General features: G+C 38.8%; 1 protein-coding gene across 1 annotated transcript; it reads left to right on the top strand.

Moving 5' to 3' along the window:
- The first annotated feature begins 14,108 nt into the window (after window positions 1-14,108).
- LOC129684812 (fibrous sheath-interacting protein 2-like) lies at window positions 14,109-35,071 on the top strand. The gene is made up of 9 exons (XM_055618059.1): window positions 14,109-14,207; window positions 14,561-14,686; window positions 15,335-15,496; window positions 15,951-16,040; window positions 16,364-16,503; window positions 17,403-17,544; window positions 18,138-18,248; window positions 18,701-18,818; window positions 34,854-35,071. Exons 1-9 carry the CDS (start codon window positions 14,109-14,111, stop codon window positions 35,069-35,071), a joined length of 1,206 nt encoding a protein of 401 aa, XP_055474034.1.
- The last annotated feature ends 25,994 nt before the right edge of the window (window positions 35,072-61,065 follow it).

The following is a 61,065-nucleotide window of genomic DNA, read 5'->3' as shown; positions in this document are numbered from 1 at the left end:
CTTCTTCTTCTTCTTCTTCTTCTTCTTCTTCTTCTTCTTCTTCTTCTCCTCCTCCTCCTCCTCCTCCTCCTCTTCCTCCTCCTCCTCCTCCTCCTTCTTCCATTCTTCTTCTTCCTACCTCACATGTGCATTGATGTGGGGTCATTCATTGGAGCATGGGAGGCCTACTACTAGCCATATCTTCAAGGAAGAATGATCCTCCCTCCCCCAGCAGATCCCAACAGCCAATAGTTCCTCAGTAAGGAATAGGCCTTAGGGAGTACCTCATTTGTCTAGGCCATAATTTTGATTGATCTTATGCAATCTGCAGCTGCTATGAGATCATTAGGTCAAGCCTCTTAATCCTTTAGCTCTTCTTACACTCTCTTTGTATGCTCATAAACAATGATCCCTGAGACTTTGGGAGTTTGATAAAGATGTTCTATTTAGGGATAAGCATTCGCAGCCTCTTATTCTCTATGTTGTAAGTTTCTGAACTGCAGAGAAAAGCTTCTCTGTACAAGGTTGAGAAAAGTCCATGTCTATGGATACTAACATAAAGGTTTAGATCGCAATTTTACCATTTGGCAAAATAACAATAATTTTTTTATGGTATATAACCATCCAAGCCATGGACTTTTGAGCAGTGTTATAGAATCATACATGACATTGCACCCTGTGGGAAAAAAAAATCACAAATATAATCAGAAAAGTGGTTACTTACCCCATTAACATCCCTAACTTTATTGCATGAGTGGCACATCTTGTGTGGAAAGTCAATAAGAGTGGTATGCAGTGCTGAGTAAGACCACTGGTGTATTTTCTCTCCCACCAGCATGTATAGAAACTTCCTTCACTATAAAAGCTTTCCTTCAAGTAAGAAATTTCTCAGTCAGTTTAATACTGATTTTCCTGTATGCTTTTTAGCTAAAGCATGTGGTGTATTCAGCACTAGGGTCTTAACATGTAGTTATATGACTTAACATTTTTGTGAGCAAACTGTAGATACAAGACATATAGCATGCTTACTTGAAATAAGTCTATAAGTACACAAGAGTAAATAAAAATTTAGTTCAAATTACTTTTAATTTATAAGCCTTTTAAACAAATCCAATGAATTATTTTTTTTTAAATTTGAAGTGAGATACTAACTTGGCTTTGTACAAACAATGTCACAAAACAAATTTTTTTAAACAAAAAGAGAAAAACCTGAAACAAAACCAACAATCAAAGCAGATAGAATATACATTTTTATTTATTTTTTCCTAACATTTAAAGATTTTATTTATTTTTCAATCTTTATGTAATGGTTCAAATAATTTTATTACAATTTATTCACTTTGTATCCCAGCTGTTGCCCCCTCCTTCATGCCCTCTCAATACCACTCTCCCTCCCTCTTCTTCTCCCATGACCCTCCCCTAGTCCACTGATAGGGGAGGTCCTCCTCCTCTTCCATCTGAACCTAGACAATCAGGTCTCATCAGGACTGGCTGGATTGTCTTCCTCTGTGGCCTGGTAAGGCTGTTCCCCATCAGGGATTGGTGATCAAAGAGCCAGCCACTGAGTTCATGTCAGAGACAGCCCCAGTTCCCCTTACTAAGGAACCCACTTGGATATTGAGCTGCCATGGATTAATTCTGTGCAGGGTTTCTAGGTTATCTCAATGCAGGGTCGTTGGTTGGAGTATCAGTCTCAGAAGAGACCCTTGTTCTCAAAATTTTTTGTTCTGTTGTTCTTCTTGTGGAGCTCTTTTCCCCTCCAGGTCTTTCATCTCCCCCTCTTTCACAAGATTCTATGCACTCTATCCAATGTTTGGCTATGAGACTCAAAATCTACTTCATTACCCTGCTGAGTAGAGTCTGTCAGAGGAACTCTGTGGTAGGCTCCTATCCTGTTCCCTGTTTTCTCCTTTTTTCGATGTCAATCTTGTTTGCCTTTTAAAATGAGGATTGAGCATCTTACCCAGTTCCTCCTTCTTGTTTAGCTTCTTTAGGTGTACAGAATTTAGTATGTTTATCCTATATTATATGTCTAATATCCACTTATAAGTGAGTATATACCCTGTGTGTCTTTTTGCTTCTAGGATACCTCACTGAGGATGATCTTTTCTTGTTCTCACCATTTACCTGCAAATTTCATGATTTCCTTGTTTTTAATTGCTGAGTAGTATTCCATTGTGTAAATGTACCACAATTTCTGTATCCATTCCTCAACTGAGGGATAACTACATTGTTTCCAGATTCTGACTATTATGAATAAAGCTGCTATGAATGTGATTGAGCAAATGTCCTTGTTGTATACTTGCACATTTTTGAATATATGCCTAGGAGTGGTAAAGCAGGATCTTGAGGTAGCACTATTCCTAATTTTCTGAGAAAGCATCAGATTGATTTTCAAAGTGGTTGTACAAGTTTACATTCCCACCAGCAATAGAGGAGGGTTTCCCTTTCTTCACATCTTCTCCAGCATGTGTTGTCACTTGAGTTTTTAATCTTAGCTATTCTGATTGGTGTAAGGTGAAATCTCAGGGTTGTTTTGATTTGCATTTCCCTGATAACATAGGATGTTGAACCTTTCTTTAAGTGTTTCCCTGCCATTTGTTATGCCTCTATTGAAAATTCTGTTTAGCTCTGTACCTTATTTTTAATTGGATTACTTGGTTTGTTGCTGTTTAACTTCTTGAGTCCTTTATATATTCTGGATATTAGCAGTCTTTCAGATATAGGGTTGGTGAAGATCCTTTCCCAATCTGTAGGCTGTAGTTTTGTTCTGATGACAGTGTCCTTTGTTTTACAGAATATTTTCAGTTTCATGAGGTCCTATTTAATGATTGTTGATCTTAGGCCCTGTGTTGTTGATGTTCTGTTCAAGAAGTTGTCTTCTGTGCCAATGAGGTCAAGGCTCTTCCCCACGTTTTCTTCTATCAGGTTTAGTGTGTTTGGTTTTCTGTTGAACTTTTTGATACACGTGGACTTTAGTGTTGTGCAGGGTGATAAGTATGGATCTATTTGTATTTTTCTACATGTAGACATCCAGTTAGACCAGCACCATTTGTTGAAGATGCTATCTTTTCTCCATTGTATGGTTTTGGCATCTTTGTAAAAAATCAGGTGTCCATAAGTATGTGGGTTTATTTCTGTTCTGGGTCTTCTATCCTATTCCATTGATCCACCATTCTGCTTCTATGCCAGTACCATGCAGTTTTTATTACTGTTGCACTATAGTACAGCTTGGGATCAGGAATGGAGGTACCTCCAGGAGATCTTTTATTGTAGAGGATTGTTTTAGCAATTCTGGGTTTCTTGTGTGGTATAAGGTTTTGAAGTAAGACTTAATGATTGTTTGAATTTCTTAGGTGTCTGTACTTATGTCCCCCTTTTCATTTCTGATTTTGTTGATATGGATGGTGTCTCTCTGCCTTTTAGTTAGCTTGGCTAAGGGTTTGTCCATCTTGTTGATTTTCTCAAAGAACCAGTTCTTGGTTTCATTGATTCTTTGATTTATTTGTTTCTAATTTATTGATTTCAGCCCTGAGTTTGATTATTTCCATTTGTCTCTTCCTCTTGGGTGTGTCTGTTTCTTTTCTTTTGATTCTAGAGTGTTCAGGTTAGCCATTAAGTTGCTTGTATGAGATGTTTTGACTTTCTTTTGAACACACTTAGTGCTATGAACTTTCCTTTCAGTACTCCTTTCATTTTGTTCCATAAGTTTGTGTATGTTGTGCCTTCATTTTCATTGAATTCCAGGAGATCTTTATATTTTTTCTTTATTTATTCACTTACCCAGCTGTCATTGACTTCCAAGTTTTTCAGTTTCCATATGTGTGTAGGCTTTTACTATTTCTGTTGTTATTGAGCTCCAACTTTACTCCATGGTGGTCAGATAGGATACAAGGGGTTTTTTCAATCTTCTTGAATCTGTTGAGGCTTGCTTTGTGACCAACTGTATGGTCTATTTTTGAGAAGGTTCCATGAGGTGTTGAAAAGAAGTTATACCCTTTTGAATTTGGGTGAAAATTTCTGTAGACATCTATTAGGTCCATTTGATTTAGGGCCTCTCTAAGTGTCCTTATTTCCCTGTTTAGCTTCTTTCTGGATGATCTGTCCTTTGGTGAGAGTAGAGTTTTGAATTCTCCTACTATTAATGTATGAGGATCTATTTGTGGTTTAAGTTTATTAACGTTTCTTTTACAAATGTGAGAGCCCTTGTATTTGGGACATAGATGTTCAGAATCGTGATGTCTTTTTGGTGGAATTTTCCTTTGATGAGTATGAAATGAACTTCCCCATCTCTTTTGATTAATTTTGGTTGAATGTCTATTTTATTAGATATTGGAATGACTACTCCTGCTTGATTCTTGGTACCATTTGCTTGGAAAATGATCTTCTAGCCCTTTACTCTAGGTAATATCTATATTTGTGATATATCTATCACAATTTGTGATATAGCTATATATTTGTGATCTATCTATCTATCTATCTATCTATCCATCTATCTATCTACCATCTATGTATAGATATGTAGGTAGGTAGGTAGATAGATAGATAGATAGATAGATAGATAGATAGATAGATAGATTCAGGTGTGTTTCTTGCATGTAACAAATTGTTGGATCTTGTTCATACATCCATTCTGCTAGTCTGTGTCTTTTTATTGGAGAGTTGAGCCCATTGATGTTGAGAGAGATTAATGATCAATGGCTGTTAGATCCTTTTATTTTGATGTTGGTTGTGGTAGTGTGTTTCTGTGCTTGGCTACTTTTAGTTTTGCTTTTTTTTGAGGTTATTTATTTCCTGTGTTTTCCTTAATGTAGTTAGCTTTCTTGGGTTATATTTTTCCTTTCTAGTATCTTCTGTAAAGCTGGATTTGTGTGTAGGTATTGCTGAAATTTGATTTTGTTGATGAATATCTTGTTTTCTCCATCTATGATGACTGAGAGTTTTGCTTGGTATAGTAGCCTGGGCCCATATTTGTGTTCTGTTAGGGTCTGCTTGACATCTGCCCAAGCACTATTGTCTTTCATATTCTCTGTTGAGAAGTCAGGTGTAATTCTCATGGGTCTGCCATTATATGTTACTTGGCCTTTTTCCCTTGCAGCTTTTAATATTTTTTTCTTTGTTCTGTATACTTTGTTTTGAGTATTATGTGGTGGGAAAATTTTATTTTTTGACCTAATTTTATTAAGTGTTCTGTAGGCCTTTTGTATGGTTATAGGCCTTTAAATTGGGAAAATTTTCTTCTGTGATGTTGTTGAAAATATTTTCTGGGCCTTGGAGACAGGAATCTTCTTTTTCCTATATTCCTATTATTCTTAGGTTTTGTCTTTTCATGTTGCCTTGGATTTCTGGGATGGTTTGTGTCAGGGAATTTTTAGATTTAACATTTTCATTAATGGGCATATCCATTTCTTCCACTATATCTTCCACATCTGAGATTCTTCCATCTCTTGTTGTCTGTTGGTTATGCTTACCTCTATAGTTCCTATTTTCTTCCCTAAGTTCTTCTTTTCCATAATTTCCTCTGTGTTTTCATTAATTTTTCCAATTCTATCTTCAGACTTTGAACTGTTTCTGTTGATTCCTTTCACCTGTCTGACTATATTTTTCTGTTGTTCCTTAAATTCCTTCATCTGTTTGTTTGAACATCCATTCTTCTATTTTTTTTCTTTCGGTGATTTAATTATTTTCTTTCTGAAGGCTACATCTTCCTCTATTTACTTATGGACATAATTTGTTTGACTTTATCTTCCTTTATTTCTTTACATATTTTATTTGTTTCCTCCATTATCCTCTTCATAAGCATAGACGTAAGGTCATCTTCTTGAATTTCACTTCTGATACAGTATCCAGGGCTACCTGCCCCTGGATAACTTGTTTCTGGAGGTTACATATTGCTTTGCCTTTTGTTGGTTGTTCTTTTACACCAGCCTCTACCCATCTGGCTGTGTCAGGTGCTGGCTGGTAGTTTCTGGTGCCTGCTAGAATCCTGGGTGGGGAGAATCCCCTTGACATGAAGATAGTTGTTCCTGAAGGAGGCCTCCTGAGATTTTTGTGTATGGTCTCTGAATGACAGGTGCTTCTTAGGTATTACTACAGCTCAGGTGCATGGCCCTGTGTGCTAACTGTGGTCATTGGCAGTCACAGAGGCTCTCCTCTCACCAGGAGAGGTACTGGAGACAGCTGCCCTGCCACATGGTTTCTGGCTCTGAATTTAGTGTGTTGTTGCTGCTGCTCTTACACTGTGTTTTCTGGATGCAGCACTCTTGAAGAGCCAGGGATCCCCTTGGTTTGGTCAGTTTATCTAGGGAGACATCTTGTTCCATGGAACAGTTTCTGGGGGCTGATCCTCTGGGTCCCAGGCTTTTGTAGGTCTGATGTTCTAGCCCTGTGTCCCAGTACCCAAGCAGTAATTAGCGGAAGGTGATTGCAGTACTCATGCTTGTGGAGGAGGCTAGAGCCTTGTGTCTGTGGGAACCCAGGAAATTTTTCTGGGATTAGCTGGGTGTCCTGATGTCAGAACTGATGTTTCCCCCACCATGGGGTTTCCTCCAGACATAGAGATCCTGCCTATGGCATCTTGAGGTCCACAGTTCAGTCTGGGATATTCAGTACAAGATGCAGGCACTGGCAAGTGGCTACATGCCTGTCACTGGGCATATGCAGGAACCTGGGAACTTTTGCCCTAAACTTTTCAGGGGAAAGGTTTGGCTGGGTGCCCTAAAGTGAGACCTGTTGTTTCCTTCACTCTGGGGTTTCCTCCCAACAGGGAAACCTAGTCTCTGATGTTTTGAAGTCCACAGTTCTGTCTGGAATGGTGAGTTGGGTACACAGGAGGGTCTGTGGGCTGGTGGCAGAGTGCCTGCAGGAGCCTGGACGTTTTCTGGTGAGTGTCTGGGTGACCTGAAGTTAGTCCTGATTGTTTTCTTTTCAATGGGGTTTTCTTTTGACTAGAAAACCCAGTCTCTGTTATTGTGGGGCCGACAGTTCAGTCTGGGATAACAATCTAAGCAGGCATGCTTGTGGCTCTGGGCTGGCTACTGAGCTCCTGCAGGAACATGGGAACTCTTCTTGGGTTTAGCTGTGTGACCTGAGAATGGCCCTGATTGCTTCCCACACCATTAGGTTTCCTCTCACCTGGGAAACAATCACTGGTTTGGTCTGTTGGTTGGTCTGCAGTCACTGCTATCCTACTCTTCCAACACAGTGTCCTTTCAAAGCCTCCATTTTGGATTCTGTCACAAAACAATTTATTAGGTATTAACGAGATATTACTAAGAATTGACAGTTTAAGCTTTAATATTAACCCAAGTAGATCTCTTTTGTAAAAGATTAAAAATTGTTGATGTCCAGCTTTCAGTTGCCATTTGAGATTGGTGCTTCTATTAGACTTCATCAGAGAGGCTTCTTACCACAGCAGTTGGTAGTTAATGTAGAAACCCATAATTGCCAAAATGAGAATAAGTGATGGTAGAGTGCTCTGTTCTAAATGGAATATCTACATTATTCCTTCCATGGCTCAGAGAGCATCATGAAAGAGGGCAGGAAAAAGGAGAAGTAAAGAAGTGAAATAGCTCTTGTACTTATGAACACTCTGTAGCTATGTTTAACTGCACAAGACAGTGCAGGTCAACATTTAATGACTGATGGAAGAGGGTCCCACGAGGTCTCAGCCCTCCCTAATAGTCTACTTACCATTGATGGTTACTTGGGTAGGTTGTCACTTTCCATAGTCACTGATCAGTTGGTTGTTCACAGTCCAGTAACTAGCTTCTTACCCACGCTTGAGCAAGCAACTTTATTTTTTTAAGTCTGTGGATCCCACAGTAAGAAGGCATGGAAATGGAAGTAGGACATAACAGCAGACACTGAGGAAATCCAAACAATCATTAGGTCTTACTTCAAAAGCCTATGTGCCACAAAATTTGAAAATCTAAATGAAATGGACAATTTTCTTGATCAATTCCACTTTACAAAGCTGAATCAAGAACAGGTAAATCAATTAAATTGTCTTATATTCCCTAAGGAAATAAAAATAGTCATCAAAATCTCCCATCCAAAAAAAAAAAAAAAAAAAAAAAGCCCAGGGCCAGATGGTTTCATCGTGGAATTCTACCAGAGTTTCAAAGAAGAGCTAACACCAATACTCTTCAAACTAATCCACAAAATAGAAACAGAAGGAACATTGCCAAACTCATTCTATGAATCCACAGTCACCTCAATTCCTAACCCTCACAAAGACCCAACAAAGAAAGAGAATTTCAGGCCAATCTCTCTTATGAAAATTGATGGGAAAATACTCAATAAAATACTCGCAAACTGAATCTAAGAACACATCAAAGATATCATGCACTATGAACAAAAAGGCTTCATCCCAGGCATGAAGCGGTGGATCAATATACGGAAATCCATCGATATGATCCACCATATTAACAAACTGAAAGAAAAAGACCACATGATAATCTCCTTAGATGCTGAAAATACATTTGATAAAATGCAACTTTCACTTATGTTTAAACTCTTTGAGAGATCAGGGATACATATAAAGGCAATATACAGCAATCCTATAGCCAATATAAAAAAAAAAAGTAGAGAAACTTAAATTAAACCCACTGAAATCAGAGACAAGGCAAGTCTGCACACTCCCTCCATTCCTCTTTAATATAGTACTTGAATTCCTTGCTAGAGCTGTTCCTTACAAAGCAGCAGTTATAACAACTGCATGGAACTGACATAGAAACAGAATGGTGGATAAATGGAATTGAATAGAAGACCTAGAAATAAACCCACACACTCATGGACACCTGATTTTTGACAAAGATGCCAAAAACAAACAATGGAAAAAAGATAGCATCTTCAACAAATGGTGCTGGGCTAACTATATGTCTACATGTAGAACAATGCAAATAGATCCATACTTATCACCCTGCACAAAACTAAAAGCCAAGTGGATCAAAGACCTCAATATAAACCAGACACCTGAATCCTGTTAGAACAAAAATTGGGGAAGAGCCTGGAACTCATTGGCACAGGAGACAACTTCCTGAACAGAACACCAACAGCACACCCTCTAAGAGCAACAATAAATGGGACCTCAGGAAACTGAAAAGATTCTGAAAACAAAGGACACTGTCATCAGAACAAAATGACAACCTACAGATTGGGAAAGAATCCTTACCAACCCTATATCTGACAGAGGGCTAGTATCCAGAATATATAAAGAACTTAATCTAAACAGAAACAAATCAAATAACACAATTAAAAAATGGGGTACAGAGCTAAACAGAGAATTCTCAATAGAGAAACATCGAATGGTAGAGAAACACTTAAAGAAAATCTCAACATCCTGAGTTATCAGGGAAATGCAAACTAAAGCACCCTTAGATTTCACATTACACCCATCAGAATGGCTAAGATGAATAATTCAAGTAACACATACTGGAGAGGATGTGGAGAAAAAGGAACCCTACTCCATTGCTGGTGTGAATGTAAAATTGCACAACACTTTGGAAATCAATCTGGTGCTTTTTCAAATAGAAATAGTGCGCCCTCAAGACCCAGCTATACCACTCCTTGGCATATATCCAAAAGATGCTCAAGCATACAATAAGGATATTTGCTCAACCATGTTCATACCAACTTTATTCGTAATAGCCAGAACCTGAAACAACCCAGATGTCCCTCAGTTGAGGAATGGATAAAGAAATTGTGGTACATCTACACAATGGAATACTACTCAGCAATTAAAAACAAGGAAATCATGAAATTTGCAAACAAATGGTGGGATCTAGAAAAGGTCATCCTGAGTGAGCTGTCCCAGAAGCAGAAAGACACACATAGTATATACTCACTTATAAGTGGATATTAGTCATATAATATAGGATAATCATGCTAAAATCTGTACACGTAAGGAAGCTAAGCAAGAAGGATAAACCTGGGTAAGATGCTCAACCTTCAATCAGAAAGGCAAATGAGACTGACACCGGAAGAGGGAGAAAACAGGGAACAGGACAGGGGCCTATCACAGAAGACCTCTGAGAGACTTCACCCAGCAGGGTATCAAAACATATGTTGAGATGCGTTGCCAAACTTTGGGCAGAGTACAGGAAATCTTATGAAAGAAGGAGAAGATAGAAAAAGACTTGTAGGAATCAAAGGGAGCAATAGAACCAAAAAATCTGGACACAGGGATCTTTTCTGAGACAGATACTCCAAGCAATGTTAATGCATGGAGATAACTTAGAAAGCCTGCTCAGAAGTAGTCCAAGGCAGCTCAGTATCCAAGAGTGTTCCCCAATAATAAGACCAGTGACAATCTCTGAGATGAATTCATGGGCTCGCTCTTGGATCACCTCCACCTCGGGGGGGGGGGCAGCCTTGCCAGGCCATGAGGAAGACAAAGAAGCCAGTCCTGATGAGACCTAATAGACTATGGTTAGATGGAAGGTGAGGAAAACCTCCCCTATCATTGGAGTAGGGGAGGAGCATAGGAGAAGAAGAGGAAGGGAAGGTGGGATTGTGAGAAGAAAGGGAAAGGCCTACAGCTGGGATGCAAGGTGAGTAAACTGTAATTAATAAAATAAAATAAAATAATAAAATGTAGGGGCTGGAGGGCCAGCTCAGTAGCCAAGATACTCCATGATCTTCCAAAGAACCCAAGTTTGGTCCCCAGTACCCACACTGTGTGGCTTACAACTGTTTATCACTTCAGCTTCAGGAAATCCAACACACTCTCCTGGCCTACTTGGGCACCCATACGTGTGTGGTGTACACATGCACATATGAGTGCATGTTTGCATGCACATAAGCACATACACAGAAAGATACACATATGCATATCTCTTTTAAAGTTTTAAGATAAAATAAATGAAGTCAAATTTTCCATAGCCTCTTAAGGATCTCATTCATTTCACTTTATTCCTAAGGTGTACTACTGTTTTATATTATTACTGTTTGTTTTAGTTATCTTTGTGTTAGTTAGTTATAATTGTGACAATATATATGAAATTCATCAACTTAAAAAAGACTTCAGTTCGTACTCATTTGGCAGTGTGTCATTTGGGGCTGTAGTGAAGTAGTATGTTATGTCAGGGCATGTAGAAGAGAAAAGCTGTTCTCCTCTGGCATTGTGGCCAGGAAGCAAAGTATGCAGGTATGGCCTCAGTGACCTACTTCCTCTTACTAAACCCTGACATTTCCACCATCCCCAGTCACACACAATGCTGGAAGCCAAGCCATTGGTACATGTCCTTTGGAGCACAATCATATCTAATTATTTCATAATGACTATCCATAAGCATGATTTAAATGTCAAGTGTATCATTTTGTACTTTTTGTTTTCACTCAGTGCTATTGTTTTCCTGAGGAAAACATTATATTATGCAGGTACAAATATTTTAAATGGTTGAAAAGGCATCAGTATAACTTAAATTTTATTTATATGATCCTCTGATGGTAGGTGTTTAATGTATCTCTATAACTGTAAATTTATCAATTTCTCCTTTTATTTCTATTGCTTTCTGCTTCGCATTTTGGGAAGTTCAATCATCTAGCATATTAGATGCTTAGAATTATAATATTTTCCTGGTAGATCTTTTTGTAGTTACATAATGTTTTTCTCTGTCTTTAACAATTAACATATACTTTAATATATTACCAAACCCAATTTTTATTGCAATTTGTTTTGAATATACTTTCCTGTCCTATATTCAATTTACTTATGTCACTGCACTTATGAACATCTTTAATAGAAAATATACAGTGTTATCATGTTTTTTCATATATTTTGCCTATCTCTGTCCCTTAATCGTTAGGTTCAGACAATTTAAATGTAGTTATTGACATGTGAGAGATTAAATCTTCTATTCATTATTCATTCCTCTCTGCCTTCTTAATTTCTTTTTGGTCTCTTTCTCTCATATTGCTGTAAGTTTCTTAAACACTCTTCGGGTAACATCTTAATTTTTGACGATATTTTGAATTACCCTATCATATAGATTTTATTAATTGCTATAGTACTTACAACACCCATAAAGGCTATTGGGTTGATATCTGACAGCTTTGAGGGTTTTGTTTCATTTTATTTTGTTATTAGGGTCAAGGTTTCACTCTGTAGCCAGGCTACCCTGTAAATTCTTATGTAGTTTAGGCTGGCCTTAAACTCATGGTAGGTCTCCTGTGCTTTCAGCCCAAGTGCTTCTGTTACAGGCATGAAACACTAATGTGAGAAATATATTAAGTGCAAGGCTGAGTTTTTGTCAACTTGACACAAACTCAGATAATATGGGAAGGAACAAACTTAACTGAGAAATAGACTCCATCAGATTGACCTGGAATTCTGTGAGACACGTTTGCTTGTTTAATGGTTGATGTTGGAGGGCCATGCCCACTGTAAACATTCCCACCAGGCCTGTGGTTTTGGTTAGTAAGCACCATTCCTCTGTGGTCTTTGCTTCAGTTCCTGCCTCCAAATTCCTGCCCTGGTTTCACTTGATTGACACACGGAAAGCTGTAAGCTGAAATAAGTCTCTTCCTCGGTAAAGTTTTTGTTTGTTTGTTTTTTGTTTTATTACAGCAACAGAAAGCAAACTAGGACATGTGGTTATTTGAACTCACATCTTCAAGCTAACCAACAAGTCAATGTGGGGAAAATTGTTCCATGATTATTTACTTTAGGCTGAAAATTTCTCTTCCTATTTGCCCATTGCTTTTCATTTGTTTTTGAGGTAGGGTCTTACTCTGGAAGGCCCAGACTGAACTCAAATTTTTAATAATCTTCTGCTCCCACCTCTCAAGTACTAGGATTATGTATGTGTGCCATCAGCAGTTTTGTTTTTTGCCTTTGTCACCAACCAGGAAGTAGAAAAGTGTCTCTTGCTAAGAATGTAGCTCAGTGTTACAGAATTTGCCTAGTGTGACCAAAGTCTCTTAAAAACACAACAAACAACCTGGACATTGTGTTGTGTTTCTGCAATCCAATCTTTCAGGTGGCTACGACAGCCGGATCTGTGACATTGAGGCCAATCTAGGCTATGGAGTGAATCCCTATCTCCACAAAAGTTCTTTTTATGGACTAACTTATCCCAAGACTTGTCCTTTCTGTTGTCTTGATGTAAGTTCAATGTCAATAATTTATTTATCTTAACCTGTTATATGTTAAATACCCCAGTCCAATAGTTTCATTTTTCCAACTGCTATCTGGCCATGCTGCTGGTAGGTTTTTGAATTTGTCCCACAACTGTTTTTTTCATCTTGGTTGGCATGTAAAACAGTTTAATAAATTGATCCATATACCTCTTGGTCTGAAATGTCTGTTTTAACAAAACTTGTGTCCCAAATAGGACTGGATATTCACATACCTAGGGTTATAGGGACAGACAGAGAAAGCTAGGAATATGACCCTCATAAAAAGCACACAATTGTTCAAGAACCTGGATGCTGGTTGAAAATAAGTGATAGCTTTGGTGCCTTTGGTGAGGGGCATTCACTTCAGAGACCTGTGGAATTCCATTCCTCAACTACCCACCCACCCACCCACCACTGTGGAACTCTTTAAGGGCCTTTGAGACTTCTTTCCCTACTCAAATCATTCAAGCTGCTAGGCTTGGGTGATGCACACGTGCTCCCAGAGAGGAACTGCGCCCTTGTCTAACTACCACCACCACCACCACCACCAGAGATGACGTCTATTAATGCGACATCCATTTAGTTGACGTCCACTAGGACGACATCCATTGGAACAATGTCTATTGGGACAGTGTATGAATGTCTGTTGGGGTAGTGTCTGTTGAGTGTCTTTCTTTGCAATGTCTTTAGAAACTAACAATGGTTGAAGCAATATCCATTAGTGCTATTTCTATTGGAGCCACATCTATTGTGGAAACTTCTATTGAGGTCACCTCTGCTGGTGTGACATGCTTGGGAGCGACACCCATTGGGCGTGGCCTTGAGGCGCTTACTGAGGACGCAAGCAAAGCAGCATTGTGATGTGAGCGTCCTTGCGGCCCTGTTACCAAGGGTCTAGAGCCGTGGCTCAGTCTTGTTCAGGACACTGGAGGAGACGGTCGCAGGAACGGAGGCTAGGAAACAGTCCACTACCCCAGCCCCCAGCTCTTGGGGGCTGACGGGTAGACATGGACTTGTACCTAAACAACTGTTTAAAGGTTGCTGAAGCTGCTGTAGCCAAGGGGGTTTCCGGCAACCAAAAAACAGAGCAAAACACATGTAGTACCGTGAGTGGTGGACCCTTCTTTCTTGCCCAGGGCAGGTTTCAGGCCATCAGGTAGAATCATGGGGATAGAGTCTGAGGTGCGGGAACAGGGCAGAATTTCTTTTTTTCTTACTATGGTCATCTTCTGAGGAGTGCAACGTGTGATACAACGTGTCACTGACGGATACTCTTGGGCAGGAACCAGAAGTAGGGTGGTGGCTTAGGAAGTGTGGAGGTAAGGTCGTCTTTGTTCACGTCCAGGCACTTCCTTCCACCCACCTGCCTGACAACTTGAGCTGTACTATCAGGTTGAAGTGTGAGGCAACTGATGTAAACTATCTGAAAAGAGAACAATTTCCATTTTCTTTCCCACAGGTGAAAGAGAGACCTACCATTCCAAAGATTGGGCCATTTCGTCTATTGGATTTACCCCTTGGGGCCAAACTGCCCATTATCCCAGGAAGTACTAATATATTCTACACAACAAATTTATGTGAAATGGTAAACTATGTTTGAACGGTGTTTAAATGGTTTGCTTTACACTTTGTAGCTGTTAAATTTGAAACATTTTGCTATGACTGCACTTTGTGTATCACCTTCAGTTTCACACAAATGGAATTAAATGAGCTGCTATTTTTTTATGTCCTTAAACTCACTTTAATGACAGAAAGCCCCCAAAAGAGCTGCAGTCACTCTGTCTAGACATTCTCCAACCACAGTGTCAACTTGAAAAATTGGTATGTTTCTTGCCTACTCATATATGGCATGTTGATTTCTGCTTCTGTGCCTTGGTCTGCCTGGCTCTGAAACCTACCATGTACTCTCCTCTTTCTTCTGACAGTCTCTCCTAACTTGTGACTACATGAGCTAGACTGAGGTTGAGGTTGTAAGTAGATTAGGTACCGAGTTCATAAATAGTATTCCATGTGCCACCTTCAATGTAAAAATTAGACTGGGAAAGAGAGTGAATTTGAAAGAGAATGTATTTACCCAGATCAGCCCAATACATATTCTCACTTCAGTTTCTGCTTATATATTTTGTTTTAAATGAACTTTCTAATTATTTCAATAAACTAATGTTTTAAAGTGTGATTTCATGAATTTTGCATTTGCAATCATTTCAAATCTGTGTTTGTTTGTTTGTTGCAGCTTTTCCAGCCTTCTTTCGATTTTAATCTTAATGACCAGTACTGTAAACTAATGGAAACCACCTACATAAGTCTTCATGATCCACACTTAAAAGTAAACTTTAAACGAAAAGACATTATCAAGATACTAAGAAAAGGAGGATACATCACAGGCAATATTAAAGTGCGTTGAGGGTTACTTGTGACCAGCAAAATGTAAATATGTGTTAGGTGCTTTGATTCCCATGCTAACTTCTAGTTGACAACTAACATATCACAGAGGAAAGTCTATATAATGTTCAGTATCAGGTGGCTTTTCTATGTTAAAACTACTTTCTATTTCATAATTATTGGATGATAAAAAATAATTAACAAAACGTTTTTGGTGTGTAAACACATTGACACATTTATTTTCCTTGTATCCCTAGAAGCAATTTTTTCTTTGAATTCTTAGTGAAATATTTAGAAATATTCTGGTGGTTCAACTGTCTAGAGATTCTGACTACAAAATTACTACAAAATGCGTTACTACACTTGACCATAAATCTGTTAATAGAATGAATGTTCTTATTCTTTCCTCTAAACGTGTTGTAATGTTTTAAATTTTATACTAATGTTTTTCATTTGTGAATTCATAGGATATATGTTCCTTAAAAGAGCTGAATAAATACAGACACTATCTCACAGCTTTAAAAACTGACTTTGAACGAAAGTATATAAGAGAACAAGTAAGTTAAACACATAAGCCCATTTTGTTTGGGACTCATAAGAAAATTCTCTGAAAAGTTATGCTCTTTGCACAATATTTCTTTAAAATATTTCAGGAATGAAGTCTATATAAAGAATTTGTAAAACACAGAGTTCTTATTTTACCAATATAAAGTTTACTTTATGGGAATGGGCCTCACAAGACCTAAAATTATGTTAGCAGAATTAGCAGTTTCTAAAACTCAGGACATTTACTGCTGCTTAAACTTTAAGAAAATATATCAGAGGATAGATAGGTTTATTTCTGGTAAGAATATAACGTCCAATAATTTTTTTCTTGCAGAAAATTATAGAATATCTGGTAAGAAAACTGAATGAAGAGAGACAAGCCCGTGACGACAATGCTACCACAGCTGAATTTCAGCAGTGGCTGTTACAGCAGAAAAAACTTAACGCACATAAAGTCCGATTATTGAAACTCAGGTAGAGTCAGAGTTCATGTATATTTCATGGACACGTTATAGACATCCACAACAGCAAAAACATGGGCATGAACGAAAGTGCTAGATATATTTAAGGCCCTCAGAGTTTTCAACATGGAGAACTAAGAGTATATCAAGGCAGGCTTAAAGAGATGGCTCAGTAGCTAAGAGTACTGTCTACTCTTCCAGTGGACTAGGGTCTGATTCTCAGTATCCACATGGTGGTTCATAACCATCTGTAATTCTAGTTTTCTTCTGGCCTCCAGAGACACTGCATGCATGCAGTGCACAGACTTACATGCAGGCAAAACACCTATCACATGATTTTACATATATGTATGTATTTGTGTATGTATGTATGTATACATCAAGAGGTACAGAGATTGGGAGCCTTGATAGCAATGCTGGGAAGAGGAAGGTAAGTTACTACCTGAGAAATTGGAGCCACCAGGAATCCAAGAGGTAAGTCAAAGTGTTATAGAAGTCCAAAATATTAATCAGTGATCTTGTGAAAGCCAGGTCTCTGATACTAGAGGAAGAGAGAGTGTTTTAACACATTTTTAACTTAAGTTTATTTTAAAGCCATAGTGAAAAATAACTACTTTAATGGATGCTAATATAAGCATTATTTGCCTCTGCCTTCCACTCTCTTCCTTCAGCTACTAAGCACACATTGCCATTTAGAGATCAAGCCTTGGCCTTAGAAGGTAAAGGGCAAAACTATAGAGGGGGAAAAAACTTTATCCTAATTGAAAGCCTGTTGTTCATTATCTGGCTCACAAAGTCCATACATTCATTTCATGCTATACCAGAATGCATGTGGATAAACCAGAGTTGCAGAGTGGCAGGTATCCTGAAGGAAATATCCAAGTGACATGCCTTTAATTCACTTTTACTTAGACATTTACACATGATTAAAAAAGAACTAGACAAAATTGAAAACACCTCGGGAAGACGGAATACACTACAGTTGAAGGAAGAAGACAGAGAACATTGGGATAATGTTACGAAAGTTCTTAATGTACGCACACAAGTTGAAGAGGTGAGCATCAATAAATTTTGCATGGAAAATTTGTACGGTGGTTTTATTTGTAAACAGGTTTAACAGGTTCACCATCTCATGTGTAGTCATTTCAATTTAGAGAAGAAGCCCAAGTCAGTCAGATGGGTTTGTGGGTAAAGGCACTTCCTATACAAGCCTGATGACCTGAGTTCAAGACTCAGAACATATGTGAAATTAGAAGAGAGCTCATGCTATACTTGCTCTTTCATCTCTGCATGAGTTCTGACATGGCTGTATCTTTAGTTTCCCTGTCTGAATACCTTTATGAATATCAGGTTACATTTCCTATATCCTCCCTGAATTCAAAAAAACAACAGCCTTTGCCAATATCTTTTGAGATTCATCTTTAGAGTCATGTTCATGACATTTTTTCATTTCACTGTATCTACTAGGACATTCCCAATGAATGTCAGATAAGCACATTCAAACCCCTATGCAAGATTTCCTTTATCTTTAACCTAAATGTTGTGAGGTCATTGATTTGATCTAATTTGTTTGTTTCTTGAAGAAAGAAAAAATACATTTAAAATTAAACAGACATATGCTGACAACTGTAATGGCATGTCCCTTAGGAATTTCAGTTAAAGGAGATGACACTTCTGACAAAGATCGGGGAAGAAGCTCAGAAAGAGAGAAGAGTTGAAGAACATCGTCGGAAAATCCGAGATGAAGTTAACAGAAAGGTAGTCAGCTTTTGCTCGACTTGGGCTGTTTCAAGAAAGTCTTTTGCCATATTTTTATATTTTAAAATATGAATTTTCAGAAGAGAGTTATTGATGAAGGGGCTCATTTGGCCCAAATCTGTAATTCAACAATGAGTACCCAGAAAATTAAATTAGATTGAGTTCTGAAAATATGCTTGACCTAAGGAGTAAAAGGATGGCCTAGCATGTACAAGACCCTAGCTTTAACTTCCAGTTGTCAAAGAGCTTGTGCACATACACATGTACACACGATTTTATGCTGAATCACAAAGAAAACCTGTTTCATACTTTTCTTTAAATTCATTATAAATTTAGATAACTCCAGATAGGAACAAAGGTCTACATCATCACATTTGAAATAATCTGTATTGTATTTTTCTTAACACATGTTTATATTTAAAACATATTTAACATTATTTAATATTTTATAGAAACAAGTAATGCTACAGAAAAGGATCGCCTACCATTTAGAAAAACTGCAAAAGAAAGATAGTAAAGAAGAAAAGCTTGAAGCAAGATTCCCTGAAAGAAAAAGACATTCTGAATCAGGTGAGACAGAGAGGAGAGAAAATAAAAGGCAAGATTAGTGGAAGCTAAACAGCGATATGTTAAATATGTCTTTATAAACACATCTTATGCTCACATTTTTTTTTGTTGTTGTTGTTTTTGTGGTTTTTTTTAAAGGCCCTCAGAAAAGAAAGTACTAAGATACCACAATGCTTGTGCCAAGCACTATGTGAGGCAGTTTTCAGCTCCAGCTCCAGTTAAAGAAAACATATGCACACACACAAATGGCTAACAAATAGGTAAACATGAAGTTTAACAAAAGCCAATAAGAGGAGATAGCATGTACACACAGGGAAGAAATGCAGGAAAGCAAATGAGAGAACTAAGTTGAAGCAGGCATTAAGAAAACATTAACAAGTGAAAAGTTTTTAAAAACAAGCCAGTAAGACAAACATATTCACAGAAATTAGACAAAGGGATAAATATAAATATTGAGAGAGAATTAAAATGTACAAAGCAAGGAATAGGAAAAGGACAAAAAATATGAAAAAGAGAAAGCATCTGGCAGACAAAGGTGATACAAAAAATAATGAAGACAAGAAGAGAGAAGAAAATCAGAGGAATCCAGCATTAATAGATTTGATTGTTGGAGTGGGGAGAGATGAAGACAAAAAAGAGGTAGGAGGGGTAGAGAATGAAGAAAAGGAGGCAGGCAAGGAAGGAAGAGATAGTAAGAAAAGAGTAAAAGGATTGTGCTTGTGAGAGATGGGGTATGAAATAATTAGTAAATTCCAACACACTCAGGGAAGGTGTACAGGATTTATCCAAGAGACTTCAACCCTACAAATTTTAGGAAGTGAAGCAGTGTTTTTTGTTATTGTTGTTTTTCTTTGTTGTTTAAGTAAGAAGGAAAAAGGTAAGGTGAAGAAAATGGGGACTGTAAGTTACAAAAGGGAAAAGAGCCTGGGGGAAAGGGAGACAATAATCCTTAAAAAGGGCTAAGGAGAAGAGACAGCATGCTTGTTATCCTACCTGTGGAGAAGCTTGAAATAAATTACAAAAGATGTTGTCTGAAATAGGAAGAAAAAGAAAATGAGGTAGGAAAAGAGGAGGGAGAGAGGCAGGAAGGAGGATAAAAGGAAGGCAAAAAGAAAAAAAGAGGAGAATGAAAAGAGAAAGGAGATTTAGAGAAGATAAAAAGTGGGAGGAGGAAGGGAAAAGAAGTATAGAAGATAAAACAGAGAAAGAAGAAAATACGGTAGATACAGGGACAAGGGTGAAAAAGGAAGAGAGGAAAAAAGAGGAGGGAGGATTACAAAGAAGGAAAGGGAGGGATGAAGGGACTGGGAAGAGGGTAACAAGAGGGAAAAGAGAAAGGAGGGAGGGGTAAAGATATGCACAGGAAAGGGTAAAGGTAGAGCAAGTGGAAAGGAGGAAGGGGAAAGATAGGAGGAATGAAAAGTAAAGATGGGAAGAGGGTAAAAATGGGAGGAGGAAGATGAAAAGGTAGGAGGAGAAAAGAGTAAGATGGGGAGAGGAAGTAGTAAAAATGGAAGGAAGGAGGGCAAAGATGGGAGAAGGGAGAGGTGGAAGGAGGACAAAGAGGTAGAAAGAAAGGGAAGTAAAGACTTGGGAGAAACAAAGAGGAAGAAAGGAAAACTGAGAAAAAGAGGAAAGGGAGGGAGAAAGTTCAGAAGCAAGGGAAATTAGCAAGGAAAAGAAAGAAAGAAGAAAAAGCAAAGAAAGCTGAAAGAAATTAAAGAAAAAGAATAAATAACAAGGTGAAGAAAGAAGGAAAATGAGTTTTAAAAAAGTAGGAACAACAACAACAAAAGTGTGAGAGATGTGAAAAGGAGGAGCCGGTAAGAAATTCAAGCCTTATTGGGGAATTGGGTATCAGCTTTTAAAAGACTAAAACATGATATGTAGACAGATTAATAGGTCTGAATTTTACGAAACTAAACAGCATAGCAGGAAAAGAGAAAACAATCAGAAACAAAAAAAGAAGAGAGAAAAGTTTAAGAGGAGGAACTAATAAAATATTGGCTCATAAAAGGAAAAGGAAGGAGAAATGGAGATGAAGAAAAGTCAGGATCTTACTGGGGCTAAGTGCCTAAGTGTCTCCTGCTTCAATCTCCCATCAGAACAGGTGGTCCTAACTGCCTTTGGTGTGTTTGGGTGGAATTGGGGACAAGACAGTTAGAGCTACTTAAGTCTGAGAAAGGGTACTGAAAATTGACAGCTGTCAGGGTTCCTATTTAGAGGTCTTTCTGATGAATGATCTATGGTAAAAGTTAGAAGGCCCATTTCAACTTATATGGACAAAACTCTGGGGTCTGATGGATCTCAATCACAACACAAAGTATACTCAGAAGTGACGAAATCTAAGGCCCTCCAAGTTTAAACGACCACATAAGTCACTGAGTTAAGGCTTTACTGTGGAGCTTTAATGGCCTGGGTGGTAGAGGCCAAATAGATTGTAAACCTTGAGGAATATAATGAACATGTATTTGGAGTTCAAATGTAGTAAAACTAGGAGGATAAAGAAACTCTAAGGACTTTGTGTATCAACACTTTGTGGATGGTTCCAAGGAAGTGCTTGGAGAATTGGAGGGTTGGTCATACTTAGAAAGTTGTTTTATGGAAAAAGAATTTGCTTTAGAAAGGAATGAACATTAGAAGAAGCTTCAGACAAGCGACAATCAAAGCTCCTGTGAATATGCGAAGGTGTGTACCATGGTGAAGCCCATTCCCCCAGTGTTAAGCCCAGTTTTACTGCAGAAAATGTAGAACATCTTGTTATACTGTCCTTCTCAGATATGTTTTAGGAATGAGAACCCATTAAATACTGATGAGATCATCACTGTATCTCTGAAAGTTGAAGAGGGCCCATCTTCTTTACAGTAAGGGCAGTTTTTGAGCTTCTGTGAAGAGATTCTTGAAAGTGAACTAAAGAATTTGAATGATTACTTACTTGGTCTTTAGTTGCTAACAACTCATTAAAGAGAAAAGGTCTCTCACATAATATCTAATAGGGACTGACAGCAGAGTCATGGGCTAGTTTCTTATTGGAGCAGAGGCAAGGGGTAGAGAGGTCAGGAGTGGATAACTTCTTCAGTCAGTTTCATTACATTTTATTGAAGAGTTCATTACTTTGTTTTACTTTTTTCAAAGACTGAGGTCTCTAGACACAATGGTATGAAATCCTTTTATAAGACTGTATTGGCATGGAGGACCAAAAGGGAATAACTTAGAATCAGTGTAGATGGTGACTTTTGTTTTTGATTTACTTTTAGGCTCTGGTTAAGGCTATTAATTGTACCAGTTGAACCCTGGTCTCTGGAGGGAGAGCTTTCTTTTCAAGGGTGTCAATAGGATTACTATAGCAAATCTTGTTCTGTAGGCCCATGTTTAAGAAAGGAACTCCCATCTGTAAAGAGAGCCAAATCAGCATTTGCCAAGGAAATCATCTTTCCTTGGAGGACCTTGGTTTGAGGACTTAAGAAGTCATGCAAGTCTCTAGATAAGAGTTTAAGAGGGAATGCAAAGGAGGAAGGCAGGAAGCAGAAAGAGGAGGTGAAGGAAGACAAGAATATTTTTAAGGGATCAGATTATAGGGGATCAAAAACTAGGAAAGAGGGAGAATATGAGAATGAAAGAGCCCAAGAAGACTTTAAAAGTACAAGATGGGGGTAAAACTAAGAGCCCATGCCTACATAAATAGAATACATTTAGGTAGAAGAGAATAGCTAGGATGGATGAGTAGATGACAGACAGGTGGAATAAAAAATAAAAAAAATAAGATTTAGAAGGATGCTTGAGTACAGAATAGTTTGATAGAGAATATAAGTATAGGAGAAAAGAGGCGATATAATTGTGTCAATTCAGAAGTGATTTGAAGTGTCAAGAAAGGAAAACTATATATGACAAGATGGACAGGTAAGTGGGGAAACAATGAACATAAAACAGAATTTAAAAGATATGTCTCCTTAAAGTCTAAAATAACATGCAGAAGGCTTTCAACAAAGGATACAGATAAATGAAAGAATATATTTTAAAGGAACTTCAAAAAATTGAATAAAATAAGTCAGAGGAATATGAAGGATGGAGTGCAAGAAGAAAGAAAGGAAACAGACAAGAATAAAAGAATGAAATGGTGTGAGAAAAGACAAGAAAAAAGTAATAAAGGATGGAAGAAGGAAGGGAGGATGAGAAAAGTTTGAAGTGATAAGTGTAGAAAACAGCCATGTTATCCCTGCTTAATATCATACATCTAAATCTATTCAGTTTTCTGCAAATTTTATAACTTCATTTTATAGACAGCTGAATAATATTCCTATATAGAAATGTATGTCTTTTTTTTTTAATTTTACTACTGGTTACATTTTATTAACTCTGTATCCTAGCTGTATCCTGTTCCCTCATTCCCTCCCAATCCCATTCGCCCTCCTTTATCTCCTCCCTGCTCCTTTCCCAGTACACTGAGAGGGGAGGACCTCCTCCCCTTTCATCTAAACCTGTTTTATCAGGTATCTTCAGGACTGGCTGCAGTGTCCTCCTCTGTGGCCTAGCAAGGCTGTTCCTCCCTCCGGGTGGGGGGTGTCAAAGAGCCAGCCACTGAGTTCATGTCAGAAATAGTCCATGTTCCCCTTACTAAGGCCCCAACTTGGATAGTGAGCTGTCATAGGCTACAATCTGAGCAGGGGTTTTTATCCATACATGGTCCTTGGTTGGAGATACAGTCTCATCAAAGACCCTTGTGCTCAGATATATTTCGTCCTTGTGGAGCTCCTGTCCTCTCCAGGTAATATTAACTCCCCCTTCTTTAATATGATTTCTTGCCCTCTGCCTGACCTCCCCTATCAGTGGACTTGGAAAGGTGCAAGGAGGAGATTAGGGATGAAGGGTGGGATTGGATGAGAATGAGGGAGCATGCTACAACTGGGATACAAAGTTAATAAACTGTAACTAATATTAAAAAAGAAAAAATTAATTAAAAATAAAAAATAATAAAGTATTCAAACCAGATAATGAGGAAAAAAAGCAGAAAAGAGAAAGATCAAAACCAGAAAAGTTTACAATCGTATATCTGTATCAATATCGACACTTTTGGAGAAAAACAAAAACAAAAACAAAATATTGTGAAGGAAGGGCCAGTAAAATCTATTTAAGAGCAATGGCTGAAGAAAGATGGAGGGAAAATGACTGATTATAAAAGACTGAGAGATGATAGCATTTGAGAAGAAAGAATAGCACTCTAGACAGAGGCAAGACGATCACATCAAGTCTCAGGATAGCCTAGTTTACATATAAAGGTCAAATACAACCTGGAGCTACAGAAAGGGAGAAACACAGGAAGGAAGGGAGGAAATGCTAGAGAACCAGAAAAAAATCTCTTTGTAGGTCGATAGAAAATGTAACTATCAAAAAAGCAGGAGAGGAAAAGATTTTTTTTAATTCATTTCTTTATTTTTTTGTGATTACAGTTAATTCACTTTGTATCCCCACTGTAACTTTTTTTCTCATGCCCTCCCAGTGCTACCCTCCCTCCCTCATCTCCTCCCCGGCCCCTCCCCAGGTCCACTGATAAGGGAGGTCCTCCTGCTTTGACCTCTGACCCTATCCTATCAGGTTTCATCAAGAGTGGCTGCATTGTCTTCCTATCTGGCCTGGTAAGGCTGCTCACCCATCAGCAGGAGGTGATCACTGAGCCAGCCACTGAATTCCTGTCAGAGACAGTCCCTGTTCCACTTACAAGGAAACCCTCTTAGAGACTGAGCTGCCTTGGGCTACATCTGTGCAGGGGGTCTAGGTTATCTCCATGCAGAGTCCTTGTTTGAAGTATCTGTCTCAGAAAAGACCTCTGTGCCCTTTTCAGATTTGTTGCTCCCCTTTCAGAGTTCCTGGCCACTCCAGGTCTTCCTATCTTCTCCTTCTTTCATAAGATTCCCTGCACTCTCCCCAAAGTTTGGTAATGAGTCTCAGCATCTCCTTTGATATCTTGCTAGGTAGAGTCTGTCAGCTGCCCTCTGTGGTAGACTCCTGTCCTATTGCCTGTTTTATCCCTCTTGTAATGATTAAGGATTGATCATCTTACTGAGGGTATTCTTTCTTGCTTAGTTCTTTAGGTGTACAGATTTCAGTATGCTTATCCTATATTATATGTCTAATATCCACTTATAAGTGAGTATATACCATGTGTGTCTTTCTGCTTCTGGGATACCTCACTCAGGATGATCTTTTCTAGTTCCCACTATTTGCTTACAAACTTCATGATTTCCTTGTTTTTAATTGCTGAGTAGTATTCCACTGTGTAAATGTACCACAATTTCTGTATCCACTCCTCAGTTGAGGGACACCTGGGATTTTTCCAGATTTTGGATATAACAAATAAACCTGCTATGAATGTGCTTGAGCAAATGCCCTTGTTGAATACTTGAGCATGTTTTGGATATATGCCTAGGAATGGTATAGCTGGATCTTGAGGAAGCACTATTTCTAATTCTATGAGAAAGCACCAGACTGATTTCCTAAGTGGTTGTACAAGTTGACATTTCCACCAGCAATGGAGGAAGGTTCTCTTTTCTCCACATCCTCTCTAGCATGTGTTCTCATTGAGGTTTTGATCTTAGCCATTCTGAGGGGTGTATGGTGAAATATCAGGGATGACTAGGGATGTTGAACATTTCTTTAAGTGTTACTCTGTAATTCATTATTCCTCTATTGAGAACTCTCTGATAGCTATGTACCCCCCTTTTTTTTAAGTAGTGGAATTCTTTTTTCTTTTTTTTTTAATTTTAATTTTCTTTTTAGTTACATTTTGTTAACTCTGTGTCCCAGCTGTATCCCGCTCCCTCATTCCCTCCCCAACTCCACACTCCCTCCCTGGTCTCCTCCCTGCCCCTTTCCAAGTCAACTGATAGGGGAGGACCTCCTCCCCTTTCATCTGACCCTGTTTTATCAGGTATCTTCAGGGCTGGCTGCAAAGTCCTCCTCTGTGGCCTAACAGGACTGCTCCTCCCCTGGGGGGGGCGGCATCAAGGAGCCTGCCCTTGAGATCCTGTTAGAAATAGTCCTTGTTCCCCTTACTTTGGAAAACTACTTGGTTACTGAGCTACCACAGGCCACATCTGAGCAGAAGTTCTAGGTTATATCCATTGATGGTCCTTGGTTGAGTGTCAATCTCAGAAAAGACCCTGTGCCCGGATATATTTGGTCCTTGTAGAGCTCCTATCCTTTCTATATCATACCAACTCCCCTTCTTTCATATGATTCCCTGCACTCTGCTGAGGGTTTGGTTATGAGTCTTAGTGTCTGCTTTGAAACACTGCTAGGTAGAGTCTTTCAGATGCCTTTTGCAGCAGACTCCTGTCATACGTTCAATGCACATCCCATTTGTCTTCCTAAATGAGGATTGATCATCTTCGCCTGTGTCCACTTTCTTGAATATCTTCTTTAGGTGTGTAGATTTCATTATGTTTATCATATCTTGTAGGTCTATATAAGCGAGTATATACCATGTTTGTCTTTCTCCTACTGGGATACTTCACTCAGAATGATCTTTTCTAGATCCCCCCACTTGCCTGCAAATTTCATGATTTCCTCCTTTTTGATTGCTGAGTAGTATTCCATTGTGTAAAAATACCACAATTTCTGTATCCATTCCTCCGTTGATGGACATCTGGGTTGTTTCCAAGTTCTGGCTATTACAAATAAAGCTGCTATGAACATGGTTGAACAAATGTCCTTGTTGTGTACTTGAGCAAATTTTGGGTATATACCTAGGAGTGGTATAGCTGGGTCTTGAGGAAGCACTTTTCCTAATTGTCTGAGAAAGCACCAGATTGACTTCCAAAGTGGTTGTACCAGTTTACATTCCCACCAGCAATGGAGGAGGGTTCCCTTTTCTCCACAACCTCTCCAGCATGTGCTATCACTTGAGCATTTCATCTTGGCCATTCTGATGGGTGTAAGGTGAAATCTCAGGGTCGTTTTGATTTGCATTTCCCTAATGGCTAATGAGGTTGAGCATTTCTTTAAGTGTTTCTCTGCCATTCGATGTTCCTCTTTCGAGAATTCTCTGTTTAGCTCTAGTTCCCCATTTTTTAATTGGATTACTTGGTTTGTTGCTTTTCTGCTTCTTTAGTTCTTTATATATACTGGATATTAGCCCTCTGTTAGATAAAGGGTTGGTGAAGATTCTTTGCCAATCTGTAGGCTGTGTATTTGTTTTGATGACAGTGTCTTTTGCCCTACAGAAGCTTTTCAGTTTCATGAGGTCCTATTTATTGATTGTTGCTCTTAGAGCCTGTGCTGTTGGTGTTCTATTCAGGAAGTTGTCTCTTGTGCCAATGAGTTCTAGGCTGTTCCCCACTTTTTTTTCCAACTGATTTAGAGTATCTGGTTTTATGTTGAGGTCCTTGATCCACTTGGACTTTAGTTTTGTGCAGGGTGATAAATATGGATCTGTTTTCATTTTTCTGCATGTAGACATCCAGTTGGTCCAGCACCATTTGTTGAAGATGCTATCTTTTTTCCATTGAATGGATTTGGCTTCTTTGTCAAATATTGAGTATTCATAGGTGTGTGGGTTTATTTCTGGGTCTTCTATGCAGTTCCATTGATCCTCCTTTCTGTTTCTATGCCAATACCATGCAGTTTTTATTGCTGTTGCCCTGTAGTACAGCTTGAGATCGGGGATGGAGATACCTCCAGATGATCTGTTGTTGTACAGGATTGTTTTGGAGATTCTGGGTTTTTTGTTTCTCCATATGAAGCTGAGAATCTTTTTTTCAAGGTCTATAAAGAATTGAGTTGGTATTTTGATGGGAATTGCATTGAATCTGTAGATTGCTTTTGGCAGGATGGCCATTTTCACAATGTTAATCCTACCAATCCATTGGCATGGGAGATCTTTCCATCTTCTGATATCCTCTTCGATTTCTTTCTTCAGAAACTTGAAGTTTTTCTCAAACAGGTCTTTCACTTGCTTGGTTAGAGTCACACCAAGGTACTTTATGTAATTAGTGGCTATTGTGAAGAGTGTTGTTTCCCTAATTTCTTTCTCAGCCTTTTTGTCTTTGGTATACAAGAGGGCTTCTGATTTTTTTGAGTTGATTTTGTATCCTGCCACTTTGCTGAAGGTGTTTATCAGCTGAAGGAGTTCTCTGGTTGAATCTTTGGTGTTGCTCATGTATAATATCATATCATCTGCAAATAGTGACACTTTGACCTCTTCCTTTCCGATTTGTATCCCCTTGATCTCCTTTAGTTGTCTTATTGCTCTGGCTAGGACTTCAAGTACTATGTTGAAGAGATATGGAGACAATGAGTACCCCATTTTTATTTAGAATATTTCATTTTTGCTGTTTAAATCCTTGAGTTCTTTATATATTCTGGATAGTAGCAGTCTGTCAGATATAGGGTTGGTGAAGATACCCTCCCAATCTATAGGTTGTCGTTTTGTTCTGATGACAGTGTCCTTTGCTTTACAGAAACTATCTAGTTTCATGAGGTCCCATTTATCTCAAGAAGTTTTAAGTGTACAAAATGTGACAAAACACAACAAATTGAAAGAGTAAGGGAGGGTAAAAGAAGATAAGGGAAAATGATTCAAGGGATGCCTGTAAAGAGTATAGAAAATTAGCTAAAGTGATAGATTTGACCTTAAGTGTCATGAAATATGAAGGCATACAACACAAGAAATACAATATAAAGACATGTGATCCAGATCCAGAGATTTTCAAATAAAAATGTACATGTTAAATGATAAAGTATTTTTTAAAAGTATGCCAAATAAAAGCCATGCATGATAGCTCACACCTTTAATCCCAACACTCTAGAGATAGAGATAGGACATCTGTGAGTTTGAAGCTAGCCTGCTCTATAGAGATCCCATCTTTAGGAAAAACAAAAAGGAAAATTATGCCAAAAGAAGAGAAAGAGAATACTGAAAGAGATAAAAGAAGGAAATAGAAGGAAGGATGAGGTACAGGGAGAAAAGTAGATATGCAAGCACAATGTGAAGTAGGATGAGGTGAAGTAAGATTATAGGGGAAAATGAAGAAAAGGAAGAGACAAATGTTTAAATATGCAAGTCTGTGGAAAGAGTAATACTTAAAAAAGAATTTTTGTATAAGACAAAGAAGGTTAGAAAGACAGGATTAGTAAGAAAAGTATAATTGTAGAGAACAAGATAATACAGCAGTGCACATGTAAGACATAAGGAAAGTATTAGGGAAATATAGATAGAAGAACTGGGGACAGGAAGAGAGTAAGAATGACAAAAGTTTTAAAGGAGGGAGAAACTTAAAATGAGACAGTAAGGCACAGAGACTAAGACAGGGGATGTAAGAGGGGAAAGCCAATAAAAAAATCAAGGAAAATTATTCAGTGCAGAACAAAATTTTGAATTAGGTGTTGAGGTAGGAGGGAGGCACATGATTAATAACTGAAGAGACAGCCTGCAACCAGGAAAGCAAATCAACTAATGATATATATGGGAACAGACCAATAGAAAAGTGGAAAAAACAAGAGAGAAAGAAGGTAGAGGAAGAGATAAAGAGGAACTTGGGCTATGGATGTGGCTCAGTTGGTAGAGTACTTGCCTAGCTTGCACAAAGCCTTGGGTTCAATCATCATCACAGCTAGCCATGGTGGTACATATCTGTAATGCCAGCACTCAGGAGGTGAGGAAAGGAAAATCAGGACTTCAAGGTCTTTCTTACCTATGCAATGAGTTTGAGGTTAGCCTTGGCTCCATGAGGCCCTTTCTCAAATGAGGAGAAATGGGAGAGGGGAGATGGAAATAAAAGTATGAAAAGTTAAGTTGGGAAGGAAGGAAGACTGGATAGAGGGGAAAAAAGTTGAGAAGTGACAAGTTGAGGAAAAAAAAAAGCAGTAGGAAGTAATAAGAGATTAAAGGGACCAGAAAAGAAATAGAAGGAGAAAGTGAGACACGAGTTTGGAAATGAGGATAAAAAGAGATATTGAGGGAGAGACATAAGAAACAAACAGCTAAAAACACCCAGGTTATGGATTAGGAATAAAGGAAGGAGGAAAGAAGGAGACATGAAAGAAGTTATCATTGGAATAGATTGGTGGGAACACTAGAAAACTGAGAATTGGTAGAGATAATGCAGGAAAATAAACAATTTACCAACATGATGCGTGATGATGCACACCTGTGGTACCATAACACAGGGGTCTGAAGCAGAAGGATCCCCCACTTTCATACCACATGTGAGAAACAAAGTTTGACAAAGAAATGTCACACTGAGACAGAGTAATGAATAAGAAACACAAGAACAGTTATGTTCATGGTGAAATTTTTTTAGAAGTCACTATTAAAACAACAAACTGTATGGGCTCAGAATGTAGCTCTATTTCTTACCCACCTCTTCTCCTGTCATTTATCTCTCAACTGTCATTTATCATATATTTTTTGTGGCATGGTCTGATTATGTATCCTTGGGTGGCCTAAAACTCATTATGTCGACCAGGCCAGCCTCCACCTCTGCATCTAGAGTGCTGGGATTAGAGTCATGAACCACCACACACTTGGCCATTTATCACTTCCCTTCCAACAAGCTTTTACTACTGACCCTTCATCATTTCTGTTTTTTTTTTTTTGAAAATCAGTTTGATTTTCTTTTTTTCTGTTAGTTTCCACTTTCCAATCTAGCCACATGTATTCATTCATCTTTTTGTAATATTTGCCTACATTCTTCATAATCTGAATTTCCCACTATCTGAGTTAATACTTTCCTCCTACCCCTGCTCTTCTAACCGCCCTCTCTCTTACTCTCACATTATTTTTAAAGTTTACTCTTTCCCCCAGGCTTATCATTTTAACATTTTATTTCTTCCTTCACTCCTTTCCTTACTATCTTCCTGTTTATTATCTGTTACACTGTGTTCCTTTTCCCTGCAAGTCTTTCCTGACATTTGTACCCTTACTCCTCTCATATCCTTTATCTTCTTCCCTTTGTTTTCTCCTTAATTGCCTCTTAAATTTTCCATTCTTTTTATTAGGATCTGATTTTTGTTTGGGTTGTTGTTTCATCAGCTGTTTGATATTTTTCAAGTAAAAGGAAATCATGTTGAATAGCCTGATGAAACAATAACTAAAGGAACTGAACCAATAGAAGATAGATAGATAGATAGATAGATAGATAGATAGATAGATAGATAGACAGATCAATAGATAGATATAGATAGGGTGAGAGAGACAGACAGATATATGATAGAGATAGATGGATGGATGGATGGATGGATGGATGGATGGATGGATGGATGGATTCACTCTATTGGCTCACACAATAGGGACCGGGAAATCCAACAGTGAACGTCCATGTATTAGAGAGAGCGCAAACCCAGTAGCTGCTCAACTCAAAAACCTGAATGCCATAGTTATGCCAATCTGAGATGGATAGTGAGGGTAGGGCCATTTCAAAATAAGGAGTTTGTTTAAAGTTTTAAGGAAGAGAGAGAAGAAGGAAAAATAGAAGAAAAGGAGAAATTAAGGAAAATTAAGAAAGAGTTCCATGGGCTGGAGGATTAAAAAGATAATCAGGTGGAAAAAAAGGTATGTTGAAAGACAGAAGGTATGATATGGAGCAGAAAAGAAGGGGAACTAGATAGAATGATATTCGTGCTAAGGAAAGGTTAAGAAATGCAAGATATCATAAAAGCCAGAATTGATCAAAATAAGTTATTTCTAAAAAGAAGGAAACAATAAAATAAATATAGGGCTGAAAAGATGAGAAAGTGAGAGTAAAAAAGAAAGAAGGTGCAAGAGAAAAATAAGGGGGAGTTGAACCATTGTTATAAGGACAGTGGAAAAGAAGAGATCTTTGAAATAGTAATAGCACACAAAAAGTAGTTTGAAGAGACAGAGCAAACAAGAAAAGATGAAATGAGAAAACGGATGCAATTTTCTCCCCAAATATATTTTCATTATTTGGGAATTTTGCTCAATGCACCACAATCACACTTACTTCCTATTCAGTTTTCTGTTTTTTTTTTTATTTATTTATTACAATATAATCACTTTGTATCCCAATTGTAAGCCCCTCCTTCATTTCTTCCCAGTACTACCCTCCCTCCTTTTTCTCCCCTTATGCCCCTCCCCTAGTCCACTGAGAGGGGAGCTCCTCCTCCCCTACTATCTGACCCTAGGCTATCAGGTCTCATTATGATTGGTTGCAAAGTCTTTCTTTGTGGCCCAGCAAGGCTGACCACCCAGGGAGAGGTGATCAAAGAGCCAGACACTTATATTCTCTTATTAGTGGATATTAGCCATATAGTATAGGATGAACATACTAAAATCTATAGTCCTAAAGAATCTAATAAATAAGGAGGACCCTAAGGAAGATGATGAATTCTCTTCAGAATGGCAAACAGGATAGACATGTGAAGCAGGAGAACACAGGGAACAGGGAAAGAAGACAGGAACCTACCACAGAGTGCCTCTGAAAGACCCTACCCAGCTGGGTATTAAAGCAGATGCTGAGACTCATAGCCAAACTTTGGGCAGAAGGCAATCTTATGGAAGAAGGGGGCAAAAGAAAGACCTGGAGAGTACAGGAGCTCCAGAAGGAGACCAATGGAGAGAAAAACTCTGGGCCCAGGAGTCCCTGCAGAGACCAATGTTTCACCAAGAACCATGCTTGTAGAAGACCTAGAACCCCTGCTCTGATGTAGCCCACAGGCAGCTCAGTCTCCATGTGGGTTTGCTAGTAATGGGGCAGCAGGGACTATCTCTGACATGGACTCAGTGGCCATTCAGCTTTCCTTAAGGGACTGGCCACTGGGAATTTGACCAAGTTCCACTGAGTAAAAGAGCAACACAAATTGGACTTAGGAAAGCATTTTTTTTTTACAAGCTCGTCATTAAGAAGCTCCTAATACAGTTCAGTGACAAAGTGTGGCTTTCTACCTCAGATGCTAGACATTAGTGACATTGCTCCCTCTGTTCAGAACTGCTGGTGGCTGCTTGTAGCAGAAAGATTTGGTGTACACATCACATGTGAAAATCACCTCAAATCCTGTCAAAAGAAGACAAATAGTGCACCTGTAATCATTTCTCTAGGGGCTGAGGCAGGAGGATCATTAGTTCAAAGCTTGCCTGGGCAACACAAGACAAGACGAGAATAAGCAGCTGTTCTACTTCTTAAGCTTCTGTTACAAACCCAAAGACAGCTGCAGAGCTATAGGCATTCCAAGAAAGCCTTGAGCCAAATTTTTATTTTAAGTACGATGACTAGAAAATAGAAATTTGTAGGCATATTCAATTTGTTAATGATATCTGTTGCTTATAATGCAAATCAGTCTTCTGTCTTAGCCATCACATGGTGTATTACACATAATGCTGATACAAACCATGTTATGTAATCTGTTGATCATTGGATTCAACTCCATAATTACTCAGTTGTATTACTCTCTTCACATTGGTGAGTGAGCTAGCTCGCTTTGGGTAGCATACAACTCCCAAGTGCAGTTCACTATGCTGACTTTCCTATGGGTCCTGCTAGTGAAGCTGTTTCTATACTTTCCTTACTAGTGAGGTACTGAGAAGATCTTAGTCTGTGCCTCTGCTTACAGCACCCCTCACTCAGCTCAGCATCCTTGCCTTCTAGTTTTTCTGCTTTGTGACATACCCATTCATTTTTCTGGACCAGAGGTTCAGATTGCTCTGAAACCTGTTACCCCTAAGAACCTCCTGAGGATCAAGGCCAGTGCCAGTGTTATTCATCTCCTTCCTTTGCTCCTGCGCCTTTGAGACCCACAGTAATATATCATGCCACTGAAAACAGATATAATTTATTGGTCACATAAATTTTTACAGCACCAGAGTATTCTATGTTGTTGTTATCCTGGGCCTTTTTAAAAAAGCGCGACTAGGTAGTAGTCATTTTAATAGTTGACATTTTATCATTTTGTAAACTCTACTGTTAAAATAAACGTCTTTCTTATTTTTTTTAAAGCTTCTTCAAGAACCTCTAATCAACCAAGTCTCGTCAAGGAAAAAACTTCTCAAGAATCTCTGGAACATAAATGTAACTGAATTGTTATGATTAGAAATTATTAATTAGTAGGAATACTAGATTTGGTAATGATCACTTCTGCTCATAATGCAGAATAGTCCTGTATCCTTTCCTATCAAATGGTGTCTTATGAGTAATACACATGGACAGTTGTTACCATCTTCTGTACTCTAGGCCAGACTCCCTAACTACACAGGCTTGTTCTCTCCACTCTCCCAGAGCAGGCTACACCAATTGTTGCAACTGAGAAATCTCCAAACACAATTCAGAACCCCAATTTCCTCACAAATCCCATGACTGTACCCATCTCTGTACTGTTCTATTTCCAAAGAAAACCTGAAACAACTCTTTAGCATATGCACCTGTTGATGAATTCTCTGCATCTCATCCATGTTTCACCTGAAGAGCTGTCCTTCCTGATTACTAAGCACAGGTTCTCCTCATGCATATGAGGCCTGTGTCCCTGTGAACTTAAGGACCAGAACCACTGCCAGTGTTCTTTCTCAGTCCTCACCAACCCTTGTCTTTGAGCCTCTGATGCACACAGTAACATGTCACAGCAGCAAGTATATATTTGTCATTTGCCTTTCCGGGTTGTTTTGGGAAAGTCCAACTTAGTTGTTAGTGTCATTTTAACATTCATTATGTTATCATTTATCCCTCTCCACTGTTAATTTTAAAATTTTCCCCCTCTAAGTTTCTCCAACAGATTCAAGGAGATCGAGTTTCCCTGAGAAGCAGACATGTCAAGAAAATTTGGAATATAAATGTAATTGCAATTTTATCATTAGAAGTTAGTTATTTGTGGGAACTCTGGATTTGATAATGCAGTGATCTTTTCTGAATATAATGCATGAAGTCCTCTATCCTCTTGCAAAATGAGGTATTTGGGGTGATAGTGTCACCATCTCTGTTGCTTTCTGAGTTAGACTACCCTAATCAATTGGTGTTAACCCAACTGTGCTACAGAGTGAAATAGGTCTCATCTTGTGGATGACTACTCTCCAAGCCCTATTTATAACCCTAACAGTCCTTGCTACTGAACTGTCTCTTTACTTCTCTACTGCCAGTGTGATTCAGAGGCAGATCTTCAGCCTGTTCCTCTCCAGCAGCCATGCCTTGCCTAACAGCTCTGCCTCCCAAGGAGGCTTTACCTCCAACTCCATTCTTCTACTCAGAAGCATCCAGCTGTTCATCCAGCTGCTCATCCAAGGAGAGCTCCAAACACTGCTCAATCCAAACCTATAAGCTTCTGTAAAACATTAAAAATAATTTTTGTGTTATTATTTGTAACAAATTCCACATTTCTTAAGTATGAATTTTGCAGATGACAGCAATATGACATGATATTAGAAGGTTTGGCACACCTGCCTGGAAAACTGTCCTTTCTCATTCCTGATACTTGTGGAAACTGTCCCCTTACCAACTTGTCACATGACATCAAATGCAATAGAAATGGTTTCATTGAAACATGTGTTTGTGCAGCAGTAAAGTGTTCCCTACTTTTACTTACCTTGTCTTTTCAGAAAATCTTAACTGAGTAGTAAAGTTGATTCTGTCATGCCCACTATGAAAAATAAATATCTGTTCTTTCTTTTAAAGATTGTCATCATTCCAGTGGGAAGAAAATAAGTTTTGCTGAGCAGTCATCCCCTGAATCTACTAATCAAAAATGTAAATGAAATGTTATGATTGGAAGTTAGTCATCAGTGGGAATAGAGAGTTTGGAAATCATTTCTGTTAAGTGAAAAGATAAAAAATTCTCTTTCCTCCTCCTCTGTCAGATGATGTAGTTTTGGCAAAGCTTATGAGTGAAGTTAATAGGTCCTTGACCCTATGTGGTAGACACACTAAATCCTCAATAAGTGTTATTCTTTTCACACTCTCAAAGCAGGGAAGCCCCCCTTTTTTGTCGTTCTAAGTTCAGTTCAAAACCCTAACTTTCTTGCATTTCCTACTACTTAAACCATCTTTGCTCTTTTCTATTACCAATGACATTCTTAATATATACCTACAGCCCAATTCTGATGCTACCATTTCTTGATCACCAGTTCTGCACCCATCCCAGTTTTGCCTCTAAATACTTTATTTTACCTTGAGTATTCCTCTTCCAGATTCTCAGGTGGAGGCTGTGTTAACCCATGGGTTTCTGAAACCTGTGCTCTAGGAACCTTAGAGGACTAAGCCTGCTAATGGACTTTGTCAAATCCTTTGGCTCTGAGGGCTTGAGACCTACTGTATCTATCAGTTGATTCCAAGACTATAAAAAATGTTATTCATCACATATACTTTCTGTAGCAGGAAAGTATTCCTCCATTCCCATTCTCCAGGAAAACCCCAGATGAGAAGTAGTCAGTTGTCATGTTAATAAATCATTGAATTAGTTTGGCAATTCCATTGTTAAAAAGAGATTTTTTTTTTCTCTCAAGATCGTCCAACAACTACAAAAAGAACAAGTTTTTCTAATGAGAAATTCATTCAAGACCTTCTGGAAGCAAAAGGTAATTGCAATTTTCTGCTTAGAAATTAGTTATTTATGAGACTACTGGATTTGGTATTGATTTCTACTGCATACAATGCAGGAAATCCTCTAACAATGGTGTATTTGGGGGAAATAGTTACTAGCTCTGCTACCCTCTCTGTCACTCTCTGGGCTACAGTCACTAATTACCCAATCAGCATTTCTCTGTCCACATTCTCAGAGTGGGGTACACTTATATTTCCTGAACATAACTCTCTAAATCAATTGGAAACAATAATCTCCTGCCTTCCCTGTACTTCTTGCTACTGAACTTGCCTCTATGCATTTTCACTTCTACTGAGAAGTGAGGCATTCACTTAGTCACTGCTACTGTTACCCAATGTTCAGAAGCTCGAACTAGCATAAAGAGTTTACGTCTAACTTATTTTTTCTGCCTGGTAAACTCAAGTATGTTGCTGACAGAAGGTCTAATAATACTTTTCAGTTTCATGAGGTTCCATTTATTGATTGTTGATCTTAGAGCCTGTGCTGTTAGTGTTCGGTTCAGGAGGTTGTCTCATGTGCCAATGATTTCAAGGCTTTTCCCCACTTTTTTTTTTCTAACAGGTTTAGTGTGTCTGGTTTTATATTGAGGTCTTTGATCCACTTGGACTTTAGTTTTGTGCAGGGTGATAAGTATGGATCTATTTGCATTTTTCTCCATGTAGACATCCAGTTAGACCAGCACCATTTGTTGAAGATGCTAGCTTTTCTTCCATTGAATGGTTTTGGCTACTTTGTCAAAAATCAGGTGTCCATAAGTGTGTGGATTTATTTCAGGGTCTTCTATAGAGGACAGGAGCTCAACAAGGAGAACAACAGAACCAAAAAATCTGGGCACAGGGGTCTTTTCTGAGACTTATACTCCAACCAAGGACCATTCATGGAGAAAACCTATATAACCTCTGAACAGATGTAGCCCATGGCAGTTCGGTGTCCAAGTGGGTTCCATAGTAATGGGAACAGGGACTGTTTCTGACATGAACTGATTGGCCTGCTCTTTGATCACCTCCCCCTGAGGAGGGGGGAGCAGCCTTTTCAGGCCACACAGGAAGACAATGCAGCTACTCCTGATGAGACCTGATAGACTAGGGGAGGAAGATCTCCCCCATCAGTGGACTTGGGGTGAGGCTTGGGTGGAGAAGGGGGAAGTAGGGTGATTGGGAGGAGAAGAGGGAGGGAGCTACAGGGGCATACAAAGTGAATAAACTACAATTAATAAAAATAAAAAATAATACTTTTGAAACCTCTGACCCTGGAAACCTAATATGACCTTAGACCCCAACCAGTGTCCTTTCTCAGTCCTGCCCTTCCTTTGGCTTTATGTTTTTGCCACCTACATTAATATGTCACAACATCCCTCAAAGCAAAAACATTTTGTTTTATGTTTATAACCACTCATATTCCCTAGTCTTTTTGACAAAACCCAAGGGATGAGTAGTCAGTCTATTTCTATTGTCATTTTAATACTGGTCAAGTTATCATTTCTGTTTTTTAAATTGATGTCTTTTCTTTTTTTTTTTTTGTTTTTAATATCTTTATCCAAATACTAAGAGAACAAGTTTCACTGAATGGAAACTCACTGAAAATAATCTAGACCCAAAATGTAATTGACATACTATTATAAATTCTTTAAGTCATATTTGGTAGTGTTCTCTTCTGTTCAAAAACTTCTATTGCCATCCATAAAAAGAAGTATCCAATATAGTGTTTTTGAAAGGTGTCACCCTTTTTGTGGTCGTCTGTATTACTCAGGTGGTGCTGTTCTCTTCACATTGCCACAGATGATAGCTCAATTTTTTCTGCAGATGAGATATTTCCAAGCCCATCTCAAAGTAGAGCTCACGTTACTATGAATTTGTCTCTGTCCTTTTCTGTCTCCAAGAAGATCCAGGTTCAGATCTTAAGTGTCTGACTCTGCTAACACCTGTTTCTCAGCACCTGGAACTTTCTGGGAAGGTTCACCCTGAGTCCATGTTCCATGTGGAGAACTATCATATCATATTGCTGAAGAGAGGTTCTACTGATGTCGCTGAAGCTATGGACCTGGACTTAAGAAGAATTAAGACACCTGCCAGTGTGCTTTTTTTTTTCTTTTGTTTTTGTTTTGATACAGTGTTTCTTTGTGTAACAGCACTGGCTACTCTGAAACTCACTTTTGTAGACCAGGCTGGCCTCTACCTCCTGAGTGCTGAGATTATAGGCATGCACCAGCATTGGCCAGCACCAATGTGCTTTCTTAATCCTGCTCCTCCTTTAACTACAGTAGTATTTTCATCACTAGAAAGTGATGTTTATTTACTACATATATTTTTTCAACAATATAGTGTTGCTCAGTCTTGCTCCACTAATCATTTTAAGGAAGCCCAACTCAGTAGCAATCAGTGGCCCTTTTAATATCTTCTGTTTTCTCATGTTCCAATTCTGTTAACTCAATTGACTTTTCTTTGAGTTACTTCAATGGACATAAAGAAGAAAATGTTTCAGACCAGAAATTGTTTTATGAACCAATCAAACTAAAATTTAATTTACCTTTTATTATTACAAATTAGGAATTAGAGAGTATATTGGGTTTGATAATGACCTCTTCTGCTAATAACATGGAAAAGGCCTCTACCCTCTTTCATCAAATGATGGAATTGCTAAAGTTCTCTTCTACTTATAATTAAAAAAAAAATCTTGTATCTAATTCAATTGGCGGATTTAATTTTGGTAATGCTTTTGAACAGTGTCAAAGTACCTGTGCCCCTAGATACCCTTAGTTTCAGTTGGTGTTGCTCTCTCCACTCCCCAAGTGAACTAGACCACTTTTTGCAGCCACATCTCTCTAAATCCAACTCAAAACAATGATTTTCCCAAGTCCCTGACTCCTAACATACCTCTGTACCTTTCTGTTCCTAATAAGATCCAGAAACAGTTTTCCAGTCTATGCCTCTGGGGCTACAATTTATGATGCTGCTACACACCAAGATGTTCCTCCATAGCTGTATCTACGTGGAAGAGGGGGAACCTCTATGCCCTTTGTTCCACTAATGTAACTATCCTTCCTTAGTACTGAATGAAGAGTTTACTGAAGACTTTGAGGCCTCTGGCCCTGTGAAACTAAGGAGGACCAATAGCCATCCCAATGTGCTTTCTGCACCTTGTGCTTCCTTTGGCTTAGAGATTTTGAGACATACAGTAGGAAGTCATATCACTGGCAGCAGAAATACTTTGTACACAAACATTTCGGAAGCTGAGGACTAGTCTCTGTTCATATTCTCCTGATCTTTTTCTACAAACCGAGTAGCAATAAGTTACCATTTAAAATATTTGTCATTTTATCTTTTGCCATGGCCATTATTAACAATAAATGTCTTTTTTAAGCACCTCCACAACACATACACACAAAAACACATTTCACTGGCCAGAAATCATCGCAAGAATCTAGAAATCCAAAGGTAATTTAAATTTTATAGTTCAAAATTGGTTTGTGAAAATGTTGGGTAGAGAGATGTCTGGGTTACAGGAGCATAAGAAAACTTTGTTGTGATGGAAACACTTGTTAGTTCTGGTGATTGTTTCATGAGTTTAATATACCAAAACTGAAGAAAATGCACTTTTTTATTATATGCAGTTCATTCTACTTAAAATATAATTCAGTAAATTTCCAAAGTATATAATTTTCTTTTGTTCTACTTTAGAATCAAGCCATCGTTCTCAAAATAATATCAAGTTTTTTATTGAGACAACAACTTTACCACCTCAACAGAGGGATGTACACAATACAACAGAGCAAAAGGTAGAAAGTTGTGTCACATACGTTTCACATTGATGGTTAATTTATCTAGTTTCTTGTTTGTATGGGCTAGCCCCCTCCTTAACTTGATACTGTGTAGTCAGAAATTATTGAGTTCTAGGCAGGTCTTAACCCTCTCCATCACAAGGTATGCTAAGTCAGCTTCATGCTTAGTATTCCATGAACTTGAGCAGAAATGAGCTTAAGTATTGGATTATGGTCATGATCATGATGATAATGAAAAAGAAAATAGCTTACATTTACTGAGTGTTTACTGTGGGCCACATTCTGGACTAAGCAAGAAGGAAGGAAGAAGGAATGTGGGTAAACTAGGATACCAAGAGAGAAGATAGTTACCATCTAATTGTAAAGCATACATAAACAAAAATCCTCACAATATAGCAAAATATTTTATTTGTATAAACTTCAGTATGAATACAGAAGATATGGAGACTAGTCCTGCATTGAGATGTTCAAAAGAGCTTTACCAGTGGAAGGTTTAGTTGATTTAAATCTTGAGATGTAAGTAGAGATTTTCCACACTGATGGATCCACATATGAGGATATGCTGAAGCAATATAGCAGAGTGAGAGAAAGTATGGAACATGAGCCAAGGAAATGAGGGAGATGAGCCTATAAGCTTAGATTGAAGCCAGAACTTAGCTGAAGTATGGATTTATCCTCTCCGTAATTGAGACATTGAAACTTTTTTAGTTGCACTGTGGGAGGAAAAAAGAATTATTTGGATTCTAATATGATAATACAGCTACAGGTTGTGGAAAAGATAATAGAGAAAAAGATTAAGGGAAAGATAGTTTCAAGTCTTCTGGAACAGTTGCGACAAAAAAAAATGTAGAGTCTAGAGTTTGGGGAGGTAGTTTCGTAGCAGAGTGCTTGTGTAGCATGTAAAAGGACCTGGGTTTAGTCACTAAGAGTCAAAAATAAAAACAGTGCAAGAGATGAAACTAAGGCAGTAGAGATGAGGTTGAACTAGAGGCCAGATTCAAAGTATCTTAGACTTAGTTTTATAACTTGTCTACTAATGTGTGATGCCTGAGGTAGATGAGAAAGGTGATGGTGACAGTTTTATGTGTGGGTTTTCACACATACTCACTCTCAGTGCTCAGGCTTATGTCCACATTGTAAATCATTATATTGGGCTGTTTTTATCTGTTTTAGTAGCTGCACTTTTTTGCGGACAAAAATTGTCTATTTTAGGCCCAAGAAGTGTGCTCAGTAAGCACTAAATTGGATGAGAGTGGCTTCCTCTGAAACAAAAGAATCAACTCTCATGTTTATTTTGGCTTTGAGTATCAGGCATGTGTCTTACCAAAATAAAAAATATAGAAAAGAAACAAATTTGGAAAGATAGGGAACTCAAAATACATAAGGCTTCATTTTGAACTAGTTAGATTTAGATACCTGTATGGGACACTCAGAAGAATGTTGGTATTATTTATTAGCATTGAGAACAGTGACATATAAAAAGTGAGGACTAATGGTACTGTGTTAGATTGCTGTAGGCTAGGTTAACAGTCCCTTTTAGAAGCCTAATTACTGATGCTTTCTCTTTATTGTTATACCATGCAGTATGATTAAGAAACTACAGACATAGTTCAGATGACAGAGGTAAGAAAATGAACAATATTCATAACATTTTTTCCGTTAAATGGCTACTTTTGTATTTTTTGTTTTCTTACCTACAAGAAGCTTAAAATTCAGTGGTATTAATGTCACTCTTATATTTCTGTGCACTGGTTAGGTGAATAGGCCCTTTGGGATTTGTAAAGTATAATGAATTGAGGATCTTTGCTATATCTGTTTATACAGATATGTCAAGTTTCTTACATATTACTCTGTGTTTCTTGAAGTTTTGATGAAGAAATTTCTCCCACAAAGGGAGCACCCTCTACTTCTCTACTTTTTTTCACAAATGTAACATAAATGATGCTTCTTATGTCATATGAGGGCTGGACTAGAGGTTGGACAGGCCTCTCCTAGTTTCTACAGAACTTTCCCAAGCATATTACACACACACACACACACACACACACACACACACACATACACACACACTTGAAGAACACTAGGACAGAAATCACCACCTGGATGGATATCAGGTCCCTAAAATCTAGTATGCAAAAATCCAAATGTATCACCTTACAACTAACTCAAAACTTGTTTCTTTATTCCTTCTATTTTTGCCTAGGCATAAAGCCTAATCCATTTTTTTTACTCTGTTGCTTATATTTCTCTTTTTATTGATTAAAATTCATTCACTTTGTATCCCAGCTGCAGTCACCTCTCTCTTATCTTCCAAATCCCACTCTCCCTCCTCCTTCTCTCCTTTGCCTCTTCCCAGGCCACTGATAGGGGAGGTCCTCCTCCCTTCCCTCTGACCTTAGCCTATCAGGTCTCATCAGCACTGCCTTCATTGTCTTCCCTGTGGCCTGGTAAGGCTGCATCCCTATCAAGGGGAGGTGATTTCCTTCTTTTTCTATGTTGAGTATTATTCCATTGTGTAAATGTACCACAATTTCTATATAAATTCCTCTATTAAGGGACATCTGGGTTGTTTCCAGATTTGGGCTGACAACTTAAAGACTGGGAACGGATCTTTACCCACCCTATATCTGACAGGGGGGCGATATCCAGATTATGTAAGGAACTCCAGAAGTTAAAAAGCAACAAATCAAGTAATCCAATTAAAACATGGGGTACAGACCTAAACAGAGAATTCTCAATAGAGGAATATTGAATGGTGGAGAAACAATTAACAAAATGCTCAACATCCTTAGTCATCAGGGAAACACAAATTGAAATAACCCTGAGATTTTACCTCATACACATTAGAAACTAAGATAAAAAAACTCAGGTTGACAATACATAATGGAAAGGATGTAGAGAAAGAGGCATGTTCCTACCTTGTACAACTACTTTGGAGATCAATCTGGCACTTTCTCAGAAAATTAAGAATAGTGCTGTCTCACTATCTAGCTATACCACTCCTAGGCGTATATCCAAAATATGCTCAAGTATACAAGGGCATTTGCTCAACCATATTAGTAGCAGCTTTATTTGTAATAGACAGAACCTAGAAAAAAAACCCAGGTGTCCCTCTTGATTTTATTTCACATTCTACATTTTTTAATTCTGATTTTAAACTCCCACAATATCAGCTCTTTGCAGTTTGTGTCACCAAGCTCTTCACCTTTGCAATAATTAGTTCCTATTCTCCACATCCTTGTCTAACTTGAGTCTATATGTCACTGTGGATATAATCTTTCTGAAAGGCAACTTTGAACATTTGAACATACAATTTCACTGGAATGTCCCCCAGTCATTCCCCTTCCCTACTGAGAAAATTGTGAAGTTGCTCATTCAGGTGGGCTACAGGGACAGTGAGGAAAATTGAGGCTTCCAAATAAAGTTAGAAATGAAGATTAGGGAGTCTTAGGGCAGTGGTGGGTCACTAGAATTTAAGAGGAAGAAGAATTTAGACAGTCATGGAGTTGTCTTTGGAGGTTTTGCCTTACTTTCTATAAATAATACCTCCTTACATCTGGTAGTGTAGACATTATAGATTCCCAGCAATAAAGGACTTTTTCCTATTTCTATAATAAATGTTACCTTTTCTTCTCCCCATGCAACAAAATGATCTCAATTCCCATTTCCTCTCACTTTCCTCTCTGAAAGCAACAGAAGTTTCCAGACAATGTCTTCAAGATGCTCCAATAAGAGGCAGATATTCCCTTTTGAAAAACACAAATGATAAACAGAACAAATGATTTATTAAATTATGGTCATATTTAATGTAAAAATGTCATTCAATAAATGATGCTTTTTAAAAGTTCTTTTCCTGACATTTGTGAATTCAGGAATTCACAAATTCTGTGAATTCCAGAATAACACAACAATATTGCTGTGTTACTTCTGTGTGCTGACACTCACCTCTACTAGTGTTCCTGTGGTCAAACTGAACAGTGAGGATTACCACTAACAGTCTGTGAGCTGACATAAGCAGTGAGCCTTGGGTTTTAGCTTTGTTGGGAAGAACTGAACTTGGACACTGCATTTGCCTCTCTTTTTCTTTTGCTTTTGGTTGTACTGAAGATTGACCCTAGGGTCTTGTGTACACAAGGAAAGCACTGATCTATACAACCCTGGTTTTACTTTTTATTTTGAGTCATGGTCTTATGAAGTTGTTCAAGCTGGCCTCAACCATCACTTATAGCTCAAGCAGGCTCAGCCTCCCCGAAGTAGCTGGGATTCTAAGCCTGAACTCCTAGACCTCACTTGCCAGGATTCTTAATAGTGATCACCTGAAGGAACTTGAGCATTCACCTCAATAACCATTAGGTTATAGGGTTCCTCACGGGTGGGAACAAGCAGAAGAAACATCCAATTAACTGTGAATTGCATTTCTTCTGCTGCTTACAGAGTGCAGGGACAGCTATATTGTCTCATCTGTCCCCTTTTGCAAGATGGTTCTCAGCCATCTTGGGAAATTGGGAGAAGATATTCACAGTGAAACTTCTGGTGGAAACAGATTGCCTCTAGAGCAGTGGATTTACTTTTTCTACTGGTACAACACGTTAATACAGTTCTTCATGTTTTGGTGACCCAAAATGTAAAATTACTTTTATCGGTACTTCATGACTGTAATTTTGGTACTGCTATGAATTGTACTGTAAATCTCTGATATGAGACTCCAGAAAGGTCATGATCCACAGGTTGGGAACCACTACTCTAAGTGATGTCAGCTTGCTCTGACAACAGTCAAATCCACATCAGATCTTCATCTTTACAGGTACTATGTTAACCACTTCTTGCTGCTCTAAAAAGCCAATATGGTTTAAGGACACTTTTATCAAGGGGAAATCTTTCTGAGGTTTCCCCAAGTGGATTCTACATAACTAGAGTAGAAAGTAGCTGCACAGTGAGTGATAGATTCATCTCTAATGGCAGCAGTGTCACAAATAAAACACACAAAAAAATTTCTGTATAAAATATTTTGATACACTTGCAATTTATAGAGAGCTCTTCCACTATGTCAACACCCACAGACAGTATGTTCAGTATCTGAAGAAAGAAACATAACTGTTTAGTTATGCTTAGTCATAATTTAGTGTTCCTCTGTCAGCGTTTTTTACTAGCCTTGATATGGAGCCAGAAATAAAGTGACTACCCTGGTACAACTTGGATAACAAGCAATATTACATGCACTTTACCACAAGGTCAATAAACTAGTTTAGACCACTTGCAGGGTGGGTGGGTGGGGGAGTCTAAGTTTATTCCAAAGATAATTATTTATATAAAAGTAGGGGGTAGATAAATGAAGAAACTGGTTATTGACAAAGAAGGAAATATAAAACTGTTTACAGCTCAGCCTGACTGATATTAACAAAGAAGGAGACAACCTCAACTCAAATGAGTTCACAAAACAAATTAAAAACACCACCGGAATTGATATACCACAAGAGCATTCCAGTAGCTACAGCTAATTTATGATAGGATCTACCAAAAAGTTATACAACAAAATAATCTGCAAAGATGCAAATTATTTTAACTAAATTTATTTATTTTTAAGAATTCTTACTACCCATATTCTTTTTAATCTTCTAACTAATTTTTTCTTTTCTTGTTATTATTTATTACAAATTTATTCATTTTGTATTCAAATTTATTACAAATTTTTTCATTTTGTATCCTGGTTTTATCTCCCTCCGTTGTCTCCTCCCAATCCCACCCTTCCTCTCTCTTCCTCTGCTATAACTCTCCCCTAGTCTGGTGATAAAGGAAGTGGTCCTCCCCTACTGTTTGACCCTAGCCTATCAGATTCCATCAGGACTGGCTGAATCCTTTTTCTCTGTGGGCTGGTAGGGTTGCCCCACCAGGGAGAAGTGATCAAGGAGCAGGCAACTGAGTTCATGTCAAAGAATGTCTCTTCTCCCCTTACTAGGGAACTCACATGGAGACTGAGCTGTCTATGGGCTGCATCTGAGCAGGAGGTCTAGTGTTAGATCACTTTTTAAAAAATCTTTGAGCTATATTGGACAAAATGAACATATCAAGTGACAGAAATATTTACCTATTTTACAAATTAGCAAGAATGTGTTTTCAAGACATGGTTACTTTGTGTAGCCTTGGCTGTCCTGGAAATCACTCAGTAGACAAGGCTGACCTCAGACTCACAGAGATCAATCTGTCTCTGCCTCCCAACTGCTGGAATTAAAGGACTGTGTAGCAATAGCCCGGCTGTATATTAATTTTTAATTAAAGATCATCAGGTATGCTAGAGTTATCTGAAAATTTGACTTTGATTACTTGACCTATATCTAAGGGCAATTACAAGTCTGTTGGCAAGAGGCCTTTATTCTTTGCCTCCAACAAGCAGGTGGTCTCAGTACCACACCATGTGGATTTTTCCATAGGGCTACCTGGGTATCCTCATAATACATCTTTTTTTTTTTTTTTTTTTTTTTTTCCTAGAAGAGGCCTGAGAGAGAGGAGCTAAAGCCACAATATCTTCTGAACCAATCTAGGAAGTACATTATTTCTTTCATCATAAACAATTCATTAGAACCATGCCATGAAGTCTAGTCCATCCCTGAGGAAAAGTTGTTTTGGAACAAAGCATATCAAAGAATTTGTGGGCATGTTCTAAATAGCAGCTGTAATATCTTTAAACTTATTTATCTTTTTAACATGTATACTGTTCATTCCATTTCTTACCTTTTTGAAACCACACACACACACACATGTATGCACATACACACAAGCACACACAACCAAACACACACGCCATACTCACAAAGAAACACAAGAAAACACATGTAATTTAAATAAGACATTCAAAATAGATCACTGAAATTTTGTGTGGTGCTCTGGATTTTGAGCTCAGGGCTCTGCAAAGGCTAGGAAAAAAAAATGCTTTTTCCATTAAGCTATACCTCCAGCCTTAATCAGAATCTATTGGTTCTCTCTCTCCTACCTCGCCCTTCCTCCTTCCCTCCTTCTCTCCTCTTCTTTCCCATCTCTTCTCTTCACAGAGAACTCACTACAGAATAAACAAGATTTTGATGCCTCAATAGTGTGATATCTTTTTTTTCTTTTTTTTAAATTTTTTATTAATTACACTTTATTCATTTTGTATCCCCCCATAAGCCCCTCCCTCCTCCCCTGCCGATCCCACCATCCCTCCCCTTTCTGCATGCATGCCACTCCCCAAGTCCACTGATAGGGGAGGTTCTCCTCTTCTTTCTGATCTTAGTCTATCAGTTCTCATTAAAAGTGGCTGCATTGTCCTCCACTGTGGCCTGGTAAGGCTGCTCCCCCCTCAGGGGGAAGTGATCAACAAGCAGGCCAATCAGATTATGTCAGAGGCAGTCCCTCTTCCCATTACTATGTAACCCACTTGGACACTGAACTGCCATGGGCTACACCTGTGCAGGGGTTCCAGGTCATCTCCACGAATAGTCCTTGGTTGGAGTATGATTTTCTGGGAAATTCCCTGTGTTCAAATTATCTTGTTCTGTTGCTCTGCTTGTGGAGTTCCCGTCCCCTCCAGGTCTTACTATTTCCCACTTCTTACATAAAATTCCATTCACTCTGCCCATCAGTTGGCCATCAGGCTCAGCATCTGCTTTGACAGTCTATACTGCAGAAGCTTTCAGAGGCCCTCTGTGGCAGGTTTCAAGGTTGTTTCCTGTTTTCTTCTGGCTTTCAGAGGCCCTCTGTAGCAGGTTCCGAGCTTGTTTCCTATTTTCTTTTTCTTCTGATGTCCATCCTCTTTGCCTTTCAGGATGGGGATTGAACATTTTAGTTAGGGTCCTCTCTATTGCTTAGTTTGTTTAGATGTACAGATTTTAGTGGGTTTATTCTATATTGTATGTTTATATGAGTGAGTATATACCATGAGTGTCTTTTTGCTTCTGGGACAACTCACTCAAGATGATCCTTTCCAGGTCCCACCATTTACCTGCAAATTTCATGATTTCCTTATTTTTCATTGCTGAGTAATACTCCATTGTATAGATGTACCACAGTTTCTGCATCCATTCTTCAGTTGAGGGGCATCTGGGTTGTTTCCAGCTTCTGGCTATTACAAATAAAGCTGCTACAAACATGGTTGAGCAAATGTCCTTTTTGTGTACTTGCGCCTCTTTTGGGTATATGCCTAGGAGTGGTATGGCTGGATCTTGAGGAAGCGCTATTCCTAGTTGTCTGAGAAAGCGCCAGATTGATTTCCAGAGTGGTTGTACCAGTATACATTCCCACCAGCAGTGGAGAAGGGTTCCCCTTTCTCCACAACCTCTCCAGCATGTGTTGTCCCTTGAGATTTTCATCTTGGCCATTCTGATGGGTGTAAGGTGATATCTCAGGGTTGTTTTGATTTGCATTTTCCTAATGGCTAATGAGGTTGATCATTTCTTATGTGTTTCTCTGCCATTCGACATTCCTCTGTAGAGAATTCTCTCTTTAGCTCTGTTCCCCATTTTTTAAGTGGATTACTTGGTTTGTTGCTTTTCAGCTTGTTTAGTTCTTTATATATATTGGATATGAGTCCTCTGTCAGATAAAGGGTTGGTGATGATTCTTTCCCAATCTGTAGGCAGTCGCTTTGTTTTGATGACTGTGTCCTTTGCTTTACAGAAGCTTTTCAATTTCATGAGGTCCCATTTATTGATTGTTGCTCTTAGAGCCTGTGCTGTTGGTGTTCTGTTCAGGAAGTTTTCTCCTATACCAATGAGTTCTAGGGTATTACCCACTTTTTTTTCTAGCCGATTTAATGTGTCTGGTTTTATGTTGAGGTCTTTGATCCACTTAGACTTCAGTTTTGTGCAGGGTGATAAGTATGGATCTATTTTCATTTTTCTACATGTAGACATCCAGTTGGACCAGCACCATTTGTTGAAGATGCTATCTTTTTTCCATTGTATGTATGGTTTTGGCATCTTTGTCAAAAATCAGGTGTCCGTAAGTGTGTGGGTTTATTTCTGGGTCTTCTGTTCGATTCCATTGATCCACCATTCTGTTTCTATGCCAGTACCATGCAGTTTTTATAACTGTTGCTCTATAGTACAGCTTGAGATCAGGGATGGAGATACCTCCAGAAGATCTTTTATTGTAGAGGATTGTTTTAGCAATTCTCAGTTTCTTGTTATTCCATACGAAGTTGAGAATTTTTCTTTCCAGGTCTGTAAAGAATTGTGTTGGCAATTTGATGGGAATTGCATTAAATCTGTAGATTGCTTTTGGTAAGATGGCCATTTTTACTGTTAATCCTGCCAAGCCATGAGCATGGGAGATCTTTCCATCTTCTCATATCTTCCTCTAATTCTTTCTTCAGAGACTTGAAATTTTTTTCATACAAGTCTTTGACTTGCTTGGTTAGGGTTACACCAAGGTACTTTAAGTCATTTGTGGCTATTGTGAATGGTGTTGTTTCTCTAATTTCTTTCTCAGCCCTTTTGTCTTTTGTATCCAGGAGTGCTACTGAGTTTTTTGAGTTAATTTTGTATCGGCCACTTTGCTGAAGGTGTTTATCAGCTGTAGGAGTTCCCTGGTAGAGTTTTGGGGGTCACTCATATATACTATCATATCATCTGCAAATAGTGATAATTTGACTTCTTCCTTTCCCATCTGTATCCCCTTGATCTCCTTCAACTGTCTTATTGCTCTAGCAAGGACTTCCAGCACTATGTTGAAGAGATATGGAGACAGTGGGCAGCCTTGTCTTGTCCCTGATTTCAGTGGGATTGCTTTGAGTTTCTCTCTGTTCAGTTTGATGTTGCATATAGGCTTGCTGTTTATCGCCTTTACTATGTTTAGATATGTGCCTTGTATCCCTGATCTCTCCAGTACTTTAAACATGAATGGATGTTGGATTTTGTCAAATGCTTTTTCAGCATCTAGGGAGATTATCATGTGGTTTTTTTCTTTCAGTTTGTTAATATGGTGGATCACATTGATGGATTTCCGTATATTGAACCACCCCTGCATACCTGGGATGAAGCCTACTTGGTCATAGTGGATAATATCTTTGATGTGTTCTTGGATCCGGTTTGCAAGTATTTTGTTAAGTATTTTTGCATCAATGTTCATAATGGAGATTGGCCTGAAATTCTCTTTCTTTGTTGAGTCTTTGTGAGGTTTAGGTACCAAGGTGATTGTGGCTTCATAGAATGAGTTTGGTAATGTTCCTTCTGTTTCTATTTTGTGGAATAGTTTGAAGAGAATTGGAGTTAGCTCTTCTTTGAAGGTCTGGTAGAATTCTGCGCTGAAGCCATCTGGTCCTGTGCTTTTTTTGGATGGGAGACTTTTGATGACTGCTTCTATTTCTTTGGGGGATATAGGACTATTTAATTGATTTACCTGGTCCTGATTCAGCTTTGGTGAGTCAAATCGATCAAGAAAATTGTCCATTTCATTTAGATTTTCAAATTTTGTGGTATATAGACTTTTGAAGTAAGTCCTAATGAATTTTGGATTTCCTCAGTGTCTGTAGTTATGTCCCCCACTTTCATTTCTGATTTGGTTGATTTGGGTGGTGTCTCTCTGCCTTATAGTTAGCTTGGCTAAGGGTTTGTCGATCTTGTTGATTTTCTCAAAGAACAAGCTCTTGGTTTTATTGATTCTTTGAATTGTTTTATTTGTTTCTAACTGATTGATTTCAGCCTTGAGTTTGATTATTTCCAGCCGTCTACTCCTTTTTGGTGTGTCTGCTTCTTCTTTTTCTGAGGTTTTTAAGTGGGCCATTAAGTTGCTTGAATGAGCTGTCTCGAATTTCTTCTTGAAGGCACTTAGTGCTATGAACTTTCCTCTTAGCACTGCTTTCATTGTGTCCCACAAGTTTGGGTATGTTGTGTCTTCATTTTCATTGAGTTCTAGAAAGGCTTTAATTTCTTTCTTTATTTCTTCCCTGACCCAGCTGTCATTTAGTAACAAGTTGTTCCGTTTCCATGAGTGTGTAGGCTTTTTGGTATTTCTGTTGTTGTTGAAGTCCAGCTTTATTCCATGGTGATCAGACAGGATACAAGGGATTATTTCAGTCTTCTTGTATCTGTTGAGGCTTGCTTTGTGACCAACTATATGGTCTATTTTGGATAAGGTTCCATGAGGTGCTGAGAAGAAGGTAAATTCTTTTGTGTTTGGGTGTAAAGTTCTGTAGATGTCTGTGAGGTCCATTTGATTCATGACCTCTGTCAGAGATATTGTTTCTTTGTTTAATTTCTGTTTTGTTGACCTGTCCTTTGTTGAGAGTGGGGTGTTGAAGTCTCCCACTATTAATGTGTTGGGATCTATATGTGGTTTAAATTTTATCAATGTTTCTTTTACAAATGTGGGTGCTCTTGTATTTGGGGCATAGATGTTCAGGATTGTGATGTCTTCCTGGTGGAATTTTCCCTTGATGAGTATGAAGTGTCCTTCCTCATCTCTTTTTATTAATTTTGTTTGAAAGTCTATTTTATCAGATATTACAATGGCTACTCCTGCTTGTTTCTTGGGTCCATTTGGTTGGAGAGTCGTCTTCCAACCTTTTACTCTCAGGTAATGTCTATCTTTCTGTCTTAGGTGTGTTTCTTGTATGCAACAGATTGCTGGGTTTTGTTTACGTATCCATTCTGTTAATCTGTGTCTTTTTATTGGAGAGTTGAGTCCATTGATGTTGAGAGAAATTAATGACCAGTGGCTGTTAGATCCTTTGATTTTGATGTTGGCTGTGTTCATAAGGTTGTGTGCTTGGTTGCTTTTTGTTTTGCTGTAGTAAGGTTAATTATTTCCTGTGTTTTCTTGACAGAAGCTAATTTTCTTGGGTTGCATTTTCCCTTCCAGTATCTTCTGTAATGCTGGATTTGTGTGTAGGTATTGTTGAAATTTGTTTTTGTCATTGAATATCTTGTTTTCTCTGTCTATGAGGACTGAGAGTTTTGCAGGGTATAGTAGCCTGTGTTGACATCTGTGTTCTCTTAGGGTCTGCATGATATCTGTCCAGACCCTTCTGGCTTTCATACTTTCTGTTGAAAACTCAGGTGTGATTCTAATGGGTTTGCCGTTATATGTTACTTGGCCTTTTTCCCTTGCAGCTTTTAGTATTTTTTCTTTGTTCTGTATACTTACTGTTTTGATTACTATGTGGCGGGAGGATTTTCTTTTCTGGTCAAATTTGTTGGGTGTTCTGTAGGCCTGATGTATCCTTATTGGCTTCTTCTTTAACTTGGGGAAATTTTCTTCAATGATTTTGTTGAAAATATATTCTGGGCCTTGGAGAAGGGAGTCTTCTTTTTCCTCTATTCCTATATTCTTAGGTTTTGTCTTTTCATATTGTCTTGGATTTCTTGGATGATCTGTGTCAGGAATTTTTTGGATTTAACATTTTCTTTGACAGATACATTGATTTCTTCCATTGTATCTTCTACACCTGAGATTCTTTCTTCCATTTCTTGTAGTCTGTTGGTTATGCTTACCTCTGTAGTTCCTGTTTTCTTCCCTAAATTCTTCCTCTCCATTATTTCCTCCATTTTTTTTCTTTAATTTTTCTAGTTCTATCTTCAGGTCTTGAGTTGTTTTGTTTACTTCCTTCACCTGTCTGCTTGTATTTTCCTCTTTTTCTTTTAGTTCCTTCAACTCTGTCTCTTTTATTTCTTTCAGTGATTTAATTATTTCTTCTCTGAAGGCCACAAGCTGTTTGGCTGCATCTTCCCGTATTTCTTCAGGGATGGCCCTAATCTGCTTGTCTTTATCTTCCTCCATTTCTTTACGGATAGGCATGATCTCTTTGGTTTTATCTTCCTCTAATTCTTTACGTATTTTATCTGTTTCCTCTATTATTCTCTTCCTCAACATAGATGTAAGGTCATCTTCTTGATTTTCTATTATGCTGCATTGTTCAGGGCTGTTCGCCCCTGGATGGCTGGGTTCCGGAGATGCCATATTGCTCTGTCTTTTGTTGGTTGAGCCTTTACGCTGACCTCTACCCATTGGCCTGATTTAGGTGTTGGCTGTTAGTTTCTGTGCTTCCTGGAGTCCTGAGGTAGGGAGTATCCCCTTGGCCAGAAGATGATTTTTCCTGAAGGAGTCCTTCTCTGCTTTTTGGTTATGGTCACTGTATGGCCAGTGTTTCTCCGGAGTTGCCACTGCTCACCTCAGGTTTATAGCCCTGAGTAGTAGCTGTGGTCTATGTTAGTCAGGGGGGGATCTCCTCTTACCCATAAAATTTCTCAAGACAGCTGCCCCACTGCTGGGTTTCTTGTTATAAATTTAGTGTGCTGCTGCTCACTAAATTTCCATGTACAGTCCTCTTGAAGAACCTGCTGATTCCCTAGCTGTGGGGTTTTCTCCCAACAGGGAAACTCAGTCTGTTATCCTGGGGCGCACAGTTCTGTCTGAGAAAGTGGGAGGTTCATTCAGCAAGTCTCTGGGCCAAAGGCTGATTGCTCTGCTCTGGACCTGGAGAATGTGCACCTAGGTTGAGTTGGTGCCTGGGGGCACTGCTCTGGTCTGGAGGCTGGGTGCCTCACTCTGGACCAGAAGCTGTGTGTCTCTGTCTGGGATGGCGGCTATAGGCACTGCTCTGGTCCAGACGCTGTGGGTGCAGCCTCCCTGAAGGACCAGGGATTCCCAGAGTTTTGGCAGTCCAGCCAGGGACAACTGGCCGATCCCTGGCACTGTATGGCCAGTGTTTCTCCGGAGTTGCCACTGCTCACCTCAGGTTTGTAGCCCTGAGTAGTAGCTGTGGTCTATGTTAGTCAGGGGGGGATCTCCTCTTACCCATAAAATTTCTCAAGACAGCTGCCCCACTGCTGGGTTTCTTGTTATAAATTTAGTGTGCTGCTGCACACACCAGTATCTGAGGGCTGGTGTAATGGCTCTTCGGCTCCTGCAGGTCCAAGGATGCAGCTGTGTGTCCCAATGCCCCAGGGGAACTCAACAATGGCGGCAGAGCACAGGGCTTCTGCCTGCACTAGAGTCTGCGTGAGTCCAGGAAGTGTTTTGGTGCTGGGTGTCCTAAGCGTTAGAGCTGCTGACCCCCTCTGCTGGGGGTTTCCTCCTGCCAGAGACACGCAGTCTGGTGCCCTGGTGCTCTGGTGCCCACAGTTCTATCTGAGGCGGCGAATCACACGCGCAGACAGGGCTCCATGCAGTTGCCTTTGTCCCGGCTCTGGGTCCGGGCTGGCTCCTGGGGCACCCGCGGAACCCGAGTCTTTTCCAGGGGATGTCTGGGTAACCTGGGGTCGGTCCCAATTGTTTCCTGCTCCGTGGGGTTATCTCTCGACTGGGAAATCCAGTCTATGGTGTTGTGGGCCCACAGTTCAGTCTGGGACCGTGACCAGATTGCGCTGGCAGATAGCTCTGGGCTGGCGACTAAGCACCTGTGGGAACCGGGATCTCTTCCGCGGTTTAGCTGGGTGAGTTAAAGCTGATTGAATCCCCCACCGTGGGGTATCCTCTCACCTGAGGAACACAACCACTTGTGTTTTATGGCCGCGAGTTCTGATTGCTGGTCACTGTGCCAATCCTGCTGTGCTGCTCCTCAGAATGAGAGTCCTCCCGGCGCTGCCATCTTGCGCCGCCTCCTCTCAATAGTGTGATATCTTAAAGTGGTGCATTTATTGGGAGAAAAATACTAAAATACTTTGAGTGTGACTTGGGCTCCAATCAGTGCTATTCTTTGTTTTTCAGAGCATTCAGTTTAAGTCTTGAATATATTCATGTTTGTGTATAATTGACATATGTCATCCCAGGAGTGCCATGAACATTATCTCAATGAGAACTCATTTTAATATCAATATCCAGAAATATTTTATAAAATTTACTTGTGAAACTAGATGAAGGAAAATCATGTTAAATGGTGTCTGAATGGTAAAAAAATTAATGTTATCAGGCAAGTGAACAAACACATAAAGCGTTCATTCTACAAATGTTATGTTATTAGATTTCCTCTACATATCAGATATTGTAAAGGAGTAACTACACACAGCACATCAAGTCCTAAACCACTCAGGTGTGTAGGGTTCTTCAGGAGTACTGACATAAGATACCTTGGCTAATTTCAAGAAAGTGTCTATGGAGAGGATGGCATGGTCTAAAAAATTCCTGAAATGGTAAGAGGTTCAAAAGGGACATTAGGGTCCCAGAAAAGGGAAATATTTTTGGGAAAAAACCCTGAGGTAAAATAAGAAAGGCTTCCCCAGGAGTCCTCTGAAGACCAAAATAGAACAATGACAGCACGGATTTAGCTAGGAAAATGAGATAGGTCATTTGATAATTATATAGGAATGCTGTTAAGAGTAGATCTTATTCTTCTTCATAGTTTACTTCCACTTAAGAACACTGCCATTTTTTTGTAACCTCTCAGATTTAAGTTAAAAGAGCAAATAAAATAGGCAAGGTTAGTCTTCCATTTTCCCACCTATTTCTCTGTCTCATCTGTTTCTTTTCTTTTCTTTTATTTCTTTTATTTTATTTTTTTCTTATCAGTTACATTTTATTAACTCTGTATCCCAGCTGTGTCCTGATCCCTCATTCCCTCCCAGTCCCTCCCTCCCTCCCACATCTAAACCATGTCCCTTTCCAAGTCCACTGATAGGGGGAACCTCCTCCCCATTCATCTGATCCTGTTTTATCAGGTATCTTCAGGACTGGCTGCAAAGTCCTCCTCTGTGGCCTAACAGGACTGCACCTCCCTTGGGGGGTGGGGAGGCCAAAGAGCCAGTCATTGAATTCCTGTTAGAAATAGTCCTTGTTCCCTTCATTATGGGAAACCAATTCGTTACTGAGCTACCACAGGCTACATCTGAGCAGAGGTTCTAGGTTATATCCATACATGGTCCTTGGTTGCATGTCAGTCTCAGAAAAGACCCTGTGCCCAGATATATTTGGTCCTTGTGGAGCTCCTATCCTTTCCTTATCAGACTAACTCCCCTTCTTTCTTGTGATTCCCTATACTCTGCCAAAGGTTTGGTCATGAGTCTTTGCTTTGAAAACACTGCTAGTTAGAGTCTTTCAAATGAGCTCAGTAGACTCCTGTCATATGTTCAATGTACATCCCATCTGTCTTTCTAAACGAGGATTGATCATCTTACCCCATGTCTGCTCTCTTGATTATCTTTTTTAGGTGTACAGATTTCATTATGTTTATCACATCTTATAGGTCTATATAAGTGAGTATATACTGTGTTTGTCTTTCTCCTTCTGGGATATTTCACTCAGGATGATCTTTTCTAGATCCCACCATTTGCCTGCAAATTTCATGATTTCCTCCTTTTTGATTCCTAAGTAGTATTCCATACCACAATTTCTGTACCCATTCCTCCGTTGATGGACATCTGGGTTGTTTCCAGGTTCTGGCTATTACAAATAAAGCTGCTATAAACATGGTTGAGCAAATATCTCTTTTGTGTACTTGAGCAAATTTTGGGTATATACCTAGCAGTGGTATAGCTGGGTCTTGAGGAAACACTATTCCTAATTGTCTTAGAAAGCGCCAGATTGATTTCCAGAGTGGTTGTACCAGTTTACATTCCCACCAGCAGGGGAGGAGGGTTCCCCTTTCTCCACAACCTCTCCAGCATGTGTTGTCCCTTGAGATTTTCATCTTGGCCATTCTGATGGGTGTAAGGTGAAATCTCAGGTTCGTTTTGATTTGCACTTCCCTGATGGCTAATGAGGATGATCATTTCTTTAAGTGTTTCTCTGCCATTCGCTATTCCTCTGTTGAGAATTCTCTGTTTAGCTCTGTTCCCCATTTTTTGATTGGATTGCTTGGTTTGCTGCTTTTCAGCTTCTTTAGTTCTTTGTATATACTCGATATTAGTCCTCTGTCAGATAAAGGGTTAGTGAAGATTCTTTCCCAATCTGTAGGCAGTCATTTTGTTTTGATGACAGTGTCCTTTGCTTTACAGAAGCTTTTCAGTTTCCTGAGGTCCCATTTATTGATTGTTGCTCTTAGAGCCTGTGCTGTTGGTGTTCTGTTCAGGAAGTTGTCTCCTGTGCCAATGAGTTCTAGGCTGTTCCCCACTCTTTCTTCTAACAGATTTAGAGTATCTTGTTTTATATTGAGGTCTTTGATCCACTTGGACTTTAGTTTTGTGCTAGGGTGATAAATATAGATCTATTTACATTTTTCTGCATGTGGACATCCAGTTGGACCAGCACCATTTGTTGAAGATGCTGTCTTTTTTCCATTGAATGGTTTTGGCTTCTTTGTCAAAAATCGAGTATTCATAGGTGTGTGGGTTTATTTCTGGGACTTCTATGTGGTTCCATTGATCCTCCTTTCTGTTTTTATGCCAATACCATGCAGTTTTTATTACTGATGCTCTGTAGTACAACTTGAGATTGGGGATGGAGATACCTCCAGATGATCTGTTGTTGTACAGGATTGTTTTGGTGATTCTGGGTTTTTTGTTTCTCCATATGAATCTGAGAATCTTTTTTTCAAGGTCTGTAAAGAATTGAGTTGGTATTTTGATGGGAATTGCATCGAATCTGTAGATTGCTTTTGGCAGGATGGCCATTTTCACAATGTTAATCCTACCAATCCATGAGCACGGGAGATCTTTCCATCTTCTGAGATCTTCAATTTCTTTCTTCAGAGACTTTTTTTTCTCAAACAGGTCTTTCACTTGCTTGGTTAGTGTCACCCCAAGGCACTTTATGTAATTAGTGGCTATTGTGAAGAGTGTTGTTTCCCTAATTTCTTTCTCGGCCCTTTTGCCTTTGGTATACAGGAGGGCTTCTGATTTTTTTGAGTTGATTTTGTATCCTGCCACTTTGCTGAAGGTGTTCTCTGGAGGAGTTCTCTGAGGTGTTCTGCTGGAGGAGTTCTCTGGTTGAATTTTTGGGGTCGCTCATATATACTATCATATCATCTGCGAAAAGGGACACTTTGACCTCTTCCTTTCTGATTTGTATCCCCTTGATCTCTAGTTGTCTTATTGCTCTGGCTAGGACTTCAAGTACTATGTTGAATAGGTATGGAGAGAGTGGGCAGCCTTGTCTTGTCCCTGATTTCAGTGGGATTGATTTAAGTTTCTCTCCATTGAGTTTGATGTTGGCTATAGGCTTGCTGTATATTGCCTTTACTATGTTTAGATATGTGCCTTGTATTCCTGATATCTCCAAGATTTTAAACATGAATGGGTGTTAGACTTTGTCAAATGCTTTTTCAGCATCTAAGGAGATGATCATGTGGTTTTTCTCCTTCAGTTTGTTTATGTGGTGGATTATATTGATGGACTTCGGTATGTTGTACCACCCTTGCATGACTGGGATGAAGCCTACTTGGTCGTGGTGGATGATATCTTTGATGTGTTCCTGGATTCGGTTTGAAGTATTTTTTGAGTATTTTCGCGTCAATGTTCATAAGAGAGATAGGTCTGAAGTTTTGTTTTTTTGTTGGGTCTTTGTGTGGTTTAGGTATCAGGGTGACTGTTGCTTTATAGAATGAGTTTGGTAATGTACCTTCTGTTTCTATTTTGTGGAATAGTTTGAGGAGAATTGGTGTGAGCACTTCTTTGAAGGTCTGGTAGAATTCCGCGCTGAAACCATCTGGCCCAGGGCTTTTTTTTGACGGGAGACTGTGAATGACTGCTTCAATTTCCTTGGGGGATATAGGGCTGTTCAGTCTTTCTACCTGATCTTGACTTAATGTTGGAAGATGGAATCTACCAAGAAAATTGTCTATTTCATTTAGGTTTTCAAATGTTTTGGCATACAGGCTTTTTTAGTATGACCTAATGATTGTTTGAATTTCCTCTGTGTCTGTAGTTATGTCCCCCTTTTCATCTCTGATTTTGTTGATTTTGATAGATTCTCTCTGCTTTTTGGTTAGTTTGGCTAAGGGTTTGTCTATCTTGTTGATTTTCTCAAAGAACCAGCTTTTTGTTTCATTGATTCTTTGAATAGTTTTATTTGTTTCTAATTGATTGATTTCAGCCCTGAGTTTGATTATTTCCAGCCTTCTGCTCCTCTTGGGTGTATCTGCTTCTTTTTTTCCTAGGGTTTTCAGTTGGGCCATTAAGTTGTTTGTATGTGATGTTACGAATTTCTTCTTGCAGGCACTTAGCGCTATAAATTTTCCCCTGAGCACTGCTTTCAATATGTCCCATAAATTTGGGTATGTTGTGCCTTCATTTTCATTGAATTCTAGGAAGTCTTTAATTTCTTTATTTCTTCCTTAACCCAGCCGTCATTGAGTAACAAGTTGTTCAGTTTCCATGTGCGTGTAGGCTGTTTGTTATTTCTGTTGTTGTTGAGGTCCAGCTTATGTCCATGGTGGTCAGATAGAATACAAGGGATTATTTCAATCTTTTTGTGTTTGTTGAGGCTTGTTTTATGACCAACTATATGGTTTATTTTGGAGAAGGTTCCATGCGGTGCTGAAAAGAAGGTATACTCTTTTGAGTTTGGATGAAAAGATCTGTAGACGTCTATTAGGTCCATTTGATTTAGGGTCTCTGTAAGTGTTTTTATTTCCTTATTTGTTTTCTGTCTAGTTGATCTGTCCCTTGGTGAGAGTGGAGTGTTGAAGTCTCCCACTATTAGGGTTTTAGGATCAATGTGTGATTTAAGCTTTAATATTGTTTCATTTACGAATGTAGGTGCTTTTGTATTTGGGGCATAGATATTCAAAATTGTGATGTCCTCTTGGTGGATTTTTCCTTTGATGAGAATATAGTGGCCCTCCTTATCTTTTTTGATTAACTTGGGTTGAAAGTCTATTTTATTAGCTATTAGGATGGCTACTCCCGCTTGTTTTCTGGAACCATTTGCTTGAAAGACATTTTTCCAGCCCTTTACTTTACTCTGAGGTAGTGTTTATCTTTGTTGCATAGGTGTGTTTCTTGGATGCAACAGAATGATGGATCCTGTTTCCACAACCATTCTGTTAGTCTGTGTCTTTTAATTGGGGAGTCGAGTCTGTTTATGTTGATAAAAACTAGTGACCAACAATTGTTACTTACTTTAGATGTGGGGTTGGTGGTGTCACTGAGTTTCATTGCTTTTATTCTTTTGTTGTTTTTTTTGTGTAGTTATCTATTTCCTCTGTTTCCTTAGATGTAGTAGTTTTCTTTGGTTTGTAGTTTCCCTTCTAGTAACTTCTGTAGAGCTGGGTTACTATGTAGATATTTTTTAAATTTGGTTTTGTCTTGGAATATTTTGAATTCTCCATATATGTAGATTTAAAAATTTTGCTGAGTATAGTAGTCTGGGTTGGAATCTGTGGTCACTTAAGGACTGTATGATTTCTGTCCAGGCCCTTCTGGCTTTCATAGTTTCTGTTGAGAAATCTGGTGTGATTCTGATAGCTCTACCTTCATGTGTTACTTGGCCTTTTTCCCTTGCTGTTTTTAGAATTTTTTCTTTGTTTTGTATGTTCAGTGTTTTGACTATGATGTGACATGAAGAATTTCTTTTCTGGTCTAGTCTACTTGGTGTTCTGTAGGCCTCTTGTTTGTTTATGGCCATCTCCTTCTTTAAGTTGGGAAAGTTTTCTTCTATAATTTTCTTGAAAATATTTTCCGGACCTTTGAGCCTGATGTCTTCTTTTTCTTCCACTCCTATTATTCTTAGGTTTTGTCTTTTCATGGTGTCCTTGATTTCTTGGATGTTTTGTGTTTGGAACTTTTCTGATTTTATTTTTTCTTTGAGAGAAGTGTCAATTTCCGCAAGTGTATCTTCAGCTCCTGAGATTCTTTCTTCCATCTCTTGTATTCTGTTGGTGATGCTTACCTTTGTAGTTCCTGATCTTTTCTCTATGTTCTCCAGCTCCCGGTTTTTCTCTATTTGTGTTTTCTTTATTGATTCTAATTCTGTTTTCATGTCTTTCACCATTTCCTTCATCTGTTTGAATGTGGACTCCTGCTTTTCAATGATAGCTTCTATTTTATTTATCAGTTTCCTCTCTATGTATCACTAATTGTGCCTCTACTTCTTT

This window comes from Psammomys obesus, unplaced genomic scaffold (assembly GCF_907164565.1).
Source record: "Psammomys obesus unplaced genomic scaffold, mPsaObe1.curated_primary_1811, whole genome shotgun sequence".
NCBI classification, from domain to species: Eukaryota; Metazoa; Chordata; class Mammalia; order Rodentia; family Muridae; genus Psammomys; species Psammomys obesus.
This window is presented reverse-complemented; position numbering and strand designations above follow the sequence as displayed.

Coding starts and splice junctions, on each gene's coding strand:
- LOC129684812 (XM_055618059.1), top strand. CDS start 14,109: ATGGACTTGTACCTAAACAACTGTTTAAAGGTTGCTGAAGCTGCTGTA. Junction 17,545..18,137: donor TACGCACACAAGTTGAAGAG/GTGAGCATCAAT, acceptor CATGTCCCTTAG/GAATTTCAGTTAAAGGAGAT. Junction 18,819..34,853: donor AAAAAGACATTCTGAATCAG/GTGAGACAGAGA, acceptor TAACCCTAACAG/TCCTTGCTACTGAACTGTCT.